At 35.8% G+C, this 72,089-nt stretch overlaps 1 protein-coding gene and 1 pseudogene across 2 annotated transcripts; one reads left to right on the forward strand and one right to left on the reverse strand.

The window, feature by feature from the left end:
* Window positions 1-1,745: 1,745 nt before the first annotated feature.
* ICOS (inducible T cell costimulator) lies at window positions 1,746-36,091 on the reverse strand. 2 transcript variants are annotated; one of them, XM_016133217.2, is made up of 6 exons: window positions 35,981-36,091; window positions 22,985-23,320; window positions 22,458-22,564; window positions 21,330-21,414; window positions 2,382-2,504; window positions 1,746-2,118 (listed from the first exon to the last, which is right to left on the reverse strand). In XM_016133217.2, the coding sequence occupies exons 1-5, from the start codon at window positions 36,036-36,038 to the stop codon at window positions 2,428-2,430; spliced, it is 663 nt and encodes a 220-aa protein (XP_015988703.2). In that variant the 5' UTR covers window positions 36,039-36,091; the 3' UTR covers window positions 1,746-2,118; window positions 2,382-2,427. The 2 variants fall into 2 exon arrangements, with proteins under 2 accessions (XP_015988703.2, XP_015988705.2); XM_016133219.2 differs by lacking the exons at window positions 1,746-2,118; window positions 2,382-2,504 and adding an exon at window positions 18,736-19,247.
* Window positions 36,092-51,884: 15,793 nt separating this feature from the next.
* Window positions 51,885-52,600, forward strand: LOC118613576 (annotated as a pseudogene).
* The last annotated feature ends 19,489 nt before the right edge of the window (window positions 52,601-72,089 follow it).

The raw sequence follows: 72,089 nt of genomic DNA on the forward strand, positions 1-72,089 counted from the left end.
GATATGGATCTAATGATTCTGAAATACATTTTCCTCACCTTATAACTTTTCACCTCTCACCAGGACTTTAATCTCCTCAAAGCTGTTCCATAGCCCACCCTCAAAATGATTCACCTTCTCTTTTGCTTCAGCCACTTGGAGGGAAAAAAACAAGACACATCCCTTGATAATCATTCAACTTTGGGGGGAATTGAACAAAATTATGTCACTTTACAGGTGACCTGATGAAAACTACTTAACATTTCTAAGTTTCAGTTTCCTCGTCTGAAGAATAGAATTAGTAATAGTACCCATTACATAACATGGTTTTGAGTAATAAGCAAAATAATGAATATAAAAGGTTTGGTGTAGTATCTAGCACACATAAGTAATAAATTTATGTGTTGGCTATTGTTGTCACTAAACAATAAGGAATACAAAGATACTTAAGACACATCCCCCTCCCTCCAGGAGCTTATAAGATATAAATATGGAACAAGACAATAGTATTAGAGATATCCAGATAAGGTATGAGATGCTACTATTTGTCAGATGTGTGAGGGACAGATTGTTGTGGGCTAGAATATAACCTGGGCAGACTTCGGGTTGATGGAGAAAGAATAAGCTAAGCCTTGGCAGATGAAGTGCACTTAGACAGGTGGTGAAGAAATAAGATCATTCTAGGTAAGGGAAACGGTAATAACCAACATACAGAAACAGAACTATGCAAGTGTTGAGAAGACCATGAGTGACAAGTTAAATGGAGAGTTCATGCCAATGTATGTTGGAGCCAGATTAAGACAAGCATTGAGTATAAATGTACAGTGTAGGTATTTGATATTTTAAGATGCAAAGTTGTGGGAGCTTAATGTGGTGGTGGTATATGGGATTCATTTGGGAGGGAGAGACTACAACAGAAAATGAATACATTGTTAATATTATATAAATTTAAGGTGAATTGCAGAGATTCGGGTGACTCTCTGGAGGTAAAAAGGGAAGCCACATCTGAAAGACACTTAGAGGGAAGAATTGTGTCCTGATTTAACAGACAAGGACAAGATGGAGTGGGCTGTTATGCAAGGAGAAAGGAGGCACAGAAAACTCTAGGGTTTTAACCCCAGAAGGCAGGAAGAATGGAGCATAGTATCATTAATAAAATATGAAGGTCATTCATTTAGTTAATCATTCATTAAGATTAATTCTGCACTCTATGTCAGATCTTGTGCCAGGCCATTGGGGTCCAGTTGAACTCAGCAGTCCCTGTCTTCCAGGAAATGCCGGTCTAGGCAGAAGGAGAAACTAGCTTGGGGATGAAAAATTAGTATTTACTCATAACTTGATAGATTTGAAAAAACTTAAATGTCGTCCTGAGTACTCCTCACTTTGCCCCACCTGAAACAAACTATAATAATTAGAAAACTGACGTCCAGAGAGTAAATTTCACACCTCTACTTATATGTTCGCTCAGAGGTAGCTCAGAATTCTTCCTTCCTTGAAGCCTTCCTCGGAAGGCGGAGCAGGAAGGCTTCCTTCCTCCTCCTCCGGAAAGGGGCTTCTTTTCCTTTCTTTCTTTCTTTCTTTCTTTCTTCCTTTCTCTTCCTTTTTTCCTTTCTTTCTTTCCTATTTCTTTTTCTTTCTTTTCTTTCTCTTTCTTCTTTCCCTCCCTCTCTCCCTCTTTCCCTCCTTCCCTCTCTCTTACTCTCCCCCTCCCCCTCCCCCTTTATCTTTTTTGAAGGGGAAGTTATTAGTGAAAGGAAGTAGAAAGGTGGGTAATAATCCAGCTTGTGACCTTTATGCTCATGTGATTCCAAAGGAGAATTGGACCTCTATTTGGACTTGAGCTTGGCCTGTAGAAGTCAGATCTTGAATGAAGAAGTCTTGCCAGGATATTGGGAGTGGGAAGGCGGAGGGCTACACGGGACTGGCTTTTTCAGCTTTACTTTCCCAGAACCTTCCTTTGTTAGGGTCTGGAGAAGACATGTGTTTGCAGAAATGGTGTGGGCTTCTTTAGGGGCCTCTTTTTGAATTCTCACCCTGGGCAGATGAGGCAGTTGGATAAGGGATGCGGGGGGAGGGCTACAGGTCAGCTGAGAAGGAAAGAACCAGTTTAGTTGCATCATAGATTCCAAAGTAGTTTGTCTGGAAAAAAAAATGCATACTGGTAAATGGCCGAGCCCAGAGGGATAAAAGACCCTAGTAGATTACCTGCTAGTGCCATTTCAGAGAACCAGGTCTAAGTATCTTGAACTAGCCTCAAGCACAGAGTGAGACCCTCTCAGCCAGGGAGAACACAGGCCCCTGCTAGTTTAAAATGTGAATTCAGGAGAGGTGGACTTTGGGCCTGCCACTCACTAGCCAGGTATGTGGGAACCACCTCCCTCATCAGCTGGGCTTCAGTTTACCTTCTGTAAAATGATGTCTCAAATACTGGTTCCTTCTAGTAATTTCTTAGCAGTCCTTGGAAACAGAGGGACGCCCGCAAAGCCCTACAATATGACCCTTGCAGTTAGTGCCCTGGGCTAGTCCTGCAGAAACAGAAAGGGGAAATAGGATTTCTAACTTTTAATGATAGAATAATATTCCACTGTAGATGTATCACAATTTCTTTATCCATTCATCTATCAGGACACAGATTATTTCCCTATCTTGGTGGTTGTGAATAATGCTGCAATCGACATGGGGGTGCACGTATCTTTTAGAGATAATAATTTCATTTCTTTTAGATAAATGCCCAGAATTGGAATAGCTATATCATACCGTAGTTTTATTTGTTTTATTTTTAATTTCTTGAGGAACCTTCATACTGTTTTCTGTTGAGGCCACACCAGTTTACATTTCCACCAACAGTGCACAAGAGTTCCCCTTTACCCACATCCTAGCCAACATTTATTATTTCTTGTCTTTCTGACAATAGATATTCTAACAGGTGTGAGGTGATATCTCATTGCGGTTTGATTTGCATTTCCCCAATAATTAATGATGTTAAGCACTTATTAAGTACCTGTTGGCCCTTCATATATCTTCCTTGGAAAATAATGTCTATTCAGTTCCTCTGCCTGTTTTTTAATCGGATTTTTTTTTCTATTGAGTTATATGAGTTCTTTATATATTTTGGATATTAACCCTTTATCAGATGTATGATTTGCCAGTATTTTCTCCCATCCCATAAGTTGCTTTTTTATTTTGTTGATGGTTTCCTTTTCCATTCAGAAGTTTTTTAGTTTGATGTAGTCCTGTTTGTTTATGTTTGCTTCTATTTCCTTTGCTTTCGGCGTTAAATCCAAAAAAAAAAAAAAAAAAAATCATTGCCAAGAACAATTTCAAGGAGTTTCTCTGCTGTGTTTTCTTCTAGGAGTTTATGGTTTCAGGTCTTATCTTCAAGTCTTTAATATATTTTGAGTTGATTTTTGTGTAGGAGTAAGATAGTGGTCCAGTTTCACTCTTCTCTATGTGGTTGTCAAGTTTTCCTACACTATTTATTTAAGAGACTATCTTTTTCCCATTATATATTCTTGCTCCATTGTCATAATTAATTGGCCATATAAGCATGGGTTTATTTCTGGGCTCTCTATTCTATTCCATTGATTTATATCTCTATTTTGAAGCTGATACCATCTTGTTCTGATTGCTATAGATTTGTAATACAGTTTGAAATCGGGAAGCATGATGCCTCCAAAATTGCTCTTCTTTCTCAAGATTACTTTGGCTATTCTAAATCTTTTGTAGTTCCATATAAATTTTAGAATTGTTTGTTCTATTTCTGTGAAAAATGCTATTGGAATCTTGATAAAGATTGTATTGAATTTATAAATTGCTTTGAGTAGTATGGAAATTTTAATGATATTAATTTTTGCTAGCAATGAGAACAGAATCTCTTTCCATTTATATCTTCTTAAATTTCTTTTATAAATACCTTATTGTTTTCAGTGTACATGTATTTTACCTCATTGCTTAAATTTATTTCTAAGTATTTTATTCTTTATGAGGCAATTGTAAATGAGATTTTCTTAATTTCTCTTTTTCAAAGTTCTTTATTAGTGTCTGGAAGTGCAACTGAATTTTGTATACTGATTTTGTCTCCTGCAACTTTACTGAATTTATTAATTTATTATTTTATTTTAAAAAATTTATTGTGTTGATATAGTAGACCACATTAATTGATTTGTGGGTGTAGAACCATCCTAGCATCTCTGGAAAAAATTTCACTTGATTGTGATATATGATCCTTTAGATGTATTATTAAATTTGTTTGCTTATATTTTATTGAGAAATTTTGTATCTATATACATTAGGGGTATTGACCTGTAATTTTCTTTCTTATAGTATCCTTGTCTGGTTTTGGTATTAGAGTAACACCGGTCTTGTAAAACGAGTTTGAAGTGTTCCCTCCTCTTCTATTTTTTGGAAGAGATTGAGAAGTGTTGGTATTAATTCTTCCTTAAGTGTTTGGTAGACTCACCAGTGAAGCCGTCTGGTCCTGGACTTTTGTGTGTTGGGAGGTTGCTTATTACTGATTTAATCTCCTTACTAGTAACCAGTCTGTTCAAATTTCTTCATGAATCAGGCTTGGTAGGTTATGTGTTTCAAGGAATTTATCCATTCCTTCTACTTTGTCAAAAACATTGGCATATGATTTTTCATAATAGTTTCTTATGATTCTCTGTATTTCTGTGATATCAGTTGTAGTGTCTTCTCTTTCATTTGAGATTTTACTTATTTGAGTCTTCTCTCTTATTCTGGTGCATCTAGGTAAAGATTTATTTATTTTATCTTTCAAAAAACCTCTTAATTTCTTTGATTTTTAAAAATTTACTTTATATTTTATTTATGTCCACTTTGTGGTTCTTCTTTTTCTAGTTCTCTGAGGTATGGATTTAGGTTATTTATTTGTGATCTTTTTTCTTTCTTTTTTAAGGCATTTACCATTGTAAACTTCCCTCTTAGAACTACTTTTGCTGCATTCCATGTTTAGGTATGTTTTTTATTTTTAATTTGCTTCAAGATATTTATGGATTTCTCTTTCGATTTCTTTTTTCACCTATTGGTTGTTTAGTTGCATGTCGTTTGATCTCCACATATTTGTGCATTTTCCAGTTTTCTCCTTGTAATTTTGTCTAGTTTCATACCATTGTGGTTAGAAAAGGTGCTTGATATAATTCCAATCCTTTAGAAGTTATGAAGACTTGTTTTGTAGCCTAACATATTCTGGAATTTTGGATGGAATGTTTTGTGTCTTTTAAGTCCATCTGTTCTAATGTGTTATTTAGGCCCAATGTTTCCTTACTGGTTTTTTGTCTAGATGGTCTATTCACAGATAAAAGTTGCATGTTGAAGTCTCTTACTATTATCATGTTACTATCTATTTCTCCCTCGAGATCTATTAGTATTTACTTTATATATTTAGATGCTCCTATGTTGGGTATACAAACATTTACAAATTTTATAGCCTCTTGTTGGATAGCCCCAAATTCTTTATGTCATTGTTGGGGCCACTTGTTTGACACTCAATCATGCATTGCCTTGTGACATCATTCACAAGGTATCAAGCAATGGAATGAAAGCTCATGGCAAACTGTGAGGGAAGATAAACAATTGCTAACTAACTTCTGATGCTGATGAAGTTTTGTTCCCAAAATATTCTAAGGCACTTCCAAGGGCCATGTATTCAATGTCTGTAGGAATGAGGACATCATACATCACCTATATGAAAGCCTGCTTCTCCCCTGTTCCCCACTGGCTATATCCAAACTTTCCTGAAGTCATGTCACTCTGATTCTTCAACACTATTCAGACTGGTTATTTCATTTATACTACTTGCATTATTACTTGAGTCCAAGCTCTAACTGCAGTTAACTTCTAACTTTTTGCTTCCCTCAGTCGAACCCACATTTTTCACTCTGCCATCACTGAACCAAACATGTTGCTTCTCTCTTTTAAAAATAAATTAATATTTCTTCATGACTACAGGATAAGGTTCAATTGCCTTAGTATGCCTAGAACTTATTTTTCTTCTTTTAGTTCCTTGCCACTCCTTTTCAGTTACTCTGTGTACACACACACACACACACACACACATACACACACACACATACTACCTACCATTATCTGAGCACCTCAAGATTTTTATCTTCCTATGCTTTTGTACATACTATACCTTCTACCTCTATTTCTCCTTTTCACTACCTGAACTCCATCTTTCAATGCCCATCTCAAAAATCACCTTTCCTGATTACAGACTTTTATTAATTTTATTTATTTACAACACAGATCATGACAAAAAAGGAAGATATGTTATGTACAGAGATACAGGCTACATAGCAAAGTAAAATGTATTCTAAGATTTAGGAAATGATAGGAAAACAAGATGAAGACAAGAGTGATCTTAAGCCCCCAAATGCTTTTCAAAGAATTCTCTGAATTTTCTAGCTCTTAATAGTTATTCACTTAAACTTCTGAGGCTCTTATGTGTTTAAATGTCTTACTTTTTCCCTAGACTGTGAATCAATGAAGACAAGCAATTTATCTCAATCATTTCTATACTTCCAGTGTGCCAAATAATGTCTAGCACTTGTTAAGCACTCAATAAATGATTATTGGATGAAAGAGTAATGAGTGTTTCAATAGATATCATACTCATCTTTATATCCCTTCCCAGTTTTGAGTTATATATATATATAGTGATGAAGAGAGGTTCAGAGAGAAATATGCAAGTATTAAGAAACATGGTCATCTTCTCTGGGAATATGTTGAACATCAAAAAAACAAATAGAAGAAATGAAATGGAAAAAAAGCTGGTGAAAGAGAGAAAAGAGAACATCAAATAGGAAGGAGTGGTAAGGATGTTCAGGAAGAGCAATAAGCCAATAGCTGTGAATGCTGAAGAGATTCAAGCTCTTCTTGAGTCTAATATGTTTTATGTTTCCTGTGCCCTCCATGTAGTATATGCTAAATATACATTGTTAAGTCAGAAGTTGAGCAGAGAAACTTTAAAACCCCAAGTCCTAAGCACAGCAGGGTGGCTTATTTGTCCAGATTTAGTTGGGACCTTAAAGTGAAAACATCTTCATGTTATTTGCTATGTGTATGTTTCCATCAGCTTTACTCCACTTCTGGTTACCTCTCCCTTTAGACTCTGGAGCTCTCAGAAGCAATGCCTTTATCTGCATTTATCTACCTTGGTTGCTGACTTTTTGGAGAACAGGTATTTCTTCTAGATCCCATCTAATTTACGCATCTACCTCTGCACTCCTGACTTATTCGTGCTCCAAGATGAAAACTATGGGTCCGCCCATGCAATCCTGGATAGTCTCATCTTTGTTGACTGTACATACTCCAACCTGCATAGTTACATGGTTTAGCAGCTCTCACCTCCTTCCTCATCTCCAGCCCTGGCTTCTCTTGGATCTGATAGGCTCAGTGATTAAAATGCTCTTTGTTTCTTAGACTAAGTGTTTAAATTTACTCAAATGGAAAACTACGTGTCTTTGTTTTTTTCTCAATGTAGCTTAACTTAAAATTCTTTAAAAACTGACAGCTGGTGACAAAAGACAATAATTACATTGAAATACTCTATAAAATCTCCACCATGTTTTGTGAGAAATTTCATCCAAATGTTTCTGATTTTGAAATTGCTCACTTGTAATTGCCATTTAAGTCCAGGAAGCATTTCAGCTCCATTTATAACATTTTAAAAGTTTTCTTTTCCTTGGAAATTACATAAAAGAAGCTTGTATCAAATATATTCTTATTCTACAAACTAAGAATTAAGTTGTTGCTAATTCAAACATATTCCCCACATTGGATTGTCACAAATAAAACTGTTTGTTGTTTGCAAAGTCATTCCTTTATACCCATTCTCACAGGGACAATCTCTTTCTCTCCATCTAACTTTTAACAGGAAGAAAAAGAAAAAAACAGAAAAGGCACAATATAAAAATAATAAAAATGGGAATACGGAGACTCCCAAATTGAAGTAAAATCTAAATGGACTACCTCTTTTCTAATCAAATTGTCAAAGGGTGAAAGATGAAGGTAGAGGCTATTACATAGTGACTTTGGGAACTTTAGAAGTTTCCCAGAAATTAAGAAAGTAAATTGCAAAATGCCTGACTGCAGTTGTAAGTAAAAAATATTACAAAAAAAATTTTAAAAATTAAGTACAAATTCATCTCGTAAGTATAATTTATGGTACTGTTGCATACAAGGATTGTCCCTTTAACCAAATGAGGAAACGAAAGAGCTGAAGTACAAGTTTTCATCAGTGAAATAAAACAACACAGATTCTGATAATCCCTAATATTATCACCAGGAAAGATTTTAAGAAATGACGAAATTCAATGATAGAGATGAAGCTAAAGATTTTAAAATATAAAATAAAAAAAATTGTAGACACAGAAGAGATTTCAGAAATTATTTTGTAAATGAGAAAAATGAGAACTATAGTGTATTTGACTGTCAGTGAAATGATTGTGTGAAAATAAGCGCACAGACAGAAGGCTAGAGGCTTCGAGCAATATGAAAAATTATGTGGGATTAAAACTAAATGGGACAGGGTATACTTGTGATGGGGTGCAGTGGCCTCACCTGCAAGGACCTCAGGCTTCTGTCCAAGTTCACCTTTAACACACCCCTGACTTCCTCTCTCTGAGTACAAAGAAGGTGGCAACAATGAAGGTGGTAATATTAAGAAACTGGAAAATGTAAAGCTAGTGATAACCGTGGGAAAATGAAGAGGAGAGGTGTGAAAGCCAAAAAGCTCACGATAATTGTGAGAATAAAAAATTGACTAATGTTCGACAGAGTATTAGTAAAAATTGTCTAAACTGCATTATAAACTTTCTTTCAAGCATGTAATTTTAAAGTGTCCTAACTTATTTTTTTTTTTTAAAGAAAGTGTCTTTTTTGAATTCAGGTTTGTCTTTTTCAAAGATTCATATGTTAATTCTATCTATTTAGCAACACTAAGTACTACTTCTTTAGGAAAGCAAATCATACTATGAAAAAAAAATGCTTAGCAAGAGATTCTGTTGTGTTCTTTGTGGTGGTGGCAATTTCTAGATTATAGGCACAAGAACCCAGTCTCATTCCCTCTCCGAGCACTGTGTTCTGCCTTTGCTCTAAGTAAAAACGCTCCCCCTACCCAGCTGCGGTTCGAGGTGCTTTTTAAGAGCACAGTGGGGAGAGTTTGAGTTGGGTGAGGTGCTGAAAATTGTAATATTCAATGCCTCCATGCACCAGAATTTGCTGCTTATAATGAAGATAATAAAAGGAGGGGAAAACCCAATGAGCTCAAATAAGCTTAAACTTCAAAAGCTTCAAAACTCAGAAGCTGGTGATTTGAGTTAAGAATCTTTTGCGGGCTGAACTTGACTTAATTAATGCTGCACCCCTGCTTTATCAACAATGCATTTGTAAAAGAGAAATTGAAATGTCTTTTGGAAATTGAATAAAGGAAAAAAATTAGGTCCATTCGGCCTAAAGAAGAAAAGGTAGAGAAGAGATTTACTAACCACCTTCAAGGCTATACCATGATGTCGTGAGAGGGTTGCTGGACTTGTTCTAGCAGGCATTCAGTAATAGCTAACTAGAGCTAATGGTGAGACATTGATGTTAAAGTGAGCCTTGAAGAGCAAGCAGTTAGAAATAAGCTGTTGAGTTGGCATTACAGGTTGGGTTCAATGTGAAGCAGACCCTTGAACAGAGTTCAATATTTAGGATGGTTATTAGGGAGTGCCCTTGAAATGAACACCTGTGCAATAGAGGAGAAGGAAGCTGGAATGGCTTCTCCATACAGAGCTGTATGTATATATTTTAAGTGACTCATCAAAAATGTCCCACATTAGGCCACGTCACTGGACTTGTGCTACTCCTGTAAGAAAATAATGAACAAGGTAGCTTTCTGAAGCTGAGGCAGTCTCTGGAGGAAATGACAGATAAAGGCTTTCTACTGACACCATTCCTTAGTAGCTAGGGAAAAAGTCTCTTTGAAGAGGAATCTGGACAGGGTGGTCCACAGTCTCACCATCCATGAGCATGTATTTCCCAAACAAGCAGCTATTATTATTATTGCTTGATCTCAGCACCATTTTGCATAGAAATAGGAAAATACATCTGGTCCCATTATTCTTTAACATAGGAAGAAGGAATTAGGAAGTTTTCAGTTTTCAAAATAAGTTTAGCTTCTCTCCTCTCCACATGGAATTTATCTGGGTCTCAGATAAATAGGTACCTTTCCTTTATATCCATCAAGCTCTCTATCTTATCCATCCTCTTCCATCTTTCCCCATTTATGTGTTACATGGGTTATCCCTTATCCTGTGCATATTACATTACCTCTCACCACTGATAACTTATCTACCTAATAACTTCTTCAAGTTTTCCTTAGTAAAAATTTTTTAATTTACTTAGGCTTGTAAATCTTCATATAATCACCCATTTTCTTATTACCATGACATGTCTTCCATTCAAAAAGAAAAAGGAAAAATAAAAAGAGGGTAAGTTTAGAGCTCAGCAGTAACAGTTTAATATCAGCACTGGTATCATAGCCTTCTAAATCAGGGATCAGCAAATCATGGGCCGTGGGCTGGATATTTTAATAAATAAAGTTTTATTTATTGTTTGTTCACTTACATATTGACTATGAACTCTTTCATACTGCAATGGCAGAGTTGAATAGTTGCTATGGAGACTGGTCCAGAAAGCTTAAAATATATTTTTGGCCCTTTACAGAAAAAAAAAATGCCTACCCTGGATAGAGAATCATCTGTAGAGAATTATCACTCCTTGCTTCTGTTTCCTCAGCCATTACCTTTTCTCTTGATCACCTCCTTTCCTCTGTCTCAGTCTACTTACATACTGCTACTATATTATTCTTTGGAAAACTCACCTCTGGAAATATTTCTGACCTGCTCAAATACCTCCACTGCTTCCCCCATTTGCTAAAATAATTATCGCTAAAGTCATCAATCATGTTTGGCCCCAAAGTACATTTCCTGGCTTGTTTCTCACAGCATCCATGAACACTCAGACCACTGATTTTTCTCTGACAAATTTTACGAGTTACTATATTTGTCATTTTGCACTGATTCATCTGGTTTGAGAGAATCAAAAAACCAAAGAAATAAACAGATTAAAAAAAAAAAAAACCTGTACTCTTCACCTGAGTTAAAAACCAGTTGAGAAATGACTCTCAATTGGAGTCAAGAAGATGGAGGTCAAAATTTATTATTATGAAAGCTGGGGGGAGTATGCGGTTAATTTGTATAATAAAAAGGGTCAACTGGTACTCTCTACTATTCTACCTCCCACTCATGATCAATTAGACCTTCCTTAGGAGAGTCCGTTGAAGATAAAACTTGGAACTGCAAAATAAAACAATATCCAGGATCTCTGCCTCACATCGATCCAGGATAGAGAGAAAATAATAGAATTTAGCACCCCTGTGCTTAGAGCTTTGTAATAGATCAGCTCCACCAATGTGGACCATGAATGTCTCCTACCACCAGAAGGGATGGTTTAAGAAAAAAACATAGAAAAAAGATACAGAAGTTAATTAAGGACACTCATATTAAAAAAAAAAAAATTTCGAGGAATTGTGGGGGTTCTCCCTACCGTTTCCTATGTTCTTTCTCTTATGCTTTGGGATTCACTATGAAATAAATCAGTTAAGAGAGTGTCTCTCCTCTGAAAGGGAGGAAATCAGTTCATCAAGGCAGGCTATTCCCGCCTTTATAGGCTGCTTCTTCAATACCACCCATGACTTGTTTGGTATCCTCCTGCGGAAGCATAAAAAATGCTCTCAGACAGAACATTCATTAGATTAACTCCAAATGTACACTGTATCCAAGGCCAAGAATTTGTTCTCTCTTCTTTTTCCCATCCCAATTATACCCAAATACACTGTCCAACACAGCTCGCCAGAGGTTTAGGCAATATGATTAAATGGCAACACTAATATATCCCACTAATAAATTTCCAACAACATAAACATATCCAAAATTTGCATATAAATGCCTTCCCATTGTGAAATTCCCAGAAGGAATTGAAGTTAAAAGAGTAAATTCTCATACAAGTTTAAGTCCAAATAATTTAGTGTCCAAAAGAATTAATGTCCTTAATTCTTCCTCCCCAAGTTATTATCCTACTTAGGTCAGCTAAAGGACTTAGGTTCAGATCTCTGGTAGAGTCTGGGTTCTTCCAACCACTGCTGCCCGAAATTTTTATTTAACTGAGGTAAGTGTAAAAACTTCTTGTGTTCCTCAACATTTAAAGAATCCAGAGATGCCTCTAGATTATCACAGCAACAGCACTCCACTTGTGAAATTTAAAACAGGACAAAACCCAGCCGCTAAAAAGCTCATCTCAAGCAAAACTGTTTCTTGAATACATTGCTTTGTCTAGACCTCCATTAACGCTGTCAAAGACCAAAGTAGTGAACCCTGGTACTGTGGGAATCAGGCCAGTCAGAAAGGAGAAGTTCTCAATTTTAACCTTGCCAGGTTGCCAGTCAGCTGATGCCAGTTAACTCAAATCCATAATTAAGCAATTAAACCCAATTGGGAAAAATTTCTCATAAGACATTAATTCCTCCTAAGAGGTTAGTTTCATATCTGAGGGAAAATCCAAGAGCATACTACTTCTTTCTTCAGAAAGAGATCTTGAAATTCACAGTGGTTACACCACCAGACACAAGATATTTCCATTTCCCCTTTAAGTCTTGTCTTTCTGGTGCTCCTGTGCCATACCTAGTGTGGTATCTATTTAGACCATCATTTCCGCACCTATTTCCGAGCAAGCATTTTCAGCCCTGTGACATAATGGCTGCTATCCCTACCTTTTGAAATAGAATTACTTGGGCCTGTGAAATCTGTTTTCTAGAAAAGACATTACTTACTACAGTTTTTTTTTTTTTTTCTGCTGGACTGTTTCCCTCAGTAGGAGTCTGAACTAAAGAGCCTCCAATGTTTCAGAATATTTTCCCCCTAAGAGTCTGGTGAAAACTGATTTTTCTTCCCTCTATCCTCGAGGCTCTACTGTTTTCCCTCAGATTTTGGATATTCCAGGCTTTGAGTAGAATTTCATTCAGTTCCATTTTTTTCTTCAATCATAGGACATTTAATTCTGAGGGTTCATTTTTCTCTTCTGTAAATTCTTTCCAAAAGGTTATTGAGAGTCTAACAATTAAACCTAATGTTTAAAAGGATCATTTTCTTATTTATCACAAGTAAGACTCCCGTGATTTTTGTGTTACCTTGATAAATAGTGATGATGAACATTTTTTCATTATGTTTATTATGTATGTTTCTTACATTTAAACCGGTGGCAGGCCCAGAACCTAAAGACGGGCCATATCCTGACGTCAACTGCAGTTGTGTCGCAGTAAAGCACAGATTCTGGTAAGTTGTCACAGGGTCCTGAACATCAGTGGCTGGTAGTAACCATGTCTCTTACTCAGAATACTTAACCACAAGAAATCTTAAAGATAAAAGTTAGTGCTAGCAAGTTATTATCTTGCTGAGGTAATGATGAGGTAATTGCCTAACACTCAGGTTTCAGCAAAAATGGTGATTGTAGACCTACAAATAACTGAAGGGATTTAGTGTAGTATAGAAGAATAGGGTCAGAGTTCCAGAACTCAGGAATCTAGTCCTCATTTCCACTGACCCTTTCATTCAAAAACATTTTTGGCCATAGCCTCTCATGTGTGGTTAGAACTTAAATGAGGAAGAGGGTTATATCAGTGTCTCTGGGGCCAGGGGAAGATTGGAGTGTTGGGAGAACACTGCCCTAGAGGACAAGCAGGGGACTTGGAAGTAGCTAACGAGTCTCAGTGAAGAGAGAGAAGAATGAAAAAGGAACTGGAATTCACAAACCTTCTTCTACAGTAGGCCTCCTCCACTTGCTACTCACTCATCCTCCTTCTTTATTCTCTTCAGTCTTCCTCTGTGTAAGGAGGAAGATGGGAGATAAGAGGGGGAGGGTATGAAAAAAGCATATGTGCATTTGGATTGGGTAAGATAAAGCAAGTGGCAAAAAGAGATAAATGATGGTGTCAGAAATGAGGTAAAGTTTCTGGTCTGCTTCTGATACTCACTAGGATTGTAATCATGGGAAATCATTTTACCTCTTTGGACCACCTATAAAGTTGGGCTGTGGGTCCTTGGAGACTGTATTTGGAGAGCCTGTCTAGATTCTGTAGTTGTTCTGCTGAGCTTTATAAATGCTTTTCCTTGTGATCAGATTTGATACCTTAGACCTTATCATCACTCACATAAAATTAATTATTTTAGATATTTGAAAATCTGGACAGTTGAATTTCTGCAACATGTTCCTGAAATACAAAATTTACCATAAAGTAATTGTTTTTTTAGGATGAAAGAGTTGGAATGGGGGTTAGGCAGTGAAGAGAAGAGTGGGTAGGCATTTTGATTATTTTGAATAACTCCTTGGCTCCTCACATACCAATGGGATTTACTCTAAAGCACTGTTTGGGAAATATTAAGCTAGATCCAAGCTTCAACTGGAAGGCAGTCAATGATTCCCATATTTTTCATGTTCATTCACTTGGGTTTCTTTATGTTAAAAGAGAAGTGCTTCCCAGAAATAGCCATTTTTTTTTACTGTTGCTAGGAAATAAATTTAGACCCCATAACATTAATATATACCATGGGATGGAGAAAATAGAAGATCCCCACCCTGATTTCCATTAGAGAGGATACTCTGACCCAAAATAATTTAATTAGGTCTCTCACTTCCCACATTAATAAAGTGTATAGCCATTAAAAGCTAATGTCAGCTCCTTTTAGGATTCTGGCAGGTCTTGTCAAATGAAGCAAGAAAACGACTTTATTTCACAATGATGGGGCCCCAGTGGCACAGAGGACAGGGTAGGCTCCTGCCTAAGTGAGGCACTTGAGTCTTTTCTTAATATGGGTTCAAACTGTACTGACTGCTAAGTATAGACTGTTCTTTGGGAATGTGCTTACTATCATGAACCAACTAGCAATCAAACTGATGGGACTGCAGGTCCTTTCAATGGACATAATGAAAAAGAAAGTGGAATTGACAAAGCTGATTTCATCTTTGCCATACTGGCCTGTCCTCCCTCCACCTTAGTGCCTGCTCTGCTAAGAGCAATGAATGTCAGCCATCCAGTGGGCTGAAGTCTAAACCTAATCATGACTGTAGGACTCAGACTCGGAACATGTTCCACTGGCCAGAGAAAAAAGCTAAGAGAGATAATAACTGGAGCTTTGTCAAGGAAGGGTGTGGTGTTTGTGGGGGAAAAAAAAAAAAGAATTAGAGCAGGGGGTGGGGAATAAGTATAGAGATCCAAATGAAAGTGAAAGGGACTCTCAGCCCCAAAAAACCATAGTGGTGAGGGATTGTGATAGGCCAAATAATGGTCCATGAAAGAGACACTCATCTTAATTCCTGGAACCTGTGAATTACCTTAAATGCAAAAGGACTTTACAGATGTTTACAGATGTGATTTGTTAAGGTTTTTAAGATGGAGGATTACCCTGGATTACCCATATAGGCCCTAAATGAGATCACAGGTACCTTTATAAGAGAAAGACAGAGGGAGATTCAACAACAGAAGTGGGGAAGGCAACGTGAAGACAGAAGCAGACATTGGGGTTATGACAAGCCAAAGAATGCTGGCATTCCCTGGAAGCTTTGGAATAACAAGAAAATGGATTCTCCCATGAAACTTCCAGAAGTACCAGCCCTGTCAACACCTGACTTTAGCCCAGTGAAACTGATTTCAGACTTCCAAGACTGTAAGAAAATAAATTTGTGTTGTTTTAAGCCACCCAATTTGTGGTAATCTGTTACAGGAGCTATAGAAAACCAATACAGGGACAACGTGAATTACAAAGAGAGAAGGAGATATTTCATGAGGTGCTTTGAATGAGAAAATATGAGGAGAAAATGGAAGAGTGTACAGGCTGCTTAGAGAAGACTTTAGGAGAAGAAAAAGAGGGAGGAGATGTTTGATGAGCTGCCTCAAGCATGCAAGAGGCACTAATAATGAGGGAAAGTCCTATTGTGCCTAGTAAATGCAACCTATTCCCATTTTGGCATGTTCTCAAAAGATTAGGAAAAGATATATTTTCAGTTAAAATTTACTTCTGATGGAAAGACATTCCTTTCGATGTAATTCTGAGTGGGCTCAGGGGTATATTATGTAGTGTGTGTGTGTGTGTGTGTGTGTGTGTGTGTGTGTCCCAATTCTGTTCACTGAGGGGCTTAGGAGCAGGCAAATCCCAATAGTAATAAGTATAACTAATGCTTAGATCTTGGCTTCTAAAAATCATTGCTCACTCAAAGATATCAGGATCCCTCAGAGACACTGCCGATTCCAGCACTGGGACAGAGAAATGAGCTGAGTCTGGAATGTCTTGTTCTGCCAGAACGCAAGGCAGTGCGGAACGCATGACGGGACATGTTACACGGACACGAGAGCCAGTTTAAATGGCCAAGGATGGGACAATTTAAGCATCAAAATAAAGTAATAGTAGTAACAAATGTTTACTCATTCAACAAAATAGATATAAATGAACAAATAAATTGAAACTTTGACTAAAAAAAAAATTCAAAGTACCTCTGCATAAACTATTTATTAACTGTAAAGAGGAAAGAAGCTTTGCAATGCAGAAGGTTAACAGACAACTTAGTCAAATGGTCAAAAACAACATTACCAATAATGTAACAAATGGAGATTGTGACCCACCTGATAGAAAACAATTAAAAGAACATAGCATCACTTCTCTGTTATTTTTGCCAAAAACCAATAACCTAATTTTAATTATGATGAAATATCAGACTGACTCAAATCGAGGAACATTCAACAAAATAATAGCTCAGAATCTTCAAAAGAGCCAAGATCATAAAAGTCTACACCGAGGAATCGTCCACACTGAAGGATATAATGGAGATGTGAAAACTAGATGCAGAGGGAGATTCTGCATCTTTTGCTCTAAAATATATTATGGAGCATCCGGCAAGACTTGAAGGCAGTGTGAGGATCAGACGATGGTAGCAATGTATCAATGTTCGTTTTCTCCTGCTGGCGGTTGGATTGTGATTATGGAGAGCGGTGTTGTTATTTATAGGAAACACACAGTGTTCAAAGATGCTCAGGCATTAGGTCAGAGACTTAACTCAGGAAAAGAACAGTCGTTTTGCTGTACGTCCAACTTTTTACAAGTTTGTGGTTGTTTCCAATTGTTAAGAAAGAAGAAGAGGAGGAGGGGAGGGAGGGAGAAAAGAGGAAGGAAGAAAGAAGGAAGAAAATAAAAAGAGTAACTATTCCAAGAAATGTAGTTACCTTTAAGAACAGACCAGCCACTGCTACCCATTATGTACCAAAGAGCCCCCACCTGCCCAGGGGCCGGCTTCTTTCCTAAATGCTATTTTACTATTTATAATGACTGTAAGAAGTACTACACCTTTTTACAAAGGTGCTTAATGATATTAAATGTGCGAGTCCTCTCTCAATAAAAAAAAAAAAAAAAAAAAAAAAAAAAAGGTGATCATTCCCCTTCCCAAGGAAAACTGTGAGGTACTTTTAGTTGCTGATTATCAAATGTTTATTTTTTCACTTCCTACCGCTGCTGAAATCCATTTCATAAGTAGCTCTTCTTAAAATCTATTTTATTTCACAAAAATTGTATTCTTTAATAATTCACTTTGAAATGTCTTGTTGAGGATAAGGATGCTTCAGAGCCTGGCTTGGACAATGGTCCTGGTAGGCCATGTGAAGGGTCTCCTCTCCACTTTGATCCCCAACATAGAGAGCTGCAAACAACTCAGGAAACATCTCTGCAAAGCCAACCAGGCTATTCAAGTCAGCTGAAAACAGGGAACACCATACTTGATTCAAATTACAAATTCAGTATTGTACTGTACACATCCAGCATTACACATGCTTAAAATAATATAAGTATGCATAATAATACACCAGTTCTCATTTTCGAAAAGTAAATTAAAAGCAGGCAACTACAAAATTTAAAACTACTAAATAACCAACCCCATTTACCTAAAGTTAAAAAATGTTTCAATCCTTAGAATTCCACCCATGTATGGAAGGCTGCTTCAGGCTCATGGGGTCATTTTAACCTGTCAAGCTCAGAGGCAATGACCTCCAGAAACTACAGCTTTCATGCTGAGTGGATCATTGACTCCACCCCCAGGACAATGTTTGACAGTTAGAGATGGCTTTGTTTGTTTGCAATTTTAATATGACCTACAAAAATAGCCTAGCTTGTAATTAATAGCACCATGAAAACAGGTAATAGTAGAAAACAGGATCATAAAATGAAGTCGCTTTTCATTCTGGGCGATGTTTTTTACCACTAGTATCAACAAGTCAAAAAAGTAAACCATTTTAACTGATTTGAGGCAGTGAAGATGTCTTTCTGGAGCAAAAATATTCTTGTAAGAAGAATATAGGTAAATTATATTCATTATGCTGAATATATATATAATATATGTAGAACATATATGCAGAATATATATTATATGTATACATGATATGCATTTTATTGAGCAACAGAGGAAAAAATATAGCTCCCTACTTAGAGTCTGTCAAGTAATGTAGAAGTATTTTTAAAAGGAAATTGAAGGTAGAAAACATTTAAACTGTTGGTGGAATGGTGGACCAGGAATCAGAAGTTGGGGAAGAATACTGTGTGCTAATGTATTTGTACATTATGGTTACACACTGACACCTCAGAAATAAAATAGCTACAGTTTGGATCACCTCCTGTCTAATTAAACAAGGAATGCTCATTCTACAAGAAGAAGCAGTAGTCTGTTCGCAAAATACAGACAGATGCTGGCCCTTGGATGCCCATTTGCTTTGCAGATTCAGTACCCGTGGCATCTTTTAAAAATGTTTGTAGCTGTGTTTGTTTTACTGGCTGGTGCATTGCTAGAAGCAGATGTGAAGACAAGAATTCTATCCCAGCGAGGTCTATTTGTTAAGCATACACACACGAGTTGGGCTTTCCATAAAGCTGGTTGCAAGAGGGTGTTTGTTTTAAGAGAACTCAACAGTACTGAGGCAGTCTGTTAAAATCCCTGCTGACTGATATAGTCACTGGTCCAGATTGAACAAAACACCAGCAGAGGCTGTATGTAGTCAAATCAAGTCAGAGTCTCCATGGTCCAGGAAATAAGAAAATCTTGCACTTCAAGTACGAGGGAACTGGCAAACGTGATTCACATCTAGGTGCTAGGGAGTTCCAAGTTACGAGTAACATCTGTAACAAAAATTTAGCATACTTTCTTTAAAAGCTCTCCATGTGCCAATTCCCTTCAACATGCTTTCCCTTTTTCTCTCCCTCTTGCAAATGTGCACACACACACACACACACACACACACATGCACACAAACACATACACATGCATAAGCACACCCCATTCAAGACAGCTTATTTCCACATTTTCCATGAAGTTTTATTCAGTCTACTCTCAACTCCTTTAACAGATATTATCTGAACTCTACACTTTGCAATTAATTGAGTACTTTTGACACTATCACGTGACTCCATCCTTCATTTAAACATATCACCTCTCTCGATGACTTTATAAACTGAAGACAAGAACCGTCTTTAGTCTTCCCTCCCTCTACCTAAGGCACATTACTCAGCATAGTGCTATTCACACAATAATCATTCAATAAATATTTGACAGAGGTGCTGAGTCATGCTCTGTTTGGAATTGTATACATGTAGTGCTTTCAGAATACAGAAGAAAGACCCTGCTTGCTCTAAAGAAGTTTACATTCTGGCCATTTTCACAGTTGTTTGCTTAAATCTAATTGCAAGATATGTGCTAAGCTTGGGAGGTGGGGCATGAAACCAATCAGCTTTGACTCCAGCCACAGCTGGGGTAGACGCTTCTGCACATGCTGACTGCTCTAGCACAACGAGCTCATTGTGCACTTCTCTGATTTTCTGCCTCAGGACTTTTCTCTGAAGACTTGTGAGCCAGCTCATCCCAAGAGCAGGGCACAGTTCACATATAAGGGAAATGTGCCCTGCAGGCAACCCCAAACCAGTGGCACCATTGGATAAATGCTTCAATTGCCATCCTTGTGAAGAACAATTCTTGGAGATATCTCTACATGTCTCAGAGGTTGGTGGCCTCTAGCTGAGATCTTAGCAGTGCAACCTTCCTTTTCTTTTTTTCCCTCCTTGTTCTGTTCCCCTGCCCCTCCTTCCTGGGATCACCTGTCAAATAAATTACCTGTACTCAAGTCTCTGTCTCAAAGTCTGCTTTCAGGGATTCAAACTAAGACAGACACATTATTATGAATACAAAGATTGAGAAAAAGAGTATTTTTTTTTCAATAGCAAAGTTATGAAACACAAGCTCTTTGCTAGTGTCAAAAGCTGTAGTATTAAATCTCTGGTAACCAGAGAAGTCATTAAACACCCAGGGTGTCAATTTTTCTCATCTAAAAAATGAGGAAATGGACTGAAGGAGCATTTAGCTCCCTTCCCATACTTTAATTCCATAATAACAGATGCTTTATGTGTCCCTTTCATACCAGTTCTTCACCACTTAGTTGTAGCAAAAATGCAGTGGCTTTTGTCTCATTATATACTTCCTATCATTGTAACCTCAAAGGCATAAGACTTATACATTTTTCACAGTAGATGCTTCGAACTTTCTGGATGCTCCTCAACTTAATGACACTCGACTTGACAACACACTGAATGGAAAAGGTCAAAGTGCCACCTAATGGCCTTCCGTGGACACCCAAGTTCTTTAAACTTGCACATTCTAGCAATATCTTTACCAATTCCTCCTTCTTCCCCTTGATAACACCAGTCCAGATGTCTCTTTCCAATCTCAGTCAAAAATCTCCATTTGTCTGTGTATCTTTCACAGTGCCTCACTCAGAGTTTTGCACTTAATTAATATTCAATAAATTTCATTGTATGACTTAATAAACTTTTTAACAAAGAAGACTTATAAACATCCCAATTTTTTAAATCTTGATTGGCAAATAGCCTTGATACGATATTGGTTTATAAACTTCTATTTGTTTATTTTTACTCGTGGTTTACATATTTGTTTTCAGCGCACTGCAGAAAGTATAAATTCAGTTAAAATAAAAATTCAGATTTTCACAGAAAATACTAAAATTCACCCTTAGAGACATTTTCCCTGCCTTTAAAATAAAATAAAATAATTGAAATTTCTCTGCCTTTAAAGTAAAATAAAATAAAATAAAATAAAATAAAATAAAATAAAATAAAATAAAATAAAATAAAATAAAATAAAATAATGTAAAGAGTGCCACTTCCTTCCCAAACCCCCCAAAGCTGCTGTACCTGTGAGTCCAGGCTTTTTAGCTGTGTTCACTGCGGCCATGAACATGTATTCACTATTTGGATCATGCACACTGGGTCGATTTTTCTGGGAAAAAAAGTCAGAAACATGGTGTGTCATCTGCTCTTCCCCATTTCTAATCCTGTTTTTTCAGTTTGTTTATTTGTTTTGGCTTTTTGTTTGTTTGTTTTACTGTTTTCAGTTCTTTGTTGAAGTGGTCTGTGACAAATGTTATAACGTGACTTAGGCTCCTGACTTTAAGCTAAATAGGTGAACAACATGAAAAGAGTTTTTAATAAAAAGAGCTTTCTGGTGAACTTCCGTCTTCAGTTTTGCTGTCATTGTTCCTTCGCCAGTAGAGTTAGATCATGGGCCCTATCTCATTCTCTTCCTTTTCTATCTCCCTTTTCAAAATCCATTCTGGCACAGATATATACACTGTCTGACCAGTGATCACACTGTGGATATATTTGAGTATTAGCATACTTGCATAATATGCAGGACAGTATATCTTCTTTAATTGAGAACCTGTATTTCGAAAGACTGAAAAGAATATCCTCCAGCCCAGAAGTATTTTTGTTATTGCCATTTTATCTTTCTGCAGAGCATTTCAGAGGTTTTCTTTAAAAACAAGGAGTCCTAATAACTTACCATATAAAGAAGCTGGCCATTTCCTTCTCAGCTACTACCAGTACCTTATGAGACTTTCTCACGGATTGTTTTTTAATTGTCCAATTCAGAGAAAATATAACTGTTTCAACTTTGCCCTGACTCTTGGGAAGTTTAAAATAAAATTTGAATCCCAAATTAAATAATTTTTAAAAGTCATAAACATCTATTTTGATGTTTTAATTTTTCTTCTGAACTTGTCTTTCATTGACCCCAATTTTCTTATCTTTATTGAATAATAATAAAATAAGCCATCAAATAATTTTTGGAATGAAGCAGCTGTAAAATAAATAAGCTTCTGTTCCAAGTTAGTAGTTTAATTAGTAGGTGTATCTTGAGAAAAAGAAATTGTCTACCCGTTGATCAAATTACTCTGGTAAGAGAAATATGTACCTTGATGAGTAAATACCCACAGATATTCCTCAGTAAAACAGATGCAAGAAAGGATAGAAATTGCTCACCTTTTTTGTAATCCAACATAAAAGTATGCATCCAAAAATGTAGACTACAATGAAAGCTGTACATCCTATGGGTGCCCAGAACTTCAACTGGCAACAAAGCTGTGATTCTGGGTTAGAAAAAGACATATTATAATATAATATAATATCTCACCTCATTTCAAAACCCAGCACAAAACCAAAATCTTAAACCTTAGATGAATAGAACTAATAACCATTAAGCCATAGGTTTGAGTATTTGTCTTCATTTTTTTCCTAATTTTTAATGGCATGTGTGTTTTAAAGATAATAAGACCTATTTCTAACTCAGTGGTCTACTTGATTAAATTGTGTATTATTGATTAATACTAACAATTATTATTAACAATAAATCATCCCTTGCATACTTTCATCATAAATGATTGCCATCAATTGCCTTAAATGAACTCCAATACAAAGGATACTTATTTGTTTAATTGTTTTCATTAGTGAGAAAAATTGCTAAAATGCCTGCGTACCCTTATATCTGGAAGATGAAAACAATGTCTTACCGTAAATATGCAAATATTCTCTGCTAAAAAATTCTTGAAAAGGAGGAGGTTCAAAAATTGATAGTTTGCAGATGTAATAGCTGGCATGAGAACTGTTTAAGTCATTCAGAAATAAAGAGACACTGTTATTGGATATCTGAGGTTGACAGAACTTCGGACTCTGAATGGACACCATGCTTCCATTTCCCCTTTTCTTAGTGAGATCACAGAGTAATTGTGAGCCTTTCAGCAACTGCATTCTAAATTGCTGGACGCTTTCAGGGTATTTGCATAAAATTTGCACACCTCCGTTGTGAAATATAAACATTTCAGATTTGGCAGAGTCATTGATTTCTCCTGGATAAAAAAAAAAGGGAAAAAAAGCCAGAGACATTTTATGAATATAAATTATATCTAATAATTATATCTGAACACAAATTACTACTAATAATTATATCTGAACACAAATCTCTTCATAACGTCACCTCTATTGCACCAAAATGAAAAAATTTCACAACAAATAAAAAGAACATGGCAATAGTTAAAACAGTTCTCTAGATGAAACCTAACCAGAAACTTGTTTGTCAAATATGAATATATAGTGTGCAATATATTAAATAACATGTTTGCATAGTATGAATCAAACAGATATGGTTCCTGACCTTTGGCAACTTCTATATTCGAAATAGATGATAAACAAATAAATATGCAGTAATGCACCATAATTTGTGCAAGGAATGGAGTAGTAATCCATAAAGATGGTAGGATCAGTTCTAATTTTGATTAGAGAATCAGAAATGCCACTTTGAAGAAGTGACTTTTAAAATTGAAATTGAAGGAGGATTAGCACTTAATCAAACAAGAAAAGATTTGAGAAATGATGTAGTTTAGAAAAAAACTTTAAAAAGTACAAATAGCTTAAACTAAAATAAGTGATTATATATATAAATACATATTTACATTATACCCTCCTGCTAGAGAGTAAAAGAACAGATGGATTATTTTCAAATGATAAAAATGTGTCTTCTCTGAACTTCATCCATTGAAAACTGAACCAAGGTCTGATAAAAAAAAATGTAAGCCCCCAGATTTTTGCTTACTTTTTCTTTTTTTTAAATAAAATTTAAACTTACAGGAAGCCAGCATTGTTTTTGTGATCTACAGAGGAATCATTGAAGGAAGAAACTGAAATGGTTTTAGTCTTCTTGCAAATTCTGAATTATTAGATTATAAATTCAAATTGCTCTTTGCCTTCCTTTTGTTTCTTATTTTTTTTAATATGAGAAAGTTTCATACTGAAATTTTTTGGGAAATATTAGTATGACAGTGTTTTACTTAAGTTTTAAAAGCTCTGTCTTTATTCTTAAGAAGAATATATTACGAGTGCAAAATATTTAAGGAAAAAAATTATCTAGTCCTCTAGTGATATACACGTGTTTTATAAACAAGATATATACTTGTTTCATATACCAAACATATTAGTTTGTGTTCTGCTACTGTCATTTAATGTTATATCATAAGCATTTAATTTTTTGTATACCCATCATAATTATTCTTTGTAATGACAGTATAATAGGCCATAATGTTAATCAATCATAATTTGTTAAAGTATTCTACTAATGTTGAGTATTGGGTTTTCTTTTAGCATTTTGCCTTTAAGTAAATGTTGGTCAAAATGTTTATACGTTATTATAATATTGTATATAGTCAATAGATGAAAGGAGTACTCCAATTTATAACAGGACTAGCGTTATGCAGGAGAATTCATTTGCCGCAACTCTACTTGCACATAACCTTAATTTTATTTAAGATTTACCACAGATACTAATTTTTCTTAATATCTGTAGGCTTCAATTTATAGTTCACATATTACTAGGAAATAGATTTTCAACTTGAGGATTTGCTAGCAAAAATATGCACAAGTATTCTAGGTTTCAATTTTTGTGGTCCAGATTATTCAAACTAATTCCCACACCAAAATAACTAAAATGCTGAAAAATGTGTCTAAAAATATTACTATAAGGGTTAGAGCTAACACAAAGAAGAGAAATTAGTAGGTTTATTTTGAAGAACCAGAACCCAAGTAGATAAGCAGAACTCAGAAGCTGCTTTTACTCTGAGAGCATTCACTATTCTCCTAGATTCAAACTTCTATTCTCATGTCTAAACTTACAGAGTTCGAAAAGTGAAAATTTTAGTAGAAGATCTCCTCCTCAATAAACTGAGATCCCAAAGGGTTACATCCTTGGAGTACAGGTAAACCAGAAGTAAACCAGCCTTTATGCAGGTGATAGCCCACCTTTGAATCACTTCAATGGTCCAGAAAACCTCAGTTCTTGAATTTTGTTTAAATTGACTGCAGACTATTATTACCCCTACACTTTTGAAAATAAAAATGCAAACTATTCCAGGAAGAAAAGATTTACATTCTAGGCCTCAAATTGTATCTACAAATAATATTTAAATATAATCATAAGCACACCATAAAAATAATCATACACAAATGTAAACAAGATAACAATAGAAATAAGACTATGAAAATAAACCTACAATTATAATTTTAATGATCAGACCCACAAATAAAACAATTGAGCTTACTATGTTTAAGGAAACAAAATGCAAACTTGTAATAATATCTACAGAGTACAGGAAACTAAAAAAATACATAAACAAATTTGAAAAATAACCAGCTAGAACTGGCAAAAAAACATATGAACTGAGATTAAAAACTCAATGGAAATGTTAAGTATTAGACAGAGCTAAAAAGAAAGTTGATGAATTGGAAATTAGATTAGAAAAATTATTCAGGATGCAGTCATAATCCACAGATACAAAAATCACAACGAATTACAAGCAGATGATTTTTAGATATTTGCATCTACACATAGCATAATGAAAATCCTAAAGGTAGCCAGAGAAAAAGACTGATTACTTTTAAAGAGGAAACTATTGACTGACAGGCAATGTCACAACATCAACAATAAAACCCATGATACAGTAGAATTATGTCTTATATCTTCAATGTGCCAACCTAGAGCATATTGTCTAGAAGGACATAAAGGTATAAAGGTATATGTAACTTGAAACTTAGTAAGTGAAGTATGCATGTTGCGATTTTCTGCATAATGACTAAAAGAAATCAGATAGAATATATAACCTAAATGAATACCACAAAGTTTTGTCTAATGGTTTACATAAAGGGGGAGAAGAGTTGGAATAATTGGAATCAGGAAGGAAAACACAGGAGTGAAAAGTCTTCTGCGTGCTGACAATGTTTTATTTCTTGATCTGTAGTGATTATAGGAATGAAATACTATGCTTTATAGTTAGTCATTAACAGGACATTTATGTTTGTTCACTTTTTATAGATGTTTTGTTCTAGAATTAAAAAGTTTTAAAAGTATACAGAAAGAAAATAATGCTTGTTTTATTTTTAAAATAGAAGCAATAATGTAAGCAAAAGGCAAAGGGGAAATAACAAATAGCATGAGAATAGATACAGTCTACATTAGATTAAAATGAAAGATATTTTGCTTGGGGACTTATTTGTCTGAATAAATCATGTTGCACAATTATTGCTTTGATGCTTATACTTTCCTGCAGCAGATAATATTAGTGAGCTGATTCTCAGTTCCTTAAGAAATGTTCAGAGCAAATTTCTCAAGGACTTTATAATGACAGCAAGTAAACCACAAAGAGATCTTGGAGCAAAAGTGTCTATGGTCACTGTGTATACACACAGACATTAATGCATTGCCTTCTATTTCTGAAATATTTGTTTATTATCTGGTTACCCCACCATTATGTGAGCTTTAACATCAGAGAATTTGTTGATCTTCACCATTCCATCCCAAGTTTTAATAGTATCTGGTATGCAGTAAGTCACAATAAATATTTCTTGGATTAATGGATGGATGGATGGATGGATGGTTGGATGGATGGATGGTTGGAAAGGTGGATGGAAAGATGGATGGATAAACAAATAGATATACAGATCTCAGTGATGTTATAAGTCTCGGGAGATACAGCATTGAATATATAATATAAGAACCAAAGAGTTCTTAGAAATTATCCAGTTCAGCCGTACATTTTACAGTTTATATTTATATTTATCAAGCTAAACTGGGGCCAAAAAATTAATATTTTGCCCAGGAATACATAGCTCATTGGTGGGACATGATCCCAAGATTAGCTATACTGTATTGTCTTGCTTCTGGAAACAAGAACATGTAAATACACAACCAAGCATAAAAGACACCTCAACTGGGATGTCAGATTCTAACATAAATTATCTGTCTGAGTTTCAGAGAAAGAGATTCTTTATTCATAAATATTCCCCAGGTTCATAAAGACTTGTTTAAAGGATTGATGATTCTTTTGGCTCTTTTATGTCTGTGTGTGTGTGTGAGTGGGTGGGGAGGGAGTCGAGTTTAAATCTATTTAATTATTTGGATCCTCCAGAGCGTGCAGTTATTAAACTTGTCCAATGAACAGGGGTCCTTGGACCAATGATTGTTCTGATACATCCAGCTGTTTTATAACCACAGCATGTTACTGATTTGTAATATAAATGTCATGGTACTTCTTTTAGCATTCAATTTATTATTAAAAACGCAAATAAGAATATGTTCTCTGACTCCTGGTAATGTCTTAAAATCTGAATAGTAAGTCTTAGCTTTTGTTTTGATACCATATCTGTTTACTTCTTGTTGGTACTCCCAGATTTTAAGTACTCCAGAGAATAGGTACTGTATTTTCTTAACCATATTGACAACCATATCTAAAGAGTAGTCTTCCCCATAGAGGCTCAAACCTGCTAACAGCTGCTGAGTATGATGTTTATAACATAACTGTTGATATCAAAAGACTGATGTTTTCAAGAGAAAAATCTTAATACATTAGGTGATATCTTTTCGGGAGCAGCTAAAATCTCTGAAGAAAAGCTTATTCATCAGAGAATTGCACTATGGTTCAAAAGTTTATATGCCAGTTGATTCTTTTAATATATAAACTATTTCACTTTTTCTATAAGATGGTCTTGCTAGAACCCACCCTGCAAGAGTTTTTGTAAGCAGTTGTGTTATCTTTGGTTGAAAAATCTTTTGACAAGAACATTCAGAAAATTCACACCCTGCAGAGAGTGTGAGGCAAATTAATAACTTGACTTTATTCTCCTTAACTCAGACTTTTAACCACAAACCTCCACAAAGGTGTCAAATGATAGAAAGATAAGGTCTCTCGAGTTTGCAATTATTGATAGTGCTTATTTAATACTTGTATAATCAAACAATGATAAGCTTAAGCTTAGCACAGGACATAAATGTGACATAATAGGCAAAGTTCTAAAAATTGCAATGTTTATATTAGGTATTTGTTACATTTGATTTTGTGCTACAACATTCTGGCATTTAAAATGTGCTTTCTACTACTTTTTTTTTTTGTTCATCTTTCATGAAAGCACTGCCATTTCTTATGAGTCTACCAGCTAAAATTTTTATATATGTATCACTTCTATATTTACATTATTATTCAAAGGTATCCATAATCTGAAATAATTAAAATCAATAGAAAGGACAGGCAAAAAAAAAAAAAAAAAAAAAAAAGTCCAATCCAAATTCTTAACATTTGCAGAAAAGAAAGTCGAAAAAAATGTAAAACAGAAAAGTGAGTAGAAAACGAATATTAAAAAAAAAAAAAAAAAAACAGAAGACTACATACACACACACTAAATGTATAAATCGTTTATACTCTCCAAGGAACTCTGCATCAAGGATAAAACAACACTTGGTCCTCTAAGTTAAATGAAAGATTAATTTTCTCCTAGTAAAAACAGATTTTCTTCGTGAAAATGGAAAAATCCCAGAGGTGTTACAAAACTTTGTAGCAAATATTCACAAGGTAATTAACTTGCAAACAAGTTACTTCTTTAGTTATTGCATTGCTATTGATTTGAAATTGTCCTAATAGGGAAATCACATGAGCTCAAATAAACCCAACTTTCACACAGAAGGAGGAAGAGAGAATTTTATTGGGACCCGTGAATATCCACATCACTTTCCACCCTTCAGCTGTTGTGAAAAGCTTTTGGGCACACAGACAAGGTGTTCAATGGGTGAACTAGTTTACATTTAAGGCTTCGGCTCTCATCTCCTCCAGTGACCCTCACCTTTCTCTCAAGCCCACATCTCCCTTTGGCTCCAGGGTATATTTCCAGTTTCCTTTAACATCTTTATCCGGATATCCTTTGACACATCACTCACAAACTCAACCCTCATTCTTTAAGGGAGTCAGTAGTATGAGTCTCAGAACCTCCGAGTCTTCCCTATTTATCCCTCTCTTATTCTTCTGATCCCATAGTCACTAAGTCCAGTTGACTCTAGCTCAAGGATATCTCTTGAATCCAATTGCTTTGCTCCACTCTCATTGCCAATCCAGAATCTTGTCATGTCTTCCCTCATTTGTGGAACATCTTCTTGACTGGTCTTCTCAACAGCAGTCCCACCCCTCTGAGTCCCTTCTCCAGGCGGCTCCCAAACTGTATTTCTAAAAAGTATTTTGCTCCCTGCTTAAAAGGTTTCAATACATTGTTGCTTATGAGGTAAAAAAAAAAAAAAAAAAAAATCAATTTTTTTGGCATGACACAAAATCTTTTCACAATTTCATGGACCATATGTTCAAGACACTCTGAACTTTTTGCCCATTCTTTTCATATTTTTACTTCCATTTCCATAGACTAGAATATCCTATCTCCCCTTTATCTGCCTAAAAACTCACATTCATTTGTTAAAAACCATTTTAATTGGTCCCTGAGACCCCTCCCCCGACAATAATTTCTGTCTCCACGTTCTCAATAGTATTTTGTTTCACCAATATATTTATAATGCACATAAGCTTAGAGTATAATTATTTTTGTCTACTTTTCTCATTTAATCGTAAAATTCACAAGAATAAGGACTGCATTACAGTCCTCTAAATGAGCCCAGGACCTGGAATCTATTAGAAGCTCAACAACATTAAGTAAATGAATGCACAGAAGAATATAGAGACTGAACATGACTGGCAAATATCCTGTAATGGGCTAAGAAGAAGAGCAAGAAAAGCATAGCAAGAGGCCCTATTTACCGGATATTGGAGAATATTTGTTTCCCAGTCCAAAGGCAAGAGCTCAAACTGAATGATTTCCAGCTAATTATCTGAAGCCCAATAGGTCTGGAAATTATATAAATATCTAAGCTTTCAAATGCTTCCAAAAAAAATAACAGCAGTAACCTATAATCGTGGAGTGCTCCTTACGTATTGAGTACTGTGTTAAATGCTCTATATGTAATGCATCATTTGGTGGTCATTACAACCTTTTAAGTCAGATTTGCTATTTTCATCTCTATTTTACAGATAAGGAAACTGAGGTATGAATAACTGGCCCAAGGTCGTAAAGCCAATATGTGGTGGAGCCATAATTTGAACCTAGATAACCTGAGACCAGATTCCATACTCTTAAAGACACTCTTCATGCATTAAACTAGATTTGGAAGTTATTTTCAGATATTTCTTTTCATTCAAGATGTATTGGGTATGTAATTGTCTCAAAAACTTAAAGCAGCATTCACATCCGTGCCACATATGTATAAAATGATTGAAAGAATTATTACATATCAAAAAATATACAGAATAATTTTTAAAAATAAAATTACATGCACTCAGTACATTCATTTGCCTAGACACTCTAATTTATTAACCATTATATATTAAGCTGCCCTGTGTATTTGAACCCACAACGAAGTCTGAGTCCTTGTTCTGACAGGTTCTAAATTCTTAATGATTATTCTGTATCTTATCTGCCCATAGAAATATAAATATATGGATTCACATATTCAAGAAACTTTTATCATAATTAAATAAGTACGGATAGATACTGTTATGAGATTTTTTGCTTTAGACTTAGTATAAAATGAACAGAAATTTTAATTGTGAATGCGATAGTGGTTTTGTTTTTACTGTCGTTGTTATTATTTTTCATGAATGGATATTTTGGTGCAGAGCCCTGGGAGAATATAAATATTGCTTGTTAAAAGTTTGATTTCTCAAATTCAAAAAAGTTGTTTAAATAATCTTTGATTGCATGTCAAAAGTGCCATGTCTATGTTAACATGGCTGAGACATAAGATTCTATCAGAACCAGTGGTTGACTAAATCAAAACTCTTGAGTCTGCCTTCCTCTTTAAGGACAATCTGTTTCTTCTTAGCTTTACCTCAAGCAAAGTAGATACAGGCATCCCTATGTTATGTGTGACTCAGAGGAGGTTCCTATTCCTACTTTCTGCCTCTCTTTAAACTTACAAATAAATCTTTGTCTATTTTAATAAACCTTACAGGGCAAATCAGTTGAAAAAAATTATTTGTGACTAACAGCTTTCATTTGTGTTATGCATTCTCTATATACTTAAGTTCCACTTTCCAAAATATAATTTTGAACTTTTATAAGAAAGTTTCAAATGCTTAAATTCGTATTTTACTTGGAATGACCAAAAAATGCCATTTGATAGACTCTATTTATTAGAATTGCAGTAACAGAAATGTTCTTTATGGAATAAATTTAGCTTTTTCTTTGAGTATTGAAGGTTACAAATGCTTTTTTTAAAGTTATTTTGTAGTTGGCAATGCCCAATAAATCTTTTTACATATAAATTTTATATTCCTGGATATGTCAGTTGCATGAGTTGTGGGTTTTGTTTAGTTTACAACTGTGAATAGTGAGGCCAATTTATTTTAAGTCAAACATGTCTCTGGATCTCACAGTGAGCAAGGCTAAGATGTGAATTTAAGTCCTCCCTACATACCTACATTCTGGTTTCTATCAAGACATAGGCATAATTTAAAAACTATAATATTCCATTTCATCTAAGGGAGTCATTAATGGCAGTGGCGCGTTATGAAATCCATTTTGTTCACTAATGATGAAAAACAAGGAACTCCAGACCTTACATGAGGATAATAGGCATTTCTAGAAAGAAGGGGAAAAGAAAAAAAAAAGATATGATTAATTAAATTGCAAAGAGAAAAATATCCCTAAAATAAAAGAACAACAACAATACTTAAGGCTACAGATTGAAAAGACTCATCCAGTCACAAGCAATGTTAATAAAAACAATCACAGAACCAGGCATATTCTGTTGGAATTTTTGAATTCCAGTGTTGAAATGAACATATTATAAGATTTTAAATAATCTTTAAGTTGCTTACAAAAATGAGAACCAGATCAGCATGGAATTCTTTACCCACAACCCTAGAAGCTGGCAGAGAGTGAGTGAATTTTCAAAGACTACTAAGAGAAAAGACTGCAGTCCAGGAATCCTATTCCCAGAAAAGATACTAGTCATCCATCAGAGTAAAAGAAAGAGATATTTACTCATGCTGGACTTTAGAGAGTTCAGGGTAACCGAAGGAAATAACTGAAGAAAACAATGGAAAGCTTCTGATCGTTGGATCAGAACATAGATCACAAGACAAGAACAGACGACAAGATGGATGCTGTCATTGAAAATAGATGAATTAAGTGTAAAGAAAGAATTCTTGAAATAGAAGATAAATACAGTGAGAGGAAACTTAGCAATGATCTGCAACCACAAGTTTTCAAATATTTCAATAAAACCCATGTGTGGGGGAGGGTCTCACTAATGGGGCAGCATGAGAAGGGAAAGGGAAAAACATTCCAAAATTTTCATGGTAGGGGTAGGGGGTACATCAGGCAATGGCATGTCATCCTTTACTTTAATATAATAATAAATAAATAGATGTTCAATTAAGATGCTCTGACATGATAATGACCTAGTCTAAGAAGTGTAGTCCACCTTCCAAATTATAGAGAGAAAGAGTGTAGTTAACAGAAACGTCATCATACCAACAAAAATAGCAAAAAAAAAAAAAAAAAAAAAACCGGAGAGAGAGAAATAAACATAATTTTGAAGGGATAAAATCAACATAGGCTTATCGTGCTGAGTGAAAATGGCCTGAATTCATCTATCAAAAGAAGGGAATGACAATCTGAATTTTTAAAAAACCCAACGTGAATACTGAAAGTGTGTACCAGGAGTGGCTCAAAGGTCAGCTCAGCTCCACAGACTTCTCTCTGAGCTCTGCAGAAAAGCAGGTACTGGAGATGCCAAAGGCCTATTTTTCCTGAGAGGGTGGAATTCAGGAATCACTGTTTCAATGCTTTGGTGACAAAAGCATAGCTCAAAATGAGCCCGAGGATTATCCTTCCAGCTTCCTCCCAGAACATATGATGCAAAATGCACCGCCTGACATCAGTTATTCCCCTTCCAAAGCTTTCGAAGTGGGCTTTCTAAAACCAAAATTCATGAGGTCACCTGCATGGTCCTCATTGACCATATGGTATAGAAAGAGCATCTTCTCAGTGCAGTTAGAGGTTCACATTTTTCCCAGATCCTTTTATAATGAGAAGCCTCCTATTATTTCAAAATCATTAAAAGAAGACAATTTTATTAAATTGAGACCAATAAAAAACTTGGAATCGCCAAAATTTCCAACATCTTAACTCACCAACCCAATAATAAAACTGATGAGAATTTCTCTCCTTTGAGATTTATATCTCTGCTACTTCAGCAAGGTGTATGTGGAAAGAATGTGGATATCAGACTCAGACACATTTGAATTCTAATCTTGGTTCTGCCGCTAATTACTATGTAACAAATAACCTAGTCTTCTGGTTTGAGAATCTTCAAATATTAACCAAAAGTTAGAATACCTGCCTCTTTGAGGGATGAGAAGACATACACAGTTGGGAGAATTAAAAACATCCCAAAGGAAAGGACCTACAAGTGTTTAGTTTACTTTGGTTTGGCTCTTTAGTTTGCATTTAGAGCTTTTAAAAACAATAGTTACTGAATAAATGCATCGTGATGATATTTTAAATATGAAGATTATTAGCATATTTACTATCACCGTTTAGCCATTCATGCCTTGGTTTTGCTACCTGTCAAACAGGAAAATAGCTTGTCACATGGCATGATTTTCTATGTGATGAGAGTGAACAGTGGTTTTATTCCTTTAAAATCTAAGATGACTATCATTCTAGAAGTACAATTTATTTATCAGTTAAGACTGGCAACTTGAAATAATTCTATCTAGGTTGGATATATACTTCCATAGAAATAACACTATTGCTAATTCAAATCTCCTGAGCACCATATCACTGCAAGTGCCCAGATGGGTTTGGCATATCAGGAGGCTTTTTAGCAGTACCAACAAACCCTTCAATGACTTGTACCGATGTTCTTGAAAGAAAATACAAAACCCTTCACATGGCCCACGTAGTCTGAATGGTCTGGCCTCTGCTTTCCTTCCCAACCTCATCTTGCACCATCTGCAACACTTTCCTTTGCCCAAGCAAATCTGCCTTCTTCTAGTTCCCTGACCTTACTTTATTCCTTCCTACCACCGGTTCTTTGTACTTATTCTTTTCCCAGTATGGAATGCTCTTCCCCACCCTCATAATATTCTTCCTATTTGCCCCTAATTGTTCTTCAAATATCAATTTAAATGCCACTTTCACAGGAAAGACTTCAATGAACCACACTCTCCAACCCCACTTTGACACCCGCTCTAGACAGGCCGCTTTATTATATTCTCTGATAATTACAAGTTCTACTTGTAATTATCATTAATTCATGGGAATGTTTGATTAATGTCTATCTCCCAAGCATTCAATTAGCTTCTTGAGAGTAGGATCTGACCTGGTTTTGCTCATCATTGTATACATGGCGGCTAGCACATTACCTCCTGTGTGGCAAGTGCTAGATGCTATATGAATAAATGGATGAGTGAATGAATGAATGGGTGAATGAAAGAATATCAATTCCAAAGCTATATATTTGTTGTTTAGGCTGTGATAGAATTCCATTAAGTTGTATAAAAGGCATTGGTAAACAAGCAAGAAATTCCAAATTGCCCTTGGGACTTATAAGTAGACACTAATTTCTCATTCCTCTTTACTTAGCCTGAGATACCTTGAGCCACTGCAAGATTAAACATTTGACCAATCTGTTTTAATTTTTATTTTTTGGAGACAGAAAGCAGTCTATTTCTTTGTACCACTTCAAAATTTATTTCTAGATTAGAGTATACCTAATAAAAATTCTGATTTTACTTTTAGTGTTAATGGAACTCCCCAGTTTCATATAATATCACTTCACTTTCCCCAAGCCTCAAGAACATGGCTCAGAGGTAAAGGTAAAATAAATATAATGCTAAATAAAATATATAGAGTAAGAAGCAGTAGAAATATATATATTAATTTAGCTGTAAGTAGTTTTATTTAAATTGTTCAAGTAGAGTCATATATACCATCTATGAGAAAGAACAGAGGACCTTTTTTATGGTCTACAGGGGTTGGGAAATGGTTTTACATCATCTGCTACTCCTTGGCCTGTTAAAGGAACTCTGACACTGTGTAGGAAAATTCTGTGGAGGCATTTCTGACAACAGACCACTCAGATAAAATTAAAAACACAATCCTCTTTTCAAAGCCCTTCAGAAATAAAACGGTTTGTTTTGGTTTGCGAAGTTGTTCCTTTATACACATTCTCACAGGGGCAATCCTTTTAATTTTCATTCTGTTGACCTGAGTCTTTTGTCTTTCATCTTTCTCTGAGAACATTGAGCCACTCTTCTACTTTATCTACTAACAGGCAACTCTAAGTAGGTAACTTAAAATTTTAATGTTCTAAGGAAATATTTTCCTTCTTCTTAAACACAATACCAAAGGAAGCAGTACAAACTCAATACCATCAACAGTGACATGGTGACAAAATACCCTTAGCCATGTACCTGGGCTTTTATGCAATTGTTCTTACTTTAAAAAACAAAAACAAAAACAAAAAACAAAACAAACAATAACAAAAAAATCTTTCTATTTTATGCCTAAAATTTCTATCTTTAACTTTTCTTACCACTCACTTAGATTATAACTTAATAAGAAATATTCAATAGGCCACTTACCTGTTAGAAATTCAACTTGGAAGCAGAAGAGAAAGAAATACCAAAGGTCCAACTTCATGTTTTCCAGAACAGATAAAATCCTCTCTCTTTCAAAAATGACAGCGAATTCATATTCTCAGTTGTTTTCTATTGCTGGAAAGGAAGTGGGTTTTGTGGGTAAATGCGATGTGACATCATGACAAGGAGCTGCCTTTTAATTGGTATCGGTGGCTATATGGGGGGTGGGAGGGCAGTTAAGCAAAATTCATGAATTGCCAATGATTTGGGGAACACAGGAAGGAAGACATTACCCTCATCCTAGTTCCAATAGAGCAAGTGCAAGAGACAATGTTATTCTCTTCAGAACCACTCTACTGCACTAAGTCAAAAGTATTGGGAATAATAGGTTCTAAAAATGATCATGTGATGGAAAATATGTATTTTGACACATGTCTGTCTTATGCTATTTGTTCAAAAGATAGTGAGTCTTTCAAACAGGACAAGATATAAGTGAAATTATTACAGAAATTGAAATAAAGGTATCTGAAAGAGGAGTAACATAAGAAATCGATAAATAATATTTATACGACAAACATTGTTATTTATAATTTTCCAAGTGATGGAGTCAGTGTTAATCAGATTCAAGCCTTGCACTACAGATTACAGTGGAATCTGTAAAAATCAGGAATTCTGTACCTATAGCCTCAGATGAAAGCAAGAAATTTGAAAAGCATACCCATGATCTCTCTACCTGTGCAGAGAGAGAGTAAACAATAATGACAACAGTAGTAATAATATAAATAATTTTATTTATATATACATATGTGTTTATATAGAATAATACTTATTAATACTAAACTTATATAAAATTAAATGTAAAATAATATATAATATATTTAATGTATATAAAATATAATATGAATATAGCTAATACTATTTATTACATTTATATTGTTTCACATGTATTTAAGTGGACTATTTGTGTATATATATATATATATTTACATTATGTTTTATACATGTATTAATCCATTTAACCATTTTATGAGGTGGAAACTACAAATCTTCCATTTTACAGATAAGGAAAACTGAGGCAAAGAGTGTACAGTAGCTGGCCCAAGTCATATGGTTAGTAAGTGGCAGTGCTAGATTTGGAGAGTCTGGCTCCAGAGTCCTCAGTCTTAACCAAGTAGGTGACGCCATTCATGACAAGGCTTCTGAGAATACCACCCAGAGGTCTGAACCAGCTTCCAGGATGCTGGTTCCAAGCTGGGTTTCTGAGTAGTAACATGAAAAGACCAACTGTCAGCCTGCAGAGGTGACATTCAGGTGAGAAGTTGAAATCAGTTGGTCAGGGTAACCAAGGTCAGTCCAAAATGTCCAGGCTCTGAAGAAGAATCCAGGTTCCAAGCTATAAAACAGCAATGAGGGGTACAGAACCAGAGCCAGGGGGTTCCAAAGTCAAGGAAGGAGGCTGATCCTGCAGTGATTTCCCTAAGTGGCTGAGGTTTCTCCAGGTATATTTCTTTAGGGTTCATGGGCTTCAGTAGTTGTGCGGAAGAAGGTATTTGAGGTATTGAGCTAGCTCAAGCAGTATACATTGAGCCACCAGGACCCCTAGGAACCTGCTACCCTGATTTCCTTCCTTTCCCTTCCGCTGTGCCCCTGACAACAAGAAGAAGAAATGCTTCCAGATGCACCATCATTGTATCACAGTCCTTTTCCGGCAGAGATAGGAAGTGGAGAATAATTGACTTTTTCCAACATTTTGGTGGCCTAGCTATAGAACTAAGTACAGTACGAAGAGCTTTTACTTCATTTGATAAGAGCTGCCACAAATTCTAGAGATCAGTTGCAAGTATGTGGAGGAAAATAAGGCAGGAATCTAATGATATTTATTGAGCATATACTACATGACAGACACCATGCCTCATATAGACTACCTCATTCAGTTTTCACAACTACTTTATGAGTAGTTCCCAATTCACAGATGAAAAAATTGAGAGTGAGATTAAATAGTTTGCCCAGGATCACACAGCCAAGTGATGAAGCCAGGTCAAACCTGGACAATAAAATCTGAATTCCACATTGTAATTACCACTCTACATTCACATGTTAGTCTTCATTCATTTAGCTAGAAATTATGGGTACCATGATTTTTTTTTGGCCTCATATTTTGGTGGAAGAAGGGTACTTAGGTCCTAGATGAAGTTCCAAAATACTTGAATGCAAAAGAGATTTCCTAATAAAATTTAGGTGCTATGTTTCTGTCTCAAGAGGAGAAAATTACACAACAAAGAATACTTGTGGTTTTAAATATTCAGAACTACTTTTCATGTGCTTGGAAAATAAACTGGGCAAAAATTTCCATTCACCACACAGGAAGCACTTTTCATTTGCTTTTATTTTTTATTTATTTATTTTTCATTCCATGACTCAAGAAAGTTTTGATTTGTGTGTTCAGATGCCTAGGATGAGGGTGGGGAATGGAAAGTTTGTTACATTAAAAATAGAATGTTTATATTACTTATCTTGCAGGCACCAGAATTCATGATGGTGCAACACTTGCTTTTCTTAAGTACTACAGGTAAATGATTTTCTTTTGCTTTGCTTTAAAACTTAACTAAATGCAGCATTTGCATGTTTAGGGGGCTCACACATCAAAGCCATTGAGTTCAAACAATGGAGTTAAAAAGCACCCGAAAAGTATCTATGTTTCATCTCATTTAGCTTGCCGATCTGAAATAAAAAAAGCATTGAGAGAGAAGGATTCTTCCTAATCAAAATCCTTTCTTCTCCTACGTTCCCTTCATTGTTGAGGGGGCACCCCCATCTAGTCGCTTAACTTGCCAGGGATCTCTGTCGGCCCATTTCACTCTCTACTAATTCACCAGTAAGCCCTCTTGTTCAGCTTCCTAGCTGTCTGCCACGTCTTCTTCTCCCTCTCTTGCCTGGGTCACTGCCTTACAGCAGGCCTCCGGCATCTCTTTCTTGGTCTTTCTGTCCCCACTCTTGTCCATTTCAATCCATCTCCACACCACAATCTTTGTAAAATGTAAATCTAATTCCTCTGTGTTCCTCTGCTTAGTATCCTCCACTGGATTCCTGTCAGTCGAAGATTAGGCCCAAACTCCTTACAAGACCTTTTACAACAGGCCTGCAATTCAGCCTCATCTCTTCACAGAGTTGTTCTTTCTTCCTATTACACTGAATGCTTCAGCTACATTGAATGACATGGTGTTCTCCAAATTCTCCAAGTTAATTTTTCCTCCAGAAGTCCTCTTCTGGTCCCCACTTCCCCTCCGTATCACCCCAGCCTCCCTTCTTCAGAAATCTTACCATTCTTCAAACATTTGCTTGCACACCCATCAATTCATCAAAGAAGTCTTTCCTGACCCATTCGGTCACCATCAGCCACTTCCATAGCTAGTGTTCATGTTGTGGTTCACTCTAATCTAAGACCCACGGAGCCAATAGAGATGAATTGTGAACCTTTATTAGCCAGCCAGGGCCTGACTCTCCACCATGCAGGGTTAGATCAGTCCCCAGCCTCCAGAGAGGATAGCTTAAAAAGCCCCAAACCCCCCTCCAGCAAGCAAGCAGGTTTACAGAAGTAGAGGCTGGCCATTAGCATATCTTTACACAGGATAACTACACCCTTAACATTAACATAAGTTTCCATTAGCATATCTTTGCACAGAGTATCTCCTAGAACTACACCCTGTTTAACATTAAACAATGGAAGCAGAAGTTGGCCATTTGAAAATTTTCCACCCTTAACATTCATTAGGTGGCTTTCTCACATCCTCCTAGGGCCCCTCTGTATCTCTCACTCTAGAATTCACCACGCTAATGTAATGGTCTGTTTGCTTTCTTGCAGCCCCTGCTGGACTGTGAGTACTGTCAAAACAGGACTGAGGATGCCTTCTTTGCAGCTATATCTGCAGTGCTCGACACAGTGCCTGGAACATATTAGATGCTCCATAACTATTTCTTGAATGAATGAGTGTTTGAAGAATCTTTGACTTTTGAAGGACCTATACTACCTCAGGAACAATCACCAATTAACACTTCACTCTTTGCATCATAATGCGAGGGCAGAAAACCATCAAGATGTGTCTGTAGTTTGCATTGAAATCAATTCAATAAATATAATAATATAGTAATTGAAATCAATTCAATAAATATAACAATCATCCTGATTTATCTCTTATCTGATAATTTTTTCATCTTTAAGTATCAAACAAAAGAACATTCTATCCGCCAAATAATATTTTCTCATTTAAAAGTTATTACTTCATAAAGCCCAGAAACTAATTACACATTTCCAAGAATAGTGAAAAAAATCACAGTGTAAGATGTGACTATAAAGTGATGTGGTTCATATTTTTAACAGAAACACCCCAACTTCGTCACATTGGCAGCAAGGCTTTCATTCTGACGATGGTCTCACTGCTCAAAACATTGTAAAGCACCTCCCTGGATCCCATTCCCTCCAGCCTCTGCAGAGTTTTGAATCCTTCAGTCATGTCTTCTGCTCCTGGACTGCCTTCCTACAGCTCCTCCCCTTTGTTTATAAACATGCTAGAATTTCTCCAGTCATTAAAACATGCAGACATATTTCCTCAGACCCTATAACTCTTGCCATCTACTTTTCTCTCTTCTTTCTTAGTAAAGAAAAGTTCACACTTAGTCTTGACCCTTTGGTACTTTCTATGTTCCTCAGCCCACTGTAGATTTGTTTCTGTCTTTAACATTCTATTGAAGCTGATTTCCCAAAGCCCAGCCATGATCTCCACAATGCAAACTCCCACCTACACTCTCTCCTTTCCTTCCTTGACCTCTCTGAATCATTTGATGCCATACTTTCTTTATGTTAATGTTATGCTTTATCTTCAACCTGTACCATCCATCCCTTAATGAGTTATCGAAACTAAGAGACATTCTGCCTAATTCAGGTTACTTTGCATGTCTCTTCTCTGGTTTATTCTGTGTTGAATTTAAAATCTCTCAGAAGAAAATCATTACCCTCTTGATGTCAAACAACACTTTGTTGAAGCTCCTCTGTGGTCCCCATGTACGGTCAGAATCATCGATCTCTTCTTTTTAACTCCCATCTCTCAGACTTCTTCTAGCTTGGTTTTTTTTCTGCCAGTTTTAATCATTCCGTTCTTCTCCTAAACGTTGATGTTGGTATTCCCCAGAACTTGAGCTTCAATCCTCTGCTTTCCTTATTCTATATATTCCTCCTGAGTGATCAAGCAGATTATGCCACTTGTTAGTTAAAAAATAAATTGGCTAAAATACCAACACTACTTTTCCTGTATGACCCTTAACCTGGTTCTGAAAGCTATTCCAAAAATGTTTTGAACCACAACAGCATTGTTGAAATGAATACATAATCTTTTTAAAGGATAAAACTCAAAAAAAAAAGGCTTACAAACTTATCTGCATACAGGGTCCATGAAGATAGAACAAATGAATGAAGTAGGCCTGGTATAAGGCAATAAAGGGTGGTGGAAACTGGGGCAAATTAGTGGGCACACAGGTGAAGAAGACAATCAGAGCCAGCTGTACCTTGCCACAGGGAATAGGAATCCAATACAGCCATATCTTCTGATTGTTTTCCAAATAAATATGAAAGTCTAGTCTTAGTGGGAAATCTCCCAATATTAAAAATGATAAGTTATTTAAAAATTTTACATACAGTGTAAAACCAACACCCTAGGAAGCAAACAAAGCATATCTGAAGATCTAGTTTAGCCCATAGACTATCAATGTTTAACCTCTGCTTCAAAGAAAAACACTCGCTTGACAGTACACATATCTACATACGCATATAAAGTTAGAAGATTCTTGTTCTAGACCTGGTTTCATCATTTCCCTTCTCTGAACAGAAGTTTATTCATTTGCAACATCAGAGAACTCTCATGCATATGAAAGCTCTTAAGAACTAGCACATCATACCAACAAATCTAGTTATCATAATCAAATTTCATTGGCTTAATATTTCATGACTTTTTAATAATTCTTTAATATTTTAAAAATAACTCATTTTAACTCATCTTGAATTTTTAGATATGGGATTAAAATTGGTGAGTCTTTTTCAGAAAAACATAATAGTTTCATCAATCTTCTTCGGGTGGCTATTCAGACCATGATTTCAGTAACCTCTGAGTAATCGATTTATTTTTAGAATATATAATGATAACTCCAAGCCTATGAAATTTATTTCATTTTGAAACTGCTTTCTCTTTTTTTCTTTCTTTGCAATCACCTTAAAGGCAAAAGTAACACCTTCTCCAATTTCTGTTTGAAACCTAACTTCCCTTCACCAAGCAGCTCAGATCAGCTATAATACAGTACTGGAATTTGGTAGGTATCACAGAGATTAAATCAAATTATATTAGGTTTCTTGAGTGAGCTTTGTGTGAATGGATGACACCTACTGGTATAAACTGAAAATCTCCTTTTTCTTTTAAAGAGGAAAAAAATAAATGTTCATCTTTTCAGCCAAAATAAATAAAAAGAGAGAGAGAAATTAAAAAAACTACATCCAACAGACTTCAATATTGTCAAAAGTATAATTGCCAGATGTACAAGACATGGATCATGGAATCATGAGAAAATGTTCATGATAAATAAGTGTAAAAAGCAAGTTACATGTATCACATATATATGAGCTTAATGTTTAAATATTTATATAAAAAATTTAAAAACAAAAATATATATAATAACCATACATAGAAACCATACATGGAAAAATATTCAGAAGATAGGCACCAGAATATTAATTTGCTCATTAATTTGATAGTATTATGAATCATTATTTTTCCTTTGTGTTTTTCTGAATTTTTGAAATGTTCTCCTATAACCATACATTATTTTCATAACAGGAATAAACAAACGTAGTTTGTGTGTGTGTGAGACAGTTATTTTTCTTTTATAAAAGTTTTATAAAATTACCTTACACAGAAGGAAGCAGAATACTTAAAGCACAAAGGACAAAAGCAATGGAAAAAGCTTAATAATGAACTTTAAATTTTAACCAGGCAAGGCCTCTGATTTGTTTTTGATTTTCTTTAAATACCCATTGTCATGTGAACATGAGAATCATTGTCAAACTTTTACAAGTTCTCCTTGTCCAACCTCCCCACCCCAAATTCCATCGAGATTTTGATTCAATACAGTATTGAGGGCCCAGATTTTTATTACTGCTTCCGAATCCTAAGAGCATCCTTCAGCTTCATAATTCATAGCTTTCATAAACCATCTTAAAAGTCAAATTGAAGTTTAACAGGTATAAAACTAATCTCCTACTTTCTATCAATGTTCACTTTTATTTCTTAATCACTATTTCATGTCTTGAGGTGACTTTAGTGGCTATAAGAAATTAACATGTAACAAGAGTTTTCTCGATTCTTAAGTACTAAACCACTGAGAAAAGGCGCAAGGATCTCAGAAAGTCTAGTGCGATTCAACAGGAAATTAAATGAGCAATGAGAACCAAGACAGGCAAATGGTTAGCTCGTGATAAGTCAAGAAAAATCAGAGATGGCTGAAAAGTTTGATGGAGAACATACAGCAAAAAACTTTGATGATTAAATTAGGTAAAAAAAAATAACAAGAGACAGAAAATATATTAATTCACATTCGTATGGCATGGTATAGTTTACACAATACCTACATATACATTATGTGTTTAAAAAAAATAGAGTAACTTACACAGAACAGGTATTATTCCTATGTTGTAAGAGTGAAAACCTGAACTTCAGAGAAGTGAAATGCTCTGCCCCAATTAGCTAGTCCAGAGCCAGAACCAGAACTCATATATACTTGTTTTTAGAATAGTGCTCTTATAAATTTTTTGACGGAAAGACAAGTTTATCCTAGAGACATGGTTCTATTTCAGTCTCCCAGATTTTACATTTTTATCTTAAAAGAATGCAATTACAAATAATCTTGGACCCAGCCTCTTCAAATTATAGATGCACTAAAGTGGCCAGATTTCTTCGACATTAGCTTTACATAAGTCATTTGATATAAAAATGATGTAAAAATATAAACAAAGTTTTGGCAGATGCAGTTATAAAGCATTAAAAATTAATGTCATATTTTATTACTAAAACCTCCACCTTAAATTTTTGGAATTATTGTTTGACAGTTTTACTAGGTTTATTATCAAGATACTGTGAAGCCCCATCTGGACCCCCAGGCCAGATGATGAGCAGTTTCCTCAAATGCCGTATTGAATCAAAATCCCCAAGGAACAAGATAAAGGTAATGTGAAGACCATGATAAAATTGTCAGTGATACTAAAGTTCATCCAGAAGAAAAATGTTTTTATACTTGATATGTCATATATTTAAAAATATTATAAAGTTGTAATAAGTAGGTCATTTTATATTGGCACAAAGACAGGCAAGTCAATGAAAAAGAATATGTATACACAGAATGAGGCACTTGTATATATAATAATTCAATGTTTGATAAAGTCAGTGTACAAAAATAAAAAAAAAAGTCAATGTACTGGATAGCATTCAACTGCAGATACTAGAACCCATTCTCTTTAGTTTAATTAGAAGAGGATTTGTTATTAGGTATTGCAAAAGCTTTGGAAGGGCTGGAGAAGCAGATTCTGCACTTACTTTACAGCCATAATTCCCAGCCTCTGGACTTTCTTCATGATCATAAAGGCTGCCATGGCTACTGTTGGAGGATGTCATGTTAGTAATCTACTGACTACAAGACTATCCTGTCTCTGCTATAATTCGTGCTAGCAAAATAGATGTCTTCCATTTCTCTTCCACTAACACAAATCCAAAAGTAAGTGCTGTGTTGCCACAACTGATTGGTAGAACCCAAATTACATCTGAACCATAGTTACAAGAGAGCCCACAAAGATAGCTTTCAGATTTCCAGCCTCTGCAATACAGAAAAGCTCACTTGGAGGTTGGAATGGAATTTGAGCACACCAATTCTCAGTATCCACCAAAAAATCAGCTAGAAAGGAAGAGTTATTTAATAAATGATGTCAGAATATTTGGGTAGTGGGGAAAAAAACTCATTTAGATCTATACCTTACACCCTATATCAAAATAAACTGTGTAGAAATTAAAAGTTCAATTAAAAGTTCATATTAAAAATAAAGGAATGTAAATAAATGTATTCAAAGTATAAAAGCAACAAATCTTACAAACATTAATAGATTGAATCCAAAAAGAATTTTCTACCTACAAAAAGAAATAAGGATTATAATTCAAACAGATTAGAAAGAATATTTACAAGAGAGAGGAAATCATTTTTCATATGTAAAATGCTCATGCAAATGACAGGAAAACATTAAGACCCCATAGATAGAAGGGCAAAGCACTTGTATATAAAATGTACAGAAAAGGAAAAGTGTAAAAAGATGTGTATAAGTATAATAAATAGACAAAGAAAAGAAAGGTGGAGTCAAAATATTAATAAAACAAAAAAATCATTTTATGTTGATAAAAAGTACAATCCACAATGAATCTTTAGTAGCCATGTATTTTTACATTTGTATAATCTGTCTTTGAAATTTGTAAAATGAGAACTGCCAGAAATACATGGAAAATTGACAGAACACAATAATAACAAGATATTATTTTAAATTTTGAGAGTTGAAAATTTTATTTATTTTATTTTATTTTTATTTTTTAATTAAGTTTGTTGGGGTAATATTGGTTAATACAATTATATAATTTTCAGGTGTACATTATAATTTGATATCTGTATATTCTATTCTGTTTACCATTCAAAGTCTAGTTTCCTTCAGCTATCATAACCCACTTAACCCACTTAACCCTCCTCCTAAACCCTATATTTGACCTCCTTTATCCTGTCTGCCTCCTCCCTCCTCCCCAATCCCACTAGTAACCACTAGCCTACAGTCCCCAAGTCTCTGTTTGTTTGTCCTGCTCATTAGTTGCTTTTAGGTTTATATCCCACATATAAGAGATATCATGTGATTTTCAACTTTTTCTGTCTGGCTTATTTTGCTTAGCATGATTATCTCGAGGTCCATTCATATTGTGGCAAATGGCAGTATTTCATCTCTTCTTATGGCTGAGTAAGAAGAGATGTATATATGTGCCACAGTTTCTTTAGTCAATCATCTACTGTAGGTTACTTTGGTTGCTTCCATGTCCTGGCCACTGTGAATAATGCTGTTATGAACATTAGTGTGCAAATATCTTTATAGGTATGATTTTTCAAGTCTTTGGGGTAAATACACAGTAGAGGGATTGCTGGATCATAAGGTAGACCAATTCTTAGTTTTTTGATGAACCTCCATACTGTTTTCCATAGTGGCTGTACCAATTTGCGGTCCCATCAGCAGCCTATGAGGGTTTCTATTTCTCCACATCCTCTCCAGCATTTGTTATTGCCTGTCCTGTTGATTATAGCTATTCTAACAGGTGTGAGATGGTATCTCATTGTGGTTTTTATTTGCACTTCCCTAATAGCTAGTGATGTTGAGCATCTTTTCATATACTTTTTGGTCATTTGTATGTCCTCTAGGGAAAAGTATCTGTTTAGGTCCTCCGCCCATTTTTTTGATTGGATCATTTCTTTTTTGTTGTTATTGAGTTATATGAATTCCTTGTATATTTTGGATATCAGGTCCTTATCAAGGGCGTTACTTGAAAATATATTTTCCCATTCAGATGGTTCTCTTATTATCTTGTTGATGATTTCTTTTGCTGAGCAGAAGCTTTTTAGTTTGATGTAGTCCCATTCATTTATTTAAGCTTTTACTTCCCTTGGAACTAAGCAAAAATTTTAAAGATGGAATTTGAATAACAAAATTTAAAAAGGTCTATTTATTAGATATATATTAAACTTTTACCGAATTAAAGAATATATCTGCTTTTCCAACACATAGAATATTTATAAAAGTGATTGTGTATTAAGACTCAAAAAACCTTCAATATAAATTAAAGGCAGAAGATATGCACTTTCCTTGATTACTATGCAATAAAACTAAAAATTAGTAAGAAAAATTTAAATGTTAAAAAATAGCTACTTAAAAATTTCAAAAATCACTCTAATCATTTTGCATTAGTGAAAGAGTAAATAATAAATTGCAATTAAAGACAACTTGAGGAAATTTACCATAAAATACAACTTACCATAACATGTTAGATGTGGCCAAAGCTATAACTGGGATAAAACGTATTCATATAATCTTAGTTTTTTTAATTATTAAAAAAAGTGAAATAATACTAATAATGTAATTATTTAGATAAAAATATAAAAAGAAAAACTAAATAGCCTTTAGAAAACAAAAACATAGAATCAATATCTTTTTAAATACTAAATTAGAAAACAAAAACAAATTATAATTAATTAATGAATTAAAAGTTCTGTTTTTTTATTTAAAAAATCACTAATTTGAGCATCCTTAATTATGTAAAACTGAGGGAATCACCTAAGGTTTGGAGGAAGGCACTATCCTTGTTATTTTTCAATATTCAGAAAGTTACTTAAAAGAAAGAAATAAGTGCTATACATTTTTTTCAGATAAGAAACAGTATCAGACATAGATTCTGATATAACTGATTACTAAAAAATCCAAGAGAATGAACTAAAAGGTATTATGTCTATTAAGAAAGTTTAGTAAGACAGTGAAGAATAAAATAAATATAAGAAAAACCAATCGTTTTTTATATATCGGAAAAAAAAATGAATGATTAGAAAACTAAAAGTGGAAAACAACAAGTACATAGAATCTATACTAGGAAAGTTATGAAACTTATTAAGAGACATACAAAAGATTTCAATAAATGGAAAGGCACATAATACCTCTGGATGGGAAGACTCAATGTTGTAAAAGTACTAATTCTCTCCACATTAATTTATAAATGTTATGTTTTTCCAACCCAAATATAAACTGCTTTTATGTTTGAGAATCCGATCAAATGAACCAAGAATTCTTTAGGAAGAATAAAGTTGAGAATAATCAAGACAATTAATGAATCGGAATGTGAAGTGACAAAGTGGTTGAGCCCTAAGAATGTGTGCAAAAACCAAAAGCAAAATCCAGGAGCAAATCCACACAAGAATTTAGAAAAATGATAGATACTTAGATTTTCAAGTCAGTGTGGGAAATATATATTTTTCACCAAATAGTTAGAAATAATTAGCCAACTATTTTTAAAAAAAATTAGAGACCTTCAAATATAACAAAATTAATTTTTGATTCAAAATTATATGTAAAAAATTTAAATCATAAAAGAATTTGAAGAAAATTTAGATTAGAGAAGTGTACCTTAAATTTTTAGACGGATAAACTTTTTCATAGTTATTTCTCAGGCATTTTCCTCATCTGTATTACCTTTTTTTAATCAATGATCATGTGTTAGAAAAAATAATAAAGACAATTTTGGAAAAATATATAGATGACTATTTGCCTGATCTCAGAGTAAAGAAAGTGTTTTAAACCAAAAACAAAGGAAAAATAAAACATAAAGAAAAAACTTTGATAAATTTAATTTATAAATTTTATATTAATTTTCAGGCATCGAATTTTAAATTAAAATCAAATAGTGAAGGCAGAAAAAATATTTGCAACTTGTATGACAGCAAAAGGCCAATGTGATCAATATATAAAACTTCTTGTAAGTCATTCATAATAAGATGAACACTTTAATTTTAAAAAGTAGATAAACTGCCTAAATAAGCAATTTACAAAAAAGAAAGACAAAAGTCCAAAATCTACATTAAGAAAAAAAAGTTTGAGCTCACTAGTAAACAAAGAGAAATCAGATACATAAAACCATGAGATACATTTTCGTTCTGCCAAGTTATCTGACAAAGATATTTAAATAATATTTTAAAGTATTGAATAATATTCTAAAAATATTAAATAATATCTGAAAGATATTAAATAAAGTTTAAAATTTGGTTTTGGTAAAGAAGTAAGTAATATATACTTTTATCCACAGCTGTTGGGAATGAACATCAATACAACCTTCTAAAGCAGGGTCTTAAAGCATGTCATATTATCTCCTCATCAAACAGCACCTTCCCGGACCTCCTCTACCACTTTATCATACATTTTAAACAGGTCAGGGCCCCCACTGAATCTCCAATGGACCCCAAACCCATATATAGATATGCGTCCACATTAAAAATTATGTCTATACAAACGCCAAACATCCAAATGTTGTTTTATCTGTCTTATAGCCATTTGAAATTATACAGATGAGTGAATAAATTTTATCCTTTTAATTGTTTAGTGTTGGATGGACAAAGCCTAAACAGGAATATGGCAGAGTACATACTTATTTCGGCTTTGAAAATTTGTCCTGGAAAAAGCCTTAGAAACATATTTATGGCCTGAAAGAGAATAACAGCAAAATAAATAGAAAACATAAAAGGAATTAAAGGAATTATTCTGCTTTCCTTTCCAGATTTAAGGAAGGAGGTCTTAGAATTTAGTTTATGTAACTTAGAGATATATAAAAAACAAGAGCCACGTATAAATATGCTATATTTTCATTGCTCCAGTAGATTTGTTGCTATTATGTTTTTTGAAAATCCTAAAAATTAACGCTATATCTTCCTATGGATGGCCCATATCTGCATTTAACATAATTTCATCAGATAAGTGATATTCTTTACAATTGATAGGTGGCTTCTCTTCCCAAGGAAACATGCCAGCTGATGGCCTGCAAAGAATTTTATTTTTCTGCTAACAAACGTACTCCCCCTATCCCTGCAGTGCGGCCCTAAAGCACAGACTAAACTCAGGTCATCTGATGATAAAATAAACATGATGTGTAGAACTGATCATAAATACTGACTTTAAGATCACAGAGAATATATTATTCGGGAACTTCTAAAATAAGTGACAGAAACCCAAATTGGCTTAAGAAAAGAAATTATGACTCATGAAACTAAAAGTAAATTCAAGGGCATTTTAGGGACAGCTAGATCCAGGAATCTATATGTGTATCTCCTTTCTGCTATTTTCTGTGTTAGCTTCATTCTGAAGCAGATTATTCCAAGGAACTCTGGACTTATATCCTCCCAGCTTTGCAAACGTGACAGTTTATTAAAAGAGTATACAGCACAAGCAGAAGACCTACATCTGATGCTCTAGACTGATAAGGGCATGTGCCTTCTTTATCTTATTTATTTGTTTGTTTGTTTGTTTATGATCCCTGCGACTAAAGAAGGTGCAGAGCCCTGACTGGCTAGGCAAGGTCATGTGCTTATCTCTGGAGACCAGAGGTAAGGTCAGCCCCACCCCAACCACATAAATTAAGAGTTGGAGGAAATTTGCCGCTAAAGGAAAATGAAGGTGTTGTTACTAGCAAAGAGAAAAAGGAATGTTGGGCAAATAGAAGCAGCAGAGGTCTGCCCAAATGAGAAAATACTTCCTTCATCTTGACACTAGGGTGAAAATAAATGCTTAAGGCTCGGTATGAAAATTAATCGTGGTAGGGCGTCTACCAGACTTTTAGATGAAATAACTGGCAGTGATTAACAGAAGCTTTTTCTTAGTCATGTCATCATTCAAAACAGAGAAGGGGGGAAATAGGAGCCTGGAATTAGCACTCATTGTTTGTTCCAAGGCCTTCAATATTTACCTCACATGCAACAAGAAACGAAACATGGAGCGAGAAGGACCTTTCCCAGTCAGCTCTGGGCTTTGGGAGGCTGACCCCAGAGACCATCTCAACACCCTCAACCTCTGGCTTCCATTAGCTTTCAGCTGTGCGTGATCTGGCAGGAGAGCGTAAGACAGGAGGAAAGAAAAGTTGAGTACTTATTCCCTAGGCTACCTCCCTTAAAACCATAGCTTCTGTCAGGGAGCCCTCTCTCGCAGCTAGAACTACTCCTACGGCTCTGTCTGAGTTCCAGTAACTACCCTTTCCTTGACCTTTAGGTCTAGAGGTGGTAATGGCTTCCTGCCGTTGCTTGCCTTGGGATATTTCTCCATCTCTTACTGGTTTTCTTTCACCCTGCTCACAACTTTCTAAAGAGCCTCTTTATTAAACTTTCCTTGGGCCCTCCTGCTTGAGTTTATTCCCTATTTCCTTTGAGGAGGGGTGGTGCCCCATTGATCCAAGAACCAATTTTGTAAAGAGATGAATTTAATAAGTGCCTGGCTACGTATTGTTAGCTCAGGAGTGAGGCAAGGAAAAGGCTTTCATCTCATCCCACCCATCACCTATTGATTTACTCATTGATGGGTGTATTTCCTTTAAGTGGAGATAAAGCCTTTTATTACACTATTATGCAGAGGACATAATGTGTGAATTTCCCTGGCTTAAAATTGCTCCACTATATAAATGATTGATATCAGATTCTTTTTTTGAGAGAGAGTACTGATGGTAGAGAAAAAACAATGAGGCACAGAGTCTGATAAGGACAAAGAAGATTGTGACAACATAATGAAGAAAGGATTGGGGGTGGAGGGGAGACGGCGTGTACCAAAGTTAGATTTTTTTCAATTTATAATTTTGAAGGCTAGCTCTAAAGCTAAACATCCCTTCTCTGTCAGCCTGGAATAAATGCGGTCCCATGGTTAGGGGCTGAATTGTGTCTTCCCTGAAATTCCTATGTTGAAATTTGACTCTCAAGTGCATCAGAATATGACTGTGTTTAGAGACAAGCCCCTTAAAAAGGTAATTAAGGTAGCATGAGGTCGTTTGGCTGGGCTTTAATACAGTATGACTGGTGTCCTTATAAGGAGATTAGGAGATTAAGATAGGGGGGAGGGGAGAAAGCCATCTAAAAGCTGAGACCTTTCCATGCTAACCAGAGAGGGGTCCGGGAGGCATTGCTCTGGGTTCCCATCATAACATAAAGAGAAGTTTCCACAATGTCCATAAACCCTTAATGTCCTGCAAATGAAGGAGGAAGTCTGCAAAGTCCTTGCCACTGAGATGGCACCAACCTTGACTTCCAAGTGGAACATATATCTACAAAAGGGAAAGTTATGGCAACTTCATAAAGAGAACCTAAGAGAAGCTTCTCCTGACAGCTTATGCCACTGAAAATCTAGTGGGATGTCAGCATTATATCCTTCAGGAATACCGGCAAGTAGGCTGCGCTAATGTTTGCACTGTCTTTGGAATCAGTCCCATCGCTGGCCACTGGACTCCTGGAACCTTCCTAGCCAGGTCCAGGCTCCTCCCGGGAGCCCTGACTTCTGGTCCTTACTGATCCTGGGGCTAACCACCAGCTTCTCACAGAGGTGTCTTATGTCAACCTGCCTACCAACGAATGCCATGTCACACAGAAGCTCCTCTGCATGTGGACACTATGTCAACACTGCCATCAGTGCAATGACAAGGGAGCCCACGCGCTCACTGTCACTGGGGTGGACGCATGGTTGAGGCCTCCGGAAGTCCTGCGCATGCGTGGCGCCGGCTCCCGTGAGCACCCACAGGCGATCATTCCCACCTCTCCTTCCGCAGGGATCCTGAAGGGACTGAAAAGGAAGAGCAGGCCGCTGCTGGAAAGGCTGTGACCTGGGAGGAACTTCAGGGTGAGTGGACTACTCCAGCTCCCCAATTTACTGCTGCTCAGCCGGAGGTACACAGAGGAATTCGAAGGCACGCAGGTGCCCGCTGGGCCCCTTCAGCGATTCCTGGCTGATTCCTGGCTGGTGTCCGAGGCACTCCACCTGCCGCTGGCGATGGTCTGCAGGCCCCACTGCTCACACTGCTGAGCGGATAGAAACAACCACTCAGTGGTCTTCAGCGGTTCTTCCACACACCCCTAAACAGAAAAGAGAAATAAGGTCAGTGGAAAATAAAGTTCCGAAAAACTAAATTAATTAAAATAAAAACCAAGAAGCGGGGACTGGAACAAATTCTTCCCTCGCGGCTCTCAGAAAAAAAAAGCCTTTCCTTCCAACACCTTGATCTTGGACTTGTCCAGAATTGCGAGAAATTTCTGTTGTTTGAGCCACCCAAATAGGCAGCCCTAGCAAACTAACACACCCACCCCCACAGCTACTAAAGACTTCTGGAAGGGGGAAAAAAAAAAAATGCCTCCGCCAGGCCGAGAAAACCAAATCAGTCCCTTATTTTAACATCACGAACCTACAACTTACATATATAAATCTTAAAGGGAGATAGCAATCTTTTAAAATCTAGCCATCAATATATGTCATTTTGAGCAACAAAACTGCCAGTGCACTTCTGCACTTCTTTTCTTCTTCTTCTTTTTTTTTTTTTTTTTTTTGGATTTTTTTTGAATTAACTTACAGTTAGACCACTGCCCATCTTACCAAATATTGGGATAAAGCTACACTTCTAAGCAAGGACTTGGCATTTTAGGACTTTACATGTTATCCCTTCTACAATGATGCTGTACAAGAAACACTGAACAAAGAGACATGGAAATTAAAGTGATGTGAAGAGTAAGAAATAAAATAAGGTAAGATAAGATCCCTGGAGTGTGGAGGTGGGTTCCCTTCCCACTCTCTAGGTGTTGCTACTGCAACACAAGTTATTTATAAAGCCTTATGGGAGACTTCTGGGTCTCCCTGAGCCTATACCCTGACCTAACCCAAACCCCTTAATTTGCAAGATTTGCTTGCTAAGGATTGTTCTATTCAGTTTATTGTTGGTCAGCGCCCTATATGAACAGAGAAAGTCTACCTAAAAAGCAGTGGAGAGCAAAGAAAAGAAAGAGCCCACACAATCACATCATCATCATCATCATTATTATTATTATTATTATTATCATTATTATTACATCTATGGGAATAAATACTGCCTGGATACTCCCTTGCTTCGGTTGCAATTATTAAAAAGTAATACAATTCCCCATTGAAATTAGTGCTTAGGAACCCATTGCCTTAGAAATAAATGAAAGCATACAGTGGGTTTGGAACTGATTAAAAAACAAACACAAAGAAAAATCAACACCAAATTGCTTATGTTTTAGAGATCTCAGCCTCAAAAATGGAATATTATATGTGACAGAAACCCCGTTAATAGAGTCGTTTGTGACTGTCTCATTTTAGTACCAAGTTCTGGAGCTGTTCATTTTTAATTTAGTGAGGCTCCATGTTCTTAAACAATAGTTTATATGTTTGAGTTTTTCCCTCAGTTATATAAAGTTAGAAGTTTTGCTGCATTCCTAAATGTGGTGTTTATTACACCCAGTGCCCAGGAATTTTTCCAGTGGACTACAACTTGATTTCAAAACACAAAAACTGGATTCCCTTCACAGACTCTTGCTGGCTCCAAACTCTGTTGGAGCAACAGGCCTTCATCCAGAGGGATCAGCTGCCTGGTGCAGAAATTGAGAGAGAGCTAGGCTTCCGGAGCCAAGCCTTCCAGCTTTGAATCCAAGCTTCCGGTCTTGCTAGCTGCTTACTCATGGGTAAGTGAATAAACTTCTAAGTTCCTACCTTCTGTAAATGAAGATAATGACAGTACCTGCCTCATTAGTTTGTCATGGGAATTAAAAGTACTTCCACTGGTATATAATATGTTTTATTTGCTCCATAAGTATTAGCTGTCACTGGTGTTTAGGTAGCAGAGAAATAGCTCATGTGTTCTCATCCCTTATCTTCTGGTCTCAGCTCTGCCTCTAATGCAATTCACCTTTGAAATTAGTGCTTAGGAACCCATTGCCTTAGAAATAAATAAAAGCATACAGCTGTTATTTATTAGAAATAAATAATAGCCAGTGGAAGGCCTGAGAGTGCCTTTGTGAACTCAAGGGGTCATCCGCAGGGTTTGTTGGTCAAATCTCTAGTTGGCTTATAGGCCCTGGGCTGGGCCTGTGGTAAGGTTTTGTAGCAGCAGATTTCTTGGTGAGTTTTGTTTTTAAGATGCAGAGGTTGTTTAGTTACGTTTAAAAAAAAAATCACTACATACTTTCTCTTGTTTGACTTGTAAGATTTAGTAAAAATTTAAAGCTATTTCTTATGTGTGCTCAATAGCTGAATATAAAAAGATGATTAATATGAAATATAAGAGAAAAAAGTCATGGAAGAAGCTAAAAGAAGAATTTGACATTATTTTCAGGTCTAAGAGAGAAAGATTGTTTATATTATCTCATACTGGGAATAACTCCACTCCACTGAATCTTTCCTTCCTATCAAACTCCATCCATAACAATTGTGGAAGAGAAAGAAAAATTACTTTTGCCCAACTAGTTTCCAAATTGACTGTTTTGTTAAATATATTTAGTTTCACATTGGCAGTGTTTTCCCTAACTATCCCCAGAATTTGATGTAATAATATTAATCTTTCGAGAACATAAATCATTCAAACCAGATTCTAGAAGTGTCATTTTGCTGTCTCATTGGTGCATAAAATAAGTAAAACAATGTGCATCATAACCTGGAAAACCCACCCGTCTGATCCAAGGAAGCCGTGGGAAATGTTTCTCTCTGTGGAGAATAGTATCCTTCAGGTGCCCACAATTTGACTCCAGAAATTGTTAAAGTAACCTCAAAGGGATTTAAAAATATCCGGGAAATGTCCTATGTATACTTGAGTCTCCTTTGAAGATAGCATGGGAAGCCGAAAACCCAGGAATTCAGATGCTGCACTGGTCAGATGGAAGAGGCAAAGTCAGGAAGAGAGGACTGTAAGAAAAAAGCAATCTTTCCAGGGAAAGATTTTTAAGAGGGAACCGATTTATTGAGAACACTTAATTGTTTTCTTAGACGTTTCTAGAACAGGGCACCTCTGAAACTGAGACTTGATCTATAAGCTCCACGAATTTCAAACATTCTTATAGTCACTGATTTGGAGTGGAAGAGGGGTTGGTTTTGTTTATGTTTCTGTTTTTGCTGTTTCCCAGGACCACCTGGGCTACAATTATCTTCATATTTGTACCTTTACTAAATTTGTCCTTATATTTATATTTTTATTTAAAACAAGTAAATTAAAGAAATTTCAGATCACTAATTAAATGGAAACCCATCATTATTTGCCTTGAATAAAAGGTGATGTCAAAAATAAATAAAATAAATAATGCATTAAATTCTAGCCAGAGAAAGAGTTTCAGGTTACTAAATGTTGGGTTGGTGCTAAGCTATAAGGACAATGAATAAGACTTGTTCATTGTGTAATCAAAGGAATGAAACAGAATTGAAATGGGAAGAAAATATTCTCACTTCGTGAATCAGTGTAACTTAATGAAATGTCCAAGTACCCCCTGAAGTCATTTTTTCTCATACCTCTTAAAAGTAGAGATATTTATCCCACACTTTAGAAAGTACCAGGACTGTGAGCATTTCATTCCCTTGAAAAGACTATGCTCTTTACAAATTAATACATCTTTCTCGTTAGACCAACTAGCAATGTTGCCAGACTTTAGTTAACCTGAGCCCCCGTCCTCTGGTCTAATCACCTCTGGAGGTTCTAAGAGTTTACAGGGGAAGGTCTAGGACCAGAACTCAGAGAGATGCTAACAAGGGTGGGCCCCTGGGTGACATCTCATCACTGTATCTACCCATGTGCTATCCAATATGACAGCCTCCAGACACATGTGGCTACTGAGTAACCTTTGAAGTAGCACTTGAAAATGGCTACTTCAAATTGAGATGCACTGTCAGTGTAAAATACGTACCAGATTTTCGAAGACAGTACCAAATAATGGAAAATTGCTTCTTAATAATTTTATGCTGAGTACATGTTGAAATGATAATATTTTGGATATAGTGTGTTAAATATATTATTAAAACTAAATTCACTTCTTTTTTTGATTCTTTAATTATTTTATTTTGAACCAATTTTAGACTTATGAAAAGTTGAACCAGTACGTAGAATTCCCATATACTTTTCAGCTAGTTTTCTCTCGTTAATATTTTATATAACCATAGCACTATGATAAAAACCAAGGAATTAACACCGATGCAATGCTATTAACTAGGCTATAATCCGTAATCAAATTTCACCACTTTTCCCACTGACGTCCTTTTTGGGGTTCCAGGTTTCAATCCAAGATATCACATCAAATTTAGTTGTCATGTTTCCTAAGTCTCTTCCAATCTATGACAGTTCCCCAGACTTTCCTTGTCCTTCATGATCTTGACACTTTTGAAGTGTACTTATCTGTTATCTTACAGAATGTTCCTCCAATTAGATTGGTCTGATGTTTTCTCATGATTGGAGTGAGGTTATTATAGCTTTGAGGCAAGAAAAATCACAACTGAGAAATGTCATTTTTAGTGCATCCTATCAAGGAGTTCATGATGCCACTATGCCTTATTACTGCTGATTTTTACTTTTATTTAACATAGCTTCTTTAAAAATTTTAATTACCTAAATAACTCACAGTTTTGTATTCCATACATAAAATAATAATAAGTATGTGACTTAAAAGAACATGTTCGTAACAGAAATATGTGGATTTAATTATCGGTTTTTCTAGGTCCTTTTGATATATTTCACCTTTTAAAACTAATAACAACTAACATTTATTGAGAACCTACTCTATGCCAGATTGTTTCGTAAACACTCCCTTCTAGTAAATCATTTAATCTCTAAACAACATGATAAGGTAGATGCTGTCATTATGCCTGCTTTGCAGCCAAGGAGCCTGAGCAGCAAAGAGGTTGTTAAGTTGCACAGTCCCTCAGCAACTTAGATGGCAGATCCAGAATTTGAACACAGGGAGCGAGTTCCAGAGTCAGGGCTTATAACTGCTATGCTTTTTTTTTAAGCCACAGCATCTATTAATTCAAATCCCACAGTTCAAGCTTTATCAACTGTACACTCTCTGTTTTAATTTTATTCTCTTTTTCTACATGGCATGGAGTGAGAGAATTGACAATTATTTGAACTTCTATACACTGCTCTAAGAATTTAACACACATTATCTCATTTAACGCTCACAGCAGTTTCATTTTACAGGTAAGAAAACTGAGGCTCAAGAAAATAGCAACTGGCAGAGGCTGGGATTCACATAGATCACTCTCTCTTTCCATTATACTCACATATTCTCCCATTGGCTCAACCACTTAAGCATTTCCTTTTATCAGCTTTTTAATGTTTAATCGTTTTTGAAAAATCAGTTTAGATATTATAGAGATTATATCCATCATCAGGTTTTATGATAATTGATAATGACCCTGATGTGCCTATTCAGTTACCAAAGGGAGAAAATGGTGTCAACTTTAGCACAAAGTACAAAATTGAGTAGATTCCTAATATGGGAAACCTAGTCATCTAGGTAAGGAATACAAGATAACTCTTAATTATCTAGAATTTCAGATGAAGAAATCAGAGCATCTGACCGATTTGTAATCATCTGGGGTCATTCTTTTTACAAGTAGTACAAATACTTGGCATCCCGAGCATAGAAAGTGATATCGAACTGGAGCCGCCTGTGGTTGAATGCAGAATACATTGTGTTCATTAATATCCATTCCGGTGGCTGAATGACAGAATCCTTTTTAATAAAAGAATAGAACTTGGCACCACTTCCTGAGGTTGTGTTGTTTAAGTGGAGAAAGAAAGACGTGTGGCCCAAATGGAACATTCCAATGAATCTTGAGACCAAAGCAGAGAGACGCAGTTGTTTCTGTTTGTTCAATTGGGTTGCCTTAAAAAAATAAAAAAGGTAATGAGGTGATTAAAATACTTATATGTAATTAAACTTACTTGGCATAGTGGGGTGGCTCATATTATTAGGTGTTAAAAAGAAAAAATATATATTTCATATTTCTATAGATTTCCCGCATTGAAGTCCCAAGATTCCTTTGCATCTCAGAGTTGCCTGCAGTTCCCAAAAATAACCACTAGGGGGTGATGCTAAATCATATTTAACTCAAAAGTCACAGCTGTACAAACGCTTTTGTTCTTTTTCTGGGAAAAAACAAAACTCATTACTTAGGCATGTGCGTAATGCAGTATAAAGGGCAAGGTTAAAAAAAAAAAACTTTTCAGTACAGGCTCAAAGAGCAAACTCTGGTGAATTCCTGTATGGCCATCAGAAGCAAGCAAATCTGAGCAAGAAGAGAAGAGGTGGACAAAGTATCTGATGTAGTGAGTGATACCTTCCCTTGAACTGTTCTCTTGAAACAGTCTTCAGTGAAGGATGACAGCTTGTGCATTTTTTTTTTTTTTTTGTCTTGCTTTGCCTTGGAGGGGTATGTGGGAAAGCTCCCTTTCAGAGATTTGAGAAGGAAATTGAGATGTTCTTGGAGGTTGGATATCACAGTGAGGACGAGAAAGCCAGCTGCATTCAATATGCATCCACCAGGCTCATCTTCATCCCATTCCCATATCCTTTAACTGCAAATGTACCTTATCATCCTCAGGAGCTTGTCTGACCAGCAGTAAATCTGTACCCCACAGAGCAAGATGAGTAACTTGAAACAAAACGGATATTCCCACATGCAGGAAGGAAACAAAAGGAGGCTGCCGAGAACAGAGCATGACCCCAGCGTCCACTGGGATGTGTCATGAACCACCTGAAGAGAACGGACAGCCAGGAAGGGGGCGTGCCCTAACTCACTGAGAACATACATTCTAAAAGCTTATCGTCAGGCCCACGTTTGGAATCAAGAGAAGTATAAAAGATGTTCAGAGTCCTTGGGCAGTCAATCAAACACATCCAATCCATAGGCTGGACTATAAACCAGGCAGAAGGAAGCATATTGCACTGGGTCTGTACTATATACCACCACTGTCCATACCTTACCTTATTTGACTCTCAAAGCAATGCTTTAAGATGGGCATTATTATCCTCATTTTACAGATGAAGATTGAAGTTAGACAACTTATCGAAGCTCACCCCACGTCACATAGCCAGCAAATGGCAGAGATCAGCCGACTGACTTCAAAGCCTGTGCCCTTTCACTTCGCTCGCCTGTTCCTGTCGCACGCTTTTAGTGTGCCAGACACTCTCCCAAGTGCGTCACACGCACCGTTTCATTTACCCCCACCATAGATGTAACAGATAGATACTGTTGTTATTTCCATCTTAAACATGAGTCAGTTAAAGCACAGAGAGCTTAAGAAACTTGTCCGAGGTAACGAACGTAGTGATGGCCATGGGGCATGGATTCGAAACCAGGTCACAGGGCTCCAGAACTGTCACTCTGAACCGAACCGCACCCAGGGGACCGTCACAGCCCTTCGGCAAGTTCTCAGGAATTGGCTGAGTTACCAAATTATCAGGCCAAACACCGTGACTGCCAAAAGGGAAAAGGAAAGCGTCACCCTCCCTGAGCTGGGCCTGAGATTATGCAACTCGTTGAGAACCTACTATTTGCCAGATTCCAGATTCCATGTTTAATGATGTGTGTGTGTGTGTGTGTGTGTGTGTGTGTGTGTGTGTAAAATTTGGTTCTCACAATAGTCCTGGGAGAAAGGAGTAATTATCCTCATGTCCAGATGGGGAAATGTGTATCAGGAAGGTTACTACTTATCCTACCCAAGGACATACAATTAATCAATAGCAGAGGCAAGACTAAAATGTAACATCTGTTTAACTTGGAGGCATTTCCATGAATGAGAAAAGCACACTCCAAAACAGTATAGGCAATGCACATATGTAAAGAATTACATCATTATGGAAAAAACATAGAAAGATACATCTTAGGTTGTTAATCTAGGTTATAGGAGAAAACGTGGTAAGGATGTAAAAAGTACACACACCACTCCTTTATGCATCTATGAAAATTATGCATGTGTATAATAAGTAAATGTAGAGATAGTTATGAAATTTATACTAAAGTACAAAAAATAAAATTAAATAATTAGATATTTGATAACATCCAATAGGCATTTCTAAAAACAGTTCTTAGTATGCTTTATTCTTATAGATATATCTTTCTTATCCTGGAGTATTAATAGAAATAAAAAGTAAGCATTCTATTTAAGATTAAAACTGTATGTATTCAAATTAATGTCAGGAACAAGACTAGAAATCCAATTATTGTTCCCTGTTATTCAACATTATTCTAGAAGTTCTGGTTAATGCAATAAGACAAAAGAAAAGGAATTAAGAGGTAAAAGTGTTGGAAAGGAAGACAAAATTACGTGTGCTAATGATTGTGTTATAAAATATATATGTGTGTGTATATACACACACATCAAAACAACAGTGTCTTCACATGACATAGGGTCAACCCTAGATACCAGTTTTAAATTGGCAAAAATTAACATTGGTGCCATTTTAACTCCTCTGCTACCCACCACCTACTAATTTCTACTCTTCCAAGTCTCGGTGCTATCACATCTAAGACCTAAAATTATCATCTTCTTTCTTTCTCTACCCATAATCAAAGCTCACTTTCCACCTTGGTAGAAGAAAAATGACACCCTCCCCCCACCCACGCACACACACATATACAAAGACAAATTCAAAATTGAGTGAAAAGTATAGAAAGTTTTCATATAACCCATCCCACACATGAACAACCACCCCTACCATCAAAATCTCTCACAAGGGTTATACACTTGCTACAATCAATGAAGCTATGTTGACACGTTGTTATCACCAAAAGTTCATAGTTTACAATAGGGTTCACTCTTGGTGCTATACTTTCTATGAATTTTAACGAATGTATAATGACATGTATTAACCATTGTAGTATTGTGTAGAATAGTTTCAGTGCCCTATAAATCATTCTGTGCTATTCAACTCTCCATCTCCCTTAACCCTGACCACCACTATTCTTTTTACTGCTTCCATAGTTTTGCCTTTTCTAGAATGTTATATAGTTGAAATCATATATTATGTAGCCTTTTCAAATTGGCTTCTTTTACTTCATAATTTTGGTTTACATCTCCTCCATGTCTTTTCAAAGCTTGATAGCTCATTTCTTTTTAGTACTGAATAATATTCCACTGTCTGTGTATAGCACAATTTATCTACTCACCTACAGAAAGACATCTTGGTTGTTTCCAAGTTTGGGCAATTGGGGATAAAACTGCTATAAATATCTGTGTGCCGATTTTTGTGTGGATCTTTTTGAACAGTTGGGTAAATACCAAGGAACGTAATTGATGGATTATGTGGTCAGAGTATATTTAATTTTGTAAGAAACTGCCAAATGGACTTTCAGCATGGTTGTACCATTTTTGCATTCCCACCAGCAATTAATGAGAGTTCCTGTTGCTCCATATTCTTGTCAGCATTTGATGTTGTCAGTGTTCTGGATTTAGGCCATTCTAGTAAATGCATAGTGGTATCTCACTATTGTTTTAATTTGAAATTCCCTAATGAAAGATGTTGTTGAACATCTTTTCATATACTTCTTTGTCATTCGTATACCTTCTTTGATGCAGTGTCTGTTCAGGTCTTTGCCCCATTCTTAAATCAGGTTTACTTTTTTATTGTTCAGTTTTAAGACTTCTTTGTATATTTTAGATAACAGTCGTATATCAAGTGCGTCTTTTGTAAATATTTTCTCCCCATTTGTGGTTTGTCCTCTCATTCTCTTGACATTGTCTTTCACAGATCATAAGTTTTTAATTTTAATGAAGGAATCCAACTCTCATTATCTTTCACTATACCAGATAATCAGTTATTTTTTTCATTGATTGTGCCTTTGATATTGTACCTAAATAGTCATTGCCATACCCAAGATTATCTAGGTTTTTCTCCTATGTTATTTTCTAGTAGCTTTATAGTTTATATTTAGGTCTGTGATCCATTTTGAGTTAATTTTTGTAAAGAGTTTAAGGTCTGTGTCTACATTTGTTTTTTTTTTTTCATGTGAATGTCCAATTGTTCCAGCATTATTTGTTGAAGAAATTATTCTGCATCATTGTATTGCATTTGCTCCTTTGTCAAAGACCCATTAACTACATTTATGTGAGTCTATTTATGGGCTCTCTGTTTTGTTCCATTGACCTACAGTCATGGGCTGATTAATGATAGATTTACTTTCCGAGAAATGCATTAGGTGATTTTGTCATTGTGCAAACATCATAAGGTGTACTTACACAAACCTAATGGTATAACCTACTACACACCTAGGATCTGTGGTATAGCTTGTTGCTCCTAGGCTGCAAGGCTGTACAGCACGTTATGGTACAAAACAACACAAGATTAAATCAAGTGCAAGAGAAAATGATGTACTCGAGAGATGTGATAAGCATGAGATGCCTGAGGCATACTGTTTTACAGCAAGCTTTCTTTTATAGGTAGAAAGAGTACACTCTAAAATTATGCTAAAAAGTACAGTATAATAAATGCATAAGCCAATAACAGTCATTTACCATCATATCAAGTATTGTGCACTGTGCATAATTGTATGTTCTGTAATTGTATAAAACTGGCAGCACAGTGGTTTTGTTTACACCAGCATCACCAACAAACACATAAATAATGCATTATGCTATGATGTTATGACAGCTATGATGTCACTAGACAATAGGAATTTTTCAGCCCTCCTCTACTCTAATGGGATCATCATCATATCTAGGGTCTATTATTGACTGAAACGTTGTTATGTGGTACGTGACTGTATATGTTATTCTTTCACCAAGACCACACTGGCGTGATTACTGTTGCTTTATAATAAATCTTGAAGTCAGGTAGCATAAGACCTTTAACTCTGTTCTCCTCCTTCAACACCGAATTGTCTATTCTAGGTCTTTTGCCTCTCCATATAAACTTTAGAATCAGTTTGTCTATATCCCCAAAATAAATTTCTGAGATGCTGATTGGGATTACATTGAATCTATAGGTCAAGTTAGAAAGAAGCAATATCTTGAACTATTGAGGTCAAGTTAGAAAGAAGCAATATCTTGAACTATCTCTTCATTTATTTAGCTCTTCTTTGACTTTGTTCATCAGTTTTGTGGTTACCTTGTATAGCTCTTGTACATATTTTATTAGATTTATACCTAAGTATTTCATTTTGGGGAGTACTAATGTAAATAGTAATGTGTTCCCCTGCAGTATAAACTTTCAAGTACTTCTCACTTTTTCTCTTCTCCTTTAGGTGGGGTTGGATGGGATGGCTGGAGGGCACTAGGGTTGGGTAGTTCTCCCACATGGAAGGCTAGAGCAGGCTGGAGCTGGGTATTTTTCTTTCCCCAGCAGATTAATCTTAGGTAAACTGGTTTCTCCTAAGAGCAGGAGAATAGAATGCTCCAGCATATTTGCAAATGGTTCTTTTTCCCATCTGTCTGCAGAAGCACAAGAGAATTTTTATCCAAGATTCACTGTGAGACCTAATAGAGCTCCTGGAGGTAAAACTCACAAAAATGTAGGGGCCTCCCTATGACTGGATCTCCGTAGAGTTTTCAATTCTCACAGTTGTTCACACTGAACCTCCAGCAATTTATCAACTACAGTCCAGGTTTTTCTACCCCAGCACTGGTTCCCGCAGAGGTTTCTGCCTGGAGGTTTCTGTTCTGGTTGGCATGATTCTCTGTATCTGCCTGTCTCTCCAATTTCAGGGTCAACAGTTGGCCCTCTGATCTCAGCTCTTTGAAGAATCTAAGAAGAGCTGTTCAGCTCTTTACTTGTTGTTGGGCTAGAATAGCAACTTCTAAGCTCCTTATATACGAATCAAAAACCAAAGTCTGTTTCTTTATATTTTTAAGGAAAATGTTTGTTAAACTAATTAATAAAAATCCACTAAAAGAAGCAAAATAAATGTTAAAACATATAGATCAATGTCAGTTTGTACACCATTGTATTAGTCAGGTTCTCTGAAGGGACAAAACCCACAGAAGGTGTGTGTGTGTGAGAGAGAGAGAGAGAGAGAGAGACAGACAGACAGACAGACAGACAGACATATGCTTATACAATTATGGAGGCTGACAAACCCCAAGATTTTCAGTCAGCAAGCTGGAGACCCAGGAGAGCTGATGATATAGCTCCGGTCTGAGTCCAAGTATGTGAAAAACAGTAGAGCCAAAGACCAGCAATAGGTTCTACACACAGGAAGAACTGATATTTCAGTTCAAGTCTGAAGGCAGGAAAAAGCTGATGTCCTAGTTCCAAAGGTCAGCCTTTTGTTCCATTCAGGTTTTCAACTGATTGAATAAGCCCCATTCACAGTAGGGAGGGCCATCTGCTTTGTTCACGATACCAGTATAAATGTCAGTCTCGCCCAAAAACACCCCCGCAGACACAACCAGAATAATACTTGTCCAAATACTGTAGCACTTGGGGCTTAGTTAAGTTGACACATAAAATTAACCCAATTAACCATAGTGAAACAGGGAGAATCCTCCATGTTAAGAATCAAGCTTCGGAATCAGCTCTAGGTTGTTCTCATTTTCATAGCACCTGCCCTTCCTGTGTCTCTGAACACATAGATTATTTAAAAGCTCCAGGTGGTTTTTAAAAGTAAGTTCTAGGGCAGCAGCAGCAACAGCTGGGAGCTCTCATCTCTAGAAGTGGGGGAGGGATTGACAGCACTGGCTGCTGTGAAAGTGAATCATTTCTCTGCAGAAACAGAGGTGAAATAAGATCCAAAAATTAAGGACTACGTGGAACATTAACATGTTAAGGGCAGTAGGAGAAGTGCACATCCAAACACGTACACAAACGTGTGCGTGTGTCTGTGTCTTTTACACATGATACAAATAATTACAAATATTAAAGGCCACGCGTGTAACAAAACGAAATTTAAAAATTAAAATCAGATACTAGCTGTCCAGTGAGAGAAGGAAAATACATTTATCTACAAAAGCAAGGAGAAAATCAGATGACATCAGATTTCTGTGCTGATGGAGATGTGCCTTCAAGTTCTGAAAGAAATCTTAATGAATTGTGAGGGCAAAATAAAATGTTTTTCAGACTTGCAAAGGTCAAACTGTTGCCTTTCACATACTCTTTCTTAAGAATTTGCTTGAGGATTTAACTTAAGAAAACAAAAATATGTCCTCAATTTTCTCATCGGTAAAATGAGGGCCAAAGACCAAGTTTTTGGTCTTGAAAAGGCTCACCGCAGAGCCCAATGCGCTAACACGGGTGGCCAGGGTCCCTGGGGGTGAGGAGTGACAGAGGGAGTAGGACAGATCCCAACTCCTGCCATCACCTCAGTGGGAGAAATTTCACTTGAAACTGCTACCTAAAATGGGTTTCCATGGAAAGTTTCATTTGAGGAAAGATTTCTGCAGCTTTGAATCATTTGGAAGCTCCAAGATCAGACAATCTCAAAAGTTCCCCATGTTCCAGCGTGTCACAAGTCTGTGAACACAGGCGAGTTGGATCACATACACCATTCGTTGAAAGGTGGAGTGCCAGAGCTCCACTTTTCAAACAAATGATAGCATTACTTCATCAAAAATGAAAAGGCTTTCAGAGATAGGCCACAATTTCTCTAACCATGCCTGAATCTTTCTTTTTAGAGGTTTTTGTTTTGTTTTATTTTCAGAGCAGAAGTTCTGAGGAAGATAATTTAATACTATGGAAAGAACACTAGACTGAGAATCAGGGAACCTGGTTTCTAATCTTAATAGCATTACCTTAAGCAAGATGGTTAATCTCTGGGGACCTTCGTTCCTTTCCTCACACAAAGAGAGAGTTAAAGAACATTTTTTCAAATCAAAAAGAATATAAAAGAGCACCATTCAGAGCAAGATTCTAAATCCAGTGTTTTGAAATACATAACTTTTTAGGTAGAAAATATATTTAGGAATTATTTAACTTTTTATTTCACTGTATTGAAGATACAGAAAAGGCTCTCCAAAGTTTTTGTTGGCTTGCCTACAGAAGATTCGTCAGCTTTTATTATTATAAACAAGATAATTGTGAAATAATTTAAGTCACTGGGATGTTAAAAATCAAGTAGTTCAAACTATAAATATGATTGGTTTGTTTTTTGTCACTTTATTGGTCAAAACACACTTTTTAAGCCCATAGACCAATACTGATTTATAGACCTTTTAAACCCTTGGAAAGTTCAAGAGCACATATAGTAATTTGAAAATCATGCAGGAATTTTGGGTAAGTCACAAAAATATTTTGTAATCAGATAGCTAGAATGATTCTCCAGAGAGTACCAAGTTGAGCTTCAATTTCTGAAAATTGGGTAGATGTGAACTGGCCTGACCAACATTCCACAGGGACAAAAACTCCAAGCCTAACCTCAGAAGGCTGTTCCAAGGTTAATAACTTCTCCATTTCATGAATTCCTTCTTGTTGCTCAATCAAATGCTCAACAATTTTAACCCAGTTCTTCTTATTTTAATGACTAAAAATATCTAGGGTTCATGCTCTTTGCATTACAACTTCTCTATTTCTGAGGAATGATTTAAAGACTCCAAGTTAAGCAATCTCAAGTCCTTCTATTTCGTAATTATTCCCACTCCAACATTTTCCTAGTTGGTCACAGACAAAAGAGTTGAGGAGACAAGCTTGTAGAATAAACTAAAAAGAGGAAGAGAAAGAGGAAGATGAGACTAGAAAGGAATAGAGATACAGTAAAGATGAAGTAAGAGAGAGCCATAAAAACAATAAACAAGTCTAATGTAGCTTCCACATATGGTTCCCAGAGTCTTTAATCTCACAATGTAAATTTTCAAAAATAAATTGATTAATCAGTGGGGGACTTTGTTAGGTTTTCACTTCCCCAAGTAATAAAATTAAGTAAATATTTTAAACAACAACAACAACAACAAAGACCATAGTATAAACTACCAGACAAATTCAGAGAAAGAAAGGACATACTTGACACCAAAAAATTAGAAAGAATATGTCCTCAAAATAACAGCAGTTCTTTAAATGGAATCAGAAGTGCACTGCATCTCACTTTCTCATCTCACTTCAGACAAGTAAAACTTTGTCAAAGAAAAGTACTCCTCCTCTTAGGTCTGACATTTGAAAACCACTAGACTATTCCATTGTGAGCATGAAATTAAACAGAAAAGCTTAAGATGCTGCAGGCAGAGGGTGGTTCCATAGTGCTACATAGGAAGTATCCTGGGCATGTGTAATTCGGCGAAGCATTCTTAATCTGAATGCCCATTAGAAAGTGAATTTATTTTCCAAAAGAAGCAAACTACCAATTTTCATCATGCTTTGAGTAGATACAACTGATTTTCGTATCTTCATCTTCTGTCTTGCAACCTTGTGTATTAGCGCTAATAGTGTTTTGTGGATTCTTTCAGTTTTTATATAGATCTATGATCATGTCATATGCACATGAGAGAGTTTTATTCGATCCTTTCCAATCTGGGTGCTTTTATTTCTTTTGCTTTCTTAATTTCTCTGGCTAAGACTTCCAGTACAATGTTGATTAGAAGTGGAAAGTAGAGATATCCTTTTCTTATTTCTGTTCTTTGGAGAAAAGCTTTCAGCCCTTCACTGTTAAATATGATGTTAGCTAGGGATTTTTTTATAGATGACCTTTATCAGATTGAGGAACCTCCCTTTTATTACTAGTGTGTCAAGTGTTTTCATCATGAAAGACTTTAGATGTTATCAAAAGATTTTTCTGCATCCGTTGAGGCAATCATTTATTCTATTATTATGGTGCACCGCGTTGATTGATTTATGTATGTTGACCCAACTTTGCACTCCTGGGACAAATCCCATCTAGTCCCAGTATATTATCCTTTATATATGCTGGTGGATTCAGTTTCCTATTATTTTGTTAAGGATTTTTGCAACAATATTTGTAAGGGATATTGGGCTGCAGTTTTCTTATGATATCTTTGTCTGTTTTTTTTTTATTAGGGTTAATACTGGCCTCATAAAATGGGTTAGAAAGTGTTCTTTGGAGAGATATTAAAGCAAAAACAATGGGCAGAAGCAACAGAGAGATCTCAGAGTGAGATAGAAAAAATAAAGAGAAGCTGTGCCTTATTACACAAGTAACTGGCAGTGAGTATTTTTGTAGACTATGCCATAATCAAGTGTATTTTCAAAAAATAAGAATTTTACATAATTGGTAGATACAAGATACAAGCTATATGCAAGGAAATAACAATTGTAGCTTCGAAAATGATCAGCATGACCTGATGGTTTATTCTTAATGGGGAAAAACTTGTTTAATTTTAAATTATTTCTTGAATATAATTATGCTCAAACTAACTGATAGAAAAAAAACGCATAAATTTTTCATTCTATAGTCATAGTTCAATTGTTTTAAGTCAATCTTTATAACAGAGATTGCTAATTTCCCCCCATTATCATGTCCCTTTTTCATTTTTAGTAATAGTAAAATTTAGCTGGACGCATAACTAAGCATACAATTCTCAGCCACCCTTGCACCTAGGTGTTGCCATGTGACTAGGTTCTGGACAATAGGGAGTGAGAGAAAGTAATGTGCAACTTACAGGCCATACCTTTAAAAAGACAGGAATATCCTCTTCCCTCTCCCTATTCCTGTTTATTGGGATGTGGAAGTCCTGGTGAAAGTTAGAGCAGTCACCATTGACCACAGGTGGAAGCCAAGTGTTGAGAATCGTAGAGCAAGAAGGACCCGACATCATCGATCCTCTTGAATTCCTTTATCAGACCATTAAGTAAGAGAGAGAGAGAGATAAATTTTCATATTGTTTGACCTACTGCTGTTTTGGCTTTTGTTACAGCAAGCAAATTAACATCCTAACTAATACAATCTTTTTCTAAAATTCCAGGTTTAAAAAACAAAACCAAACTTTGAGAGTTGTTGAAGACTAATATTTTAATCTAATAGGCTGCATATTTCAATTGTAATTATGATGTTGGTATTGTAAAACAATTGAATTAGAAAGACCAAATAAGTAATATCCTTACTCAATGTCACCTTCATAGAGATGAATTGTCGTTGTGGTGGTGGTGGTTATTATGATTACCATTTATTTCTCTCTTTTCACTCTATCTTGAACATGCTTCAATCAAGTTCTTTCTCTATACCACTCCACTAAAACTGCTTTTATCAGGATCAACAACGACCTCCATGTCCTGAAATTCTGTGGCTAAATCTAAGCCCTCATACTTAACCTGTTAGTATCTGACACATTTGTGTATTTTTTCTTCTTCGAAACACTTCACTTAGTTTACAGAACACCTTACTCTCTTGGATTTCCTTCATCCTCACTAGCTGGTTTTTTCCCGCATCTCTTCCTCATCTTTCCTACACTGTATTTATTATCAGAGTACTTCTCAGTCCTTAGAAATCTCTGTGCTATCTATGTTTACTTTCTTGGTGATCTTATCCAGTCTCATAGCTTTAATAACATAAATACTGAAATTCCCAAATTTACACTATAAATCCTATGAGGGCAGGAATCTTTGTCTGCTTCTTTTCTGGTGCATCTTCAGTGCCTAGATCTGGATCTGCCACATATAAGCGCAGCAAATAAATATTTGTTGAATGAATGAATGGCTAGAAGCTGCTTTGCTTTGTAAACAATCTCTTTAAAGTGTTCAATATTTACTTTCCTCTTAAAAGTCTGATTAGAGGACAAGGAAAACCACATCCTTGCTCAGCATACTGATCATATGCAGAATTTCAACTATGATTTTCTGGTGGCATAGCCAGGATGTTTCACTCTCACTACTCATGGCCAGTTATGCAGAGGCTGTGATGACAATGTCCTTGGTTTTAAGAACTTACAGCCCTGCAGAATATAAAATGATATGCCAAAGTCAGTAATAGGCTTAAAGAAAATGAATGCTTATTAGTATTCAGCTCTTCATGTCTGCGAATTCTAATCGCCAAGACAAACTTTTCTAGGGTCATAAACCCTGTTCAACGACGAGCACTTTCAAAGGGTGTTTACAGGGGCTTCCTTGCTTCTGGGGATATTTAACAATTAGTGGAGTACTAGGAACTCAGAAAAGAGCACATGTGCCTAATTAGAAATATTATCAGTTAAATGCAGGCTTAGTTAGTCCTAATACAAACTGCACTTACCCAAAACCAAACCAAGAACTTAAATTAGCTTTTTCCTTTAAAAGCCATGATAATAGTGTGCACAAGTTTAATTTCTTGGATGTTTCTTGAATGGTCTCTGAGTGAGCAGCTCAGGTTGGTGCCTCTGTATATGTCTTTCTATGTGTCAGCATATTTACACTTGCGTGTGTGCCTGAGAGAGCATGTCGGTGTGCATGTTCTGAAAATACTCTCTTCAGATCTCCAGAAGAAAAAGCAGAGCTGACTGTCACCTGAAAATCTGTTTATAAACATAGAAATCGGAACTTTCTGGAGAGAAATACTTTCCATCTGGGAATGTAAATTCTCAGAAATGCGATCTTCAGAGCTTATATTTGACGGATCATTGCCAATGCTTCAGTCTGCCCATGCAGACCTACCTCTCGCAGCTGAGAGAGATGGAGAGGCTAAGAAAAGGTAGTGTTGTACAACCAACTGGCTACGTACACAACCAACGTTCATTTCTTCCCTCTTCATTCTAACAGAACTCAATTTTTGTTCAGATATGCAACCAGCCCTTCATGCAACTCAGGGGACAGTTGACTCCATTCTTATCTCCAGACGTATGTTGTGATTCATCTAAGCTAAGGACCGGCGAACTTTTACCATAAAGAGCCAGGTAGTAAATATTTTAAGGTTTTTCAGCTATATAAGTCCCTGTCACATATTCTTTGTTTTGTATTTTAATTTTTTATAAGCCTTAAACACAAAAACCTTTTTCAGATGACGGGCCATATAAAAACAGGCCAGAGGCTGAATTTGAGCTATAGTCTATAGTTCGTCAATTCCGTATCTAGCCCATGATAATAGCTTTATTCCCCTTATCAGTAGCTGCTTTAGAGGAGAACATGTGATCCAATTCTAGCCAATGAAATATAAGAGGAAATTTTTTAGGGTTCTTGAGAGAAGTTTCTTCATCTCTCCTGCCCCTAAGAAACTACTGCAACCACCTAGCCATATGAACCAACGCAGAGGACACAGAACCAGGAGGCCACATGATACAGATCCTTAATTGCACCAGTGTTTTCAGTTACCTGTAGCCTAAATCGCAAATTCTGTTTGATCTAGATGATAATGAGTTCAGGGCAGATGAGAGAAAGAACAAAGAGAATACTTCAAAAGATAAGATATCACACTACGTTTCCACATATTCCCTAGATACCTGTACTTCCTTTTATCCTCATTAACCCCCTCTCAGATTTCAATTTATAAAGGTGATCTAAATAAATTTTAATTATTTTAGTTTTAAAAATCATCAGATTAGAGGTTAAAGAGACATTAGAGATAACCTACTACAATTCCTTCATACAGTAGATAAGAAAATGGAGC

Source organism: Rousettus aegyptiacus, unplaced genomic scaffold (genome assembly GCF_014176215.1).
Source record: "Rousettus aegyptiacus isolate mRouAeg1 unplaced genomic scaffold, mRouAeg1.p scaffold_m13_p_2, whole genome shotgun sequence".
In the NCBI taxonomy this organism is placed as follows: domain Eukaryota; kingdom Metazoa; phylum Chordata; class Mammalia; order Chiroptera; family Pteropodidae; genus Rousettus; species Rousettus aegyptiacus.

Bases quoted from the DNA above. Each gene is read 5' to 3' on its own strand.
- ICOS (XM_016133217.2), bottom strand. From the start codon at position 36,038: ATGAAGTTGGACCTTTGGTATTTCTTTCTCTTCTGCTTCCAAGTTGAA. The intron at 23,321-35,980 runs GTAAGTGGCCTA...TTTTTTATCCAG, and splicing joins CCAAGTTGAATTTCTAACAG to GAGAAATCAATGACTCTGCC. The intron at 22,565-22,984 runs GTAAGACATTGT...TTTCTAACCCAG, and splicing joins AGAATATTTGCATATTTACG to AATCACAGCTTTGTTGCCAG.